The sequence below is a fragment of the Pinus tabuliformis genome, chromosome 5_2, assembly GCF_031772625.1.
Source record: "Pinus tabuliformis cultivar Carrire ecotype Pingquan chromosome 5_2, CPIR1, whole genome shotgun sequence".
In the NCBI taxonomy this organism is placed as follows: domain Eukaryota; kingdom Viridiplantae; phylum Streptophyta; class Pinopsida; order Pinales; family Pinaceae; genus Pinus; species Pinus tabuliformis.
Window position 1 is genome coordinate 382,442,327 of NC_142306.1, and position 72,089 is coordinate 382,514,415.

General features: G+C 37.8%; 2 pseudogenes; one reads left to right on the top strand and one right to left on the bottom strand.

Annotated features, from left to right (window-relative positions):
- Positions 1-31,188: 31,188 nt before the first annotated feature.
- On the bottom strand, positions 31,189-32,663 carry LOC149159058 (BTB/POZ and MATH domain-containing protein 4 pseudogene; annotated as a pseudogene).
- An 11,069-nt stretch (positions 32,664-43,732) lies between these two features.
- Positions 43,733-45,408, top strand: LOC149159059 (uncharacterized; annotated as a pseudogene).
- The last annotated feature ends 26,681 nt before the right edge of the window (positions 45,409-72,089 follow it).

The following is a 72,089-nucleotide window of genomic DNA, read 5'->3' on the forward strand; positions in this document are numbered from 1 at the left end:
TCATTGCCATCATGCATTGTGATATTGTATTACTGCTGAAACCAAAATGCATATGGATGAAACTAGATTTGAGGTATTCTATCTCATTCACATGACCAACCAATGTACAATTCTAACCATGTGAATCAATGAACTAAGGTCGAACATGGTAGACACCATCTGATGACGGCTAATGATGTAATATGTTAACAGGCATGAGAGAAACCATCGATGATGTTAATGGCTATCAAGCTATTCTAGTAAAATCCATATGGTGTGAATAAATGAGTTGATGTCAAACACCATAGAAAATATTTCAGTCGAAGGTCAATGATGTAAACCTTTCACCGAGAGTGAGGAAACATGCCATTGATGTATGAAAACTCCAAGGTATGAAGGAGTGCTTTTTAGTCAACTCCCTGGATAAGGATTTGATGTCAATAGGAAGTGGCCAGTCGCAAGAGGGCCTTGATGTATCCCCCATGAATGACATGAAACAGGTATCATGATTTGAGATAGAATGATCAGAATGTTGCTAATACAAAGCTAGATTAGGAAAGGTAGACATGGGATGAAGGCTTAAGAGTGTTATGGAAAATACTAGCTGAATAAGTTCTCTTGAACACAACAGCGACACTGAATGGATTTGGCAACATTGAGCTAAAACAAAAAGTGGAGGCTTTGAAACCGTATGTTCAATAAAAAGACAAGAATATTTCCCAACCCAATAGCCATGGATATGCGGTGGAAGAGTGTCGTGTTCAAGAGTGACTCATTTCCATTAAAAAATGAAATACCATGTTTTCCCAATTTCTCCAACCATACTGGTTAGTACCTATTTATTTTATAACAAGCTTGAGGAGGATAACATATACTTGATCTATAATTTCATTCTTCAGATGAATCAATCTAAGAATATTTAACAAACCTAGAGAAGGAGTTCTTCGGTCCTATGATAAATGGTGAGTCCATCAATGTTTGATATTTTAATGAGTCCAACAAAGGTATAACTCAACATATTTTTCATGTTCAAAAAAATTGAAAAAGAGGAGAAAAGAAAACTCCAAAGGCTCATTTTCGTAGATATTCTCTTGACTATGAGAAGGTAGAAAATGATACTTAGGAGAACCTCTTACCATGTTCGACTAAGGTATTCCTTTTTCGTAGTTAATCTATCTCAGTTCGGAAAAGAGTTAAACTTATACTGAATAGATGTCTTTTAATTTACTTTAATGAGCTCGAAAAGACAAGTGCTCGACAATATTTTCATATTTTGGGAGTCTAAAAAGAGCTGAAAGAGGACTTCTCCTAGAGGAATGAGTGGAATGAAGGGATAAGAATTGGTTCTAGTCATGATGGAAGTGCTCAACACATGCAAAGGTCAAGAGTTTGGCTTATGAGACCACTCATTGCAGCGGTTCATCAAGACTAGGTAAAACAACCAAGTGAAAGCATGTGATTGTCCAAGTATATGGTAATGATGCAATTAGAAAACCAAGGCTTGTCTCGAAAAAATAGGATGAGAAAAAATGGTAATCATGATAGATAAGATGAGAATGGTTTCATTTTTACACAAGCCTAAAACATGGGAAACTATGCATGATAATACTTGAATATGGTTTCATTTTTTCACAAGCTTGAAACATGAGAAAGAATATGGTCGAGAGTGGTTTTGTTTTTACACAATCTTAAAATAGAGGAAAACTATGCTTGAAATAAGTTTGCATGCTCCCTGCATTGTGACTCAATTCAAGGTACATGCCCCCCAAGCTTCATTTCATTCATCTAAGTAGACTATTTCTTAATAACAGGTAGATGGAATGAAGGTTCATTAATGAGATCAAGTCAAAGACTCGACTCGAGATTTACGAGATCTAATCAAATAATCAAATTGGAAGGGGATTTGTTTCATATTTTAACAAGATTGACAGTGGAACATAACTATGCTCATGACACATTGTTTCATTTTTTTTTAAAAGCTTGACATAAGATAATGAACTTTGCTCTAGACCTAGTTTCATTTTTTAACGACGTTGACAAAAGAAAAAGAACTTTTCTCTCGACCTTGTTTCAATTTTTAATGGTCTTGACACAAGAAAAATAACTCTACTCCGACACCTTAATTCATTTTTTGAGGAGATTAACACAAGACAATAAAATCTGATCCACGAACCATGATCATGACCTGCAGAAGTCCATGACTTCCAAAAGGTTCTCATCATATGGGAGAAAAACACTCTAGAATGGACATATATTAAGGGATGTAATGGAAATATTAGGCTCCAATGCCCCAAGTAAATGATTCACCATACACCTACTAGATCTAGGTCAAAACAAGTTAAGGAAATAGTGAAAGGCTAATCTTCATTAGTAGGTACGTGAATGGGATAGGTTGCCACATAATTAATCTATGGCCGGGTAGATACTAATTGAATATAAGGTCCATTTAGGGATGCTTATTAATTATGAGTTAAATTAGGACCAACAAATGAAAGTTGGTCAATGGTCATGCTTTCATGCGGGAAACACATGACATGAAAGAGTGAAGACACAAGAGTTCCCATGACATAAACATAGCCACACCCAAGGAGAAAATGAAAATCAAAAGGGATTTAGACTACAATCACATCGATATAGATAGTATTTCCTCCCAAAGTAATAGGTAACTAAAGAAGGATCCCTAATGGTTGATTGGTTCCTCTATTAAAAGCCAATAAATTATGGGTAATGGGCACATGTTGTGGAGAACCTAAAGCTTTCCAAGTAGTTGAGGACATAATACTAACATATATTCCTTCATATATTATTGTGATCGGTACAACCACATTATAAGAATGTACTTTGATCTGGAAGGGCACGAAAGGAGGAAGACAATATGACGCTAATCGATTCCAATCAAAGGAAGTGACCATGATACTTGGAGGGGGTGCCATAGAGGAATGGGAGAACTACCCCCTTCTACTATGGGAAAGAGAGAACTACTCTCCAGTGTTGTGGGAGTGGGAGGATTTCCTCCATGTGTTTTGGTAACATGAGAACTATCCCCTCGTTCATTGGAATCTGAAGAAATGAGAAGAAACTGAGCATTATTAAGTTCACTCTCTATGGGAAAGGTACAATCAATGGAAGGTATAATCGAGTCAACCATTTTCTCAACCAATGGTTGGTCAGGAATGGACTCATGGGATTCACGTTTAGAGAGAATTAGATTGACTAGACTATGATATATCACTTCATCAACGAGTTGAGGATTGGGAGAAAGCGTTTGATAGCCAGCTAGAAGACGAGGCTGAGAAAATGTAAGGTTTTGAAACAATTTTGAGGCTTCATCCATATAAGGAAAACTTTTAATAGGATGATTCCCTTCACATAATGTATAGGGAAATTTGATTTTACTCTTTTTACCATGGACCTTACTGTCAGTAGGTGATAGTTTACCACCAACATGATCTCCAGAGGCTAATGAAAAAGGTTGATGTGAGCCTGTGGACCACACTTCTAATATCTTGGGAATACCGCAATGATCTCTAAGAAGGTGGTCACCCTTACATAACTTGCAAGGAAATTTAGTTCTATGGGACTGATTGAAAGGTTCCTCCATACTAGTTGCATTCATAGTAATGGTTGCTTGGTTTACACCCTACTTATTTTTCTTCTTGTTAATCTTCCTTTTATTCTTCTTCTTATCCGCCTGGTTACTAAATTTTAGGCTTTCACGAGCATAAGAGGAAGAATATTGAATGAGCGAAGAAGGCAAAGGGTCAATTTTAGGATCATCTCGAGGTTGATATGTTTTAGGTGGAGGAGAACATGGTTGAGAAGCAGTTTGGACATTTAGAACCAAAGAGGTCAAAATAACCAAATTGGAAAACCATTGGTAAATCCGGGAAGGGACAACATTGCCATGTAAAGAGAACCAGTATTTCCAAAAGAAGGAAAAAGACTAGGATTCACATCAGATGGATTTCCTTGATTGGTGGACCTGGGAACTGTTTCCATTAGACTCAACCTACGATCTACTAACGAGTTTTTCCACGAAGAGGTTGTTTTTCCATAGTCAATTAATTCATTTTAGAAAATAGTAGAAAATATAAATAAAAAAGGGTAAGCAAGGAAAAAGGTTTACCAAGCAACTATGAACTGCAATATACACCTTGGAGAACTAAGGACCTATCATACGTGTACAAAATCACCATGAATTATGTGTTTAGTGTATCACGGTGTACAAGGTGACCAAATCGATTACCTATGGATGGATAGAAACCTAGGGTGGACTTCAAAAATATACTCGACAATACATGGAAGTGTAGTCTGTATTAATGTTGTTTAATGCATAATCATTTGATGAGAGAATTCCCATATACTTCTCATGCATTGAGCGACATCCGATATACCCGAAGGTACGCGGAGAATGATCATATACACTTATGTACATGGAACAGGGTATCACCCTTGGATTGAAATGCTAACAAAAAATGACAGCTCCTATGTTTAACGACACTGGAACACGTCTCTAGCCTAGACCTATATGCTCGTCGTTAAGTTTCAAATGATCCTTAGGTTAATTCAGTAAATTTTTGAGTTGATCTTGAATTAGATTTGAGTTTCAAGGTTCAAAACTTGATCTCACTTGAACACAACTATGATGCAACTAATATTAAAAAAAGAACTCTTTTCATTTTCAATGAAAGTTATCTAGTGTAGGGAAGAAGTGCAAACAATGATGCAACAATCAAGTATGCATCAAACAAGAGCTTCATAACTAGATCTTTCAATTTCACTATTCCAATTCAATTTAAAGCATTAAAATATGTCAAACCATGCAATGTAATCTATGCATGATTCCCTTGAAAACTATTAAAATGTAATCTACGCACAATTTCCTTTCCTCTTGTGAAAATGAGAATTGTAACAATGCAAATGTGATCTGTGCAAGATAATTCTTAAAAAAAAACACAAGATGATTCCAATGAAATCAAATGTAATCTAAGATTTCATGAAGAGAGGAATGAAACTGAAATCGGGTGAAAAATTCAAAAATCAAAAGAGATGACACTTAAAGGTGATCAACACTCATACATAATGAAAGAAAAAACATGCAATTTCACACTAGGGAATTACAATTTCACACACAAAACCCTAGATCTAAAAGAAAACATTTATGTTTTCAAACCACTTAATTTCCAAAAATGAAGAAAACTAAGATGCAAAGTTTAATCACTGATTCAAACAAACTTTTCAAAATGATGGCTAAAACATAAATTCATCTAAGCACTCAATGATAAAAAAATCAGTTTGCAAATGACCTAATGATAAAAAAAGGAATATATAAACAAATCCTTACCAAAGGCACTAAAAATGAAAGCAAACCAAATGGAGGCTTAAGAGAGATGACAAGACACTAAAATACTCGAGGAAGAGCAGTTGGAACAAGGCTAATTAGAGAGAAAATCAAGACAAAATAAAATTTGTGCATGAACAGAGGCCAATGCAGGTGAAAAGGAGGTATTATTGCTATGCAACGCAGGCACAAAGTAGGCCCAACTAGGGTGAAACACTCTATCACGAGACTAGACGATGTGTTGGTCTAGAGATGCAAATTTCTGACACAAGGATTACAATTGAGACTCATTGAAAGGTCTTCTTGGGTTTGTTCTTGACAGAATAAGATATTAAAGGTTAAAATAAGAGGTAATACAATCAAAATGGACAAAGAAACCACCAATTTAATACACCATTCCCTAGCATGGTCGCCAATTTGTTATGTCGAATCTACGTCTGTGGATAGAGGTATCTTCCCTAGGCGTGGTAGACTGACCTAGAACAACAACAAGACAAGGAGACTAACGTTTTCCTTAAAGTAAATAGATAACAAGATGAAGCTTACCTGAAATATGTCATATGCTTCTCTCCTTCCTTGGCCTATATGCTCCAATCCTAGCTCTGATCACCATAATTATAACCTGCACTGTCAGATAACAAAAACCAAGGATCTACGAGACCTATGCAACATCATCTCATCACTTTATTAAATATATCAACATGGTATGAAATATATGAAACCATAACATCATATATATGAAAACCAAAAAAGTTTTTCATTAATAGAATGGAGTGAGTTATAACCAAAAATAGAGGTGATCTTGTACAAGAGCTCCTCAAAGTTGACTTATCCTTTCATTTTCACAAAATTCACCTCTAATCACCCTAATGCGTCGAAATATATCTCTCACATCAACAACATAAAGGTAGAATCACTCTCAAAAGGCCAACAACAACCAATCATGTGCTTGTGGAATGAGGTAAATATATAGGAAGGAGAGGCAGTTCATGAATTCTTATCCATTTACCAATATGGGCTTGAGATCCACTCTTGATGGAGGATGAGCTCAAGGGATAAGGGATGAAAAAATCTAAGGTACGATAGGATAGTATTCAAGAAATTTATTAGAGGTAAATAGTTACAACATATCCTGGAAGCTTATGGAAGAGGAATATTCAAGATTCTTTTTCCTTTCCCTAATTCCTAGGTGCAGAGTAGGGAAACCTGGTAGTCATTGTTGGCTACTAAGGGGCCAGGGTGTGCTGGTCTTTAAAATGAATGAAACAAGGTGCTTTCATGTGCAAACTCAGGGTTTAGAAAGAGCCATGCTTAGGGATTTCTGTATGGAGGATGAAAAAGTGTTCAAAGGATGTCAATGATCATATTTGAAGGCTTATTGACCAGATGTGACAAAATGGCTTATAACATGCCCCACAAGAGAAATTGGCCTTCCTAACACATCTAAATAGACCTCATTGAATCCTCATTTGGCACATCACATCAAGTATCAAATCATCTCGTAAATTGTTGGATGAGTTCACACATGTGAATGAGAAGGAGGCTCCCTTTCGTTTGACGAAAGTTGAATTTTTTCATTTTGGAAGTGTTGACATGGGTTATTTGATTCTATTTTGACTGAGTTTGTGTACTATCTTGGAGGTTGATCTATTTATGAAACTTTGATTTAGAGTTGATTGGATATTCATCTCTATTCTTGGCTCTTTGACTAAGGTTTAATTATGATCAACTCTGTCTCTGTTGATCGAATAATTGAAAGACTACTTGACTGATATTTTGTTTGAGACATGCGGCCAAACATTCTAGGAACATTCTCTGAGTTGACTACACTATTTTCAAGGCATTGAACACATAGTTGATTACGATTTTAAATGATAATTTCAGGAGGTTTCTTGAATTAGTTTGACTAGGATTCTAGAGGATGAATTATGGCCCTATGTTGCAGACCAATATATTTTATTAGATTTGACTTTCTTTCTCATTATTTATTAGTTTTGGATTGGTTGACTTGGAGAGTCAAAGCATTGACTTTGACTAGTTTATGGATGTACTATTTGTACTATGTATTTCATGTTGAACACTGGGTGACTAACATAAGAACAAGAATTGGTTCTAAGTTTTATCCCTTGTGGGGTTTTTCCCTGGTCTTTCACCAAAATAAATGTGTGTCATTATCGTTGGCTATCTTCTATTATACATTAGTATTTACTATTCTATCAATAATTGTTTAACTATCCCTAGGGTGAATGAAATTGGATGAATTTTTTTTAAGTGGCTATATTAGAATAAAACAATGTGAAAAAATAACATGGTATCAGAGTTCAGGTGAAGAGTAGCCTTTGGAGAGAAGATAACACCTATTTGAGACACTTTAATTTCTAATTGGGGATTAACCCTTTTGGACAAGATGACTACCTCCTACCTCAAGATTGAAGAGAAGTTGGATGATGCCTCCAAATTTGCAACATGGTGGGGTAGACTGGATCTTACTCTTGAAGAGAAATATGTGATGGAATATGTGCAAGGCCAAGTAATTGAAGCTCCTGAGAATTCCAATGCAAATGCCAAGTCCAAATAAAAGATGTATGATAAATTAACTGATATGTATGAGGTCAACAATATCAACTAAGTCATTTCCTTGAAGAGTCAACTTCATTACATCAAGATAAAAAATCCTCAATATATTACAACCTACTTCATGAGGATCTCTAAAAAAAGATATCAAATTATTTTTATTGGAGATGTCATAGATAATAGAGATATTGTGCATATCACCCTTGAAGGACTTCCCATGTCTTAGGATACATTCATTACAAGCATTAGTTGCAGGAACAAGCTCCCTCCGTTTGATGATATTTTGGGAAATTGCACTCAAGAATAATCTAGGCTCATCTCCAGAGGAAGAATTGAAAGACAAGAGGAAGGAGAACCTACCACATTTTTAGCCTATGTCAAGAAAGGAAAAGGGAAATGAAACATTCCAAATGGAAGTCAAATAATTAGCCAAATCTAGCATTCAATAATAATAGAAGGGACTTGTCCAAAGTCCAATGCTACATGTGTGACAATTTTTTCCACATTTACTGAGATTGTCCTGATAGAAGAAATGCTCAAAGGCCTAGCAACAACAACAACAATGGTAGTAATAACAATTTCAACAATAAAAGGAGAGGAAGAGGTCCTGCTACCCATGCAAGTGTTTAAGTGTCCAAAAAATCTCAAAAGATGTCGAAGAACACAAGGTATATAATAATGTTGCTAAAACTCAATATGAATATTATCTTTTAGCTATTCTTTCTAGCTCATATTTATATAGCATTAATAGTTGGCTCGAGGATATTGGGGCATCTTAACAATTTACTAGGTATCATGAAGTCCTCTCAAATTTGGTTGAGAGGGACACTAATTTGAAAATTATACTTGGAGATAATTTTACTCATCCTTTCATAGAATCTATATATGTTTCTTTTCTTTTGGAATATTGTCAAACCATTCATCTACATGATGTGTTGTATGTGTCGAGCCTGGAGAGGAATCTTGTCTCCATTTTTTCTATGGAAGAAAAGAGTGTAGAGTTTCATTCATTAATGGAAAGGTCCTTTATTGGCCAAGGAGATATAAATTAAGAGAAACCTTCACACTTGGTATTAGAAATGAAAACCTACACAGAGTTTTTGGATGACCAATTCAAGAATTGTTCCATCATACCAATAATCAATGTGAGCTTTGGCACATTAGATTTTCTCATCTTTGAAGACAATGCTTTGCTTGATTTGAGCAGGATGGTTTTGAGGATTCCCTAGATTAAGGGGATTCCAAAGATTAAGGTGTATTTCAAGGATGTGCGAGTGGAAGGAATGTCAAGGGACCATTATGTTCTAGTATGAGCAAATGAAATGAGATTCTTCAATTTATCCATTCCAATGTCATCTCTTGGAGGACACTTGTACTATGTGATATTTGTTTCTGAATTCTCCTATAAGACTTGGATCTTCTATTGGAAGACCATGGATTACACCGTTAACATGTTCAGAGACTTCGAATCTCTTGTGGAAAATGAAACTGGAAAGAAAATTAAGATCTTGAGGACTGACAATGGAGGTGAATATAGTTCAAATGAATTTATATAATTTTGCAAAGATATCGGGATTAAGAGGGAGGTGATTGTTGCATCCAACCCTTAATAAAATGGAGTTAGTGAGAGGAAGAACAAGTCCATCATGGAAGCATCCAAAGCCAAGATTCATGATTAAAGGCTTTGAATGTTTCTATGGAGAGAATCTATGTATATTTTTGTTGAGGTCCAAAATACGAGTTGTCATCAAGCATTGAGAGACAAGACTCGTGAAGAAGTATTTACAAGTTAGAGTAACATTGAGTTTAGTGAGGATGTGACATTTTATGAAGATGTTTCCTTTGGAAAATCAAGGGACTTTCCCATCCCTGCCAACACTAAAACAAGAGATGATATTATTGATGTAGATGTAGAGCCATCCATGTCATTTCTTGACCTTACAGATGAGTCTATGTGTAATCACCCCTCCCATATCTACCCACTTTCACTGGCCTGCTAGGGTAAACATGACCCGAGGGCTACTATGACATGACTCAACCTCCTAGTTCACCTTAAGGAAATGGGTTTACAAAATGAAACCTTACTAACCTTCCTCGGGAGTTACAGGACCTCCAAGAGGTAAACCATCACTCTAGGTGCCCAAACCCTCAGTCAGATTGCTTTTTCACTGACTAAGACTCTGAGCAGTAGGAATAACACTGTATCCATGAGACTCTAGGCCTCCAGTCTTGTTCATAACCTTCCAAGGTAGTGACTGCAATCGCAATTTCTCAGTTCTAATCTTGTGACCTCAGAATTCATAGCACCTTTTAAGGGCTTGTCTCCAGACCACTTCCTAGAACTTAATGAGACTTTACAAAATAATAAAATAAATCAAGAAAAATATGGATATACAAATTTGAGCCACAAAATTTACCTAACCAAGCCTAATCATGACATTCATTTCGTCGAACATATTGCGAACATGAAATATATATTTCATTAATGTATATCTGAAGATACAACTCTGATACTTATCTGAGAACAATAAAGAAGGTCTAATGCCCTCTCAAAGTAGGCTCCATAACATCTATTAGGTCATGCATTCAATAACCATTAATTTACCAATAAAACATGATAAGAGCCATGACTAGAATCTGGTATAGAACCATGCTTATAACTTTCATATAACTAGATTAATAAGAATGATATAACAACTATTAAAGAAACATATTAACATATTCAAAAGCCAACCAAGTTATGGACTTCCATGAACCACTTGACCATAGATTGAGCTGAACCAAATATTTCTTGCAACCAATCACCCTTATGCCATATTCCAAGCATGAATGTGGGACCTCATGGTATAAACCAAGACATAAACAACCAAAGGAATCCATAGGTTAAACAACCTCCAACCTCACGCTACTGTGATCTCACCTAAATTAGTCCTGAGATCATAAACCAAACCAATATTGGATGCATTAGAATTCCTTTACCATCCCTTCAGGAATTTTCTTGTCTCTACCCAACTATTGAGGGATTCCCAGAGAAACCCATCTCCACCCCCAACCCTTGGGATTTTCTTGAGAACACCTGACCCAGATCCAAAACCTTTCGACAATCTAAAGCTCAACCAAGAATGAATCCCATCACACCATGGTTATCCAGAAATGGCAAGGCAAGGCTTAAACCACTATTAAACTAGACAAAACCCATACTAATGACAACAAGATAACCTAATGCACACATGCATGTACCATGCATGCCAAAACTAGCAAGGAAATAATAATGCAACTTTATACCTACAAGTAATCCCACTGTAGATGCTTGATCCAACTATTCCTTACTTGATCCTTTCTTTCCTTTGCTTTCTTTTTCTTTCTTGTCCTTCCTTTACTTCCTTTTCTTCCTTTCTCATCTTGGTGCTCTTCTCCTCTCTAAAACCCATTCCCAAAACTAAAGTGACAAATACTATGAACTGATCCTAAGAAGCCTTTTTATTCTTGAGGCCTCTATTTTCTTCAAGTTCCTCTATTTTCCCTTCAATTTCCCTCTCATGAAAATATGTTACCCTTCATCTCCCTTTTCTCCTATTTTCCTTTATCTTCATAAATAAATGAAAATAATTTCCACTTTACATTTCCAAAGCCTTTGCTAATTTATTTAGCCATAATAACTGAAAGTGACACCCACTAGGATGTTTTTCCTAACATTCAACTTGGAATATGTGTCCCATGACCTTGGTCTTAGTTTTCCTTTATTAACCTTATTACATGAAATTTTAACCCGGGGTTGTTGCAGATCCATGCCCCTTAGGGGAACATCATCCTTGATGTTCAATGAGACCTATAACCAACAACATCACTTGGAACCAAAACATAGTTCCTATGGAGCTTTATAAACCATCTTGTTGTAGTATTTACAAAGACCACTGTTGAAGACATGACAATCATATTGTTTATTGGAGCTTTATAACACAACTCATTATGATATTTGGAATAAAAACCACATATATACTCATGCACATTTGCTTCATCCAAGAAATAAGCATATTATCTATGGATATTTATAATCACAACTCAATACAATATTTAAAATGATATACAAGGATAACCACTTATCTACACATCCTATGCTAAAGGACTTTTACTGTTACTAAATGCCACTCTTATTAGTCACTTCAAAGGCTCAAGTAATTAACCTATTCCTCATTCAAATTAATTACAATAAAGTTTTATGCCTTTAAAAAAAATTAAATTTTATTTAAAAAAAAAACTTATTTTCCTCCTCTACAGTTGAACCCAAAAAATTCATTGTCTTAGACATTATTTTTGTTCGTTTCTAAGGTAGCTACAGTCAATATTCCTAGCTACTTAGGTGAACCCTTAAAATAAATTAAAAGTAAGAAGTTTAACATTTAAAATTTGAATTTAATTTGCCTCCAAAATATTCATTTCACATCCAAAAGATCAGGTTAGCCCAACCATAAAAATGCACCACTTGGGGCACCCTAATACAATATAAAATTGCATTCGACCTCATCACTTGGAGACCGACTCAGATCATGAAAGTAGAATGTAATATTTTATTCACACATGCGAAGGAGTCTAGGAAAGAGGATGAGATTTATGAGGGAGAATTTTATCGATGGAAACCAAGTTTATCGACCTTTTGACCAACATTGACCTCACACGTATGGAAACAATGACATATTGATTGACCAAAACTTTTCTTTGCAAGTTCTAGGTAGCTCACCAAAATTCTAGGTAGGTTGAACAAACCTATTGGTTAGCTTCGAGAGGTCAAATTTCAGCTGTATTGACCAAGGTTGACCAAAATGATGAGTACAAACAAGAAGGCTGAAAATTGATCTATTCGATGAGGTTTGACTTATTAGATATGTTTGGTTAGTTTGATTGAAAATTAAATTGCACATTTTGTTGAATTGAAGAATTTCTCCAAAGAAAATATTGTTGTTTTTATCTCAAAATTGGGTTTCCTAGGTCAATTTTTTTATCTCCCTTTTGTGCTTGATTTTCTCTTTATGCTATAATGATTATTGCATTAGTATTGAGATTTTCTATTTATAATTGCTTAATATTACATGTGATATAAGCAACTTGATTAAGAAATCGTTAGAAATTAATTATCGGATTAGAATATTAGATTCTCCCTAGAAAATCAAGATGGTATCAAATCTAATATTTTTAAAGAGGAGCCATAAGTCAATATAAATAATGTTAAAGAGTAGTCATTTGATTTCCCTAAAAGGAAAACTTAGATTGGATGGTGGAAGAGTCAGTTCCCTAACTATAGTTTGAATGAAATTTTTTTAATATTGATTTCATGAAGAAGTGGTTTTCTGTCTATAAAAGGGCTTAAGTTTCCATGATTAGGAGGGGGGTCAAATCCCTAGAAGGAAGCAATAATCCTCATATCTGCCATAAGAGGGCTGAAAGGCCTCAACAAATAAATAGAAGGGTCGAGAAAATCATCAGTCTGTTGGAAAAAAAATCAGAAGGGGACCATAGCTAGCTTGCTGGCCTAGAAGAATTTGAAAGGTCTCATGCCCTTGAAAATGTAGTTTTTAATTATCGATGATATTAGTATAGCAAGGTTAATTTGAGGATGTTGTTATACTATAAATTGATTGTTGAGTGTGCATTTTTGAATTACGCTCACCTTAAGTTAAGAAAGTTTGACCAAAATCTAGACTTGGAAGGATAGGAGAGTTGGGGAAACACCTGAATTTTATTAGAAGGTTACTCCGAGGAGCTTATGTCTCCTTAAAATAAAATACTTGCTTATGAGAAAGAAAAGGCTTTGTTAGTATGATGAAATTGAAAAGGTATGTTAGGTGCCTATAATACTAGTGTATTCCATTTATTTTTATTAGTGTAGCCTCCTATTGTTATTGTTGTTCCCATGTACCACGCATGTTGTTATTGTTGTTCTGATGTATCACCCATGTTGTTATTGTTGTTAAGGAGACAAAAGCTCCTTGGAGTAACCTTCTAATCAACTTCAAGTGTTTCCCCAACTCTACTATCCTTCTGGGTCTAGGTCTCGGTCAAACTTTCTTAAGTTAAGGTCATTCTAATTAAAAAATGCATACTCAACAATCACTTTATAGTACAACAACATCCTCAAATTAACCTTGCTAGACTACTATCATCGGTAATTCAAAACTACGTTTTCAAGGGTATGAGACCTTTCAAATTCTTCTAGGCCAGCAAGCTAGCTATGGTCCCCTTCTGATTTTTTTCCGACAAACTGATGCTTTTCACGACCCTCTTATGGAAGATATGAGGATTATTTCTTGCTTCTAGGGATTTGACCCTCCTCCTAATCATGGAAAATTAACCCCTTTTATAGACATAAAACCCATTCTTCATGACATCAATATTAAGACTTTTTTTCATTCAAACTATAGTTAGGGAATTCACTCTTCCACAGTCCAATCTAAGTTTTCCTTCTAGGGAAATCAACTGACTACTCTTTAACCTTGTTTATATTGACTTATGGGGGATACATGGGAACAACAATAACAATAGGGGGCTACACTAACAACAACAAGAGGATTACACTATTATTATAGGGACCTAACAAGGTACTTGCTAAAGAACGTGACTTAATCCTTCAATGTCACACAAAAGGAATTCCATGATTAGTTTTAATCATCTCTACAATTTCAAGTTGGTGGAAGTGCTTCGATGAACAAAAAAGGATCAAAAAACAATTTTTGTCATTTTACTTAAATGTCCACACTCACCCATCTCATCAAGGGAAAATAACAACGTAGTATAGAAAGTACTTTATCAATGCAAAGAAAGGCTCTACAATGGAATTGATGACAATTTCCTCCAAGCAGGGAAGGTATAGTGGGACATGGTTGTTCACAAATGGAATTATATCATGATTTCATGTTACTGGCGATAAGTACTTATTGTAGCACTAAATGCATGAAAGGGACATTGCCTTACAAAGGGAAATTTGGATAATTTATCTTGATACATTTGTTTGGACTGATATTGGTAGTTTGATTGAGATGGAGCATCCTTGATTGATTGATAAATGGAATAGAGAAATTACATCGTTGAAAAATTCATCACACATGTGGAGTTGCATATGGATTTGAGAAATTATCAAACCTACACAACAAGTTATTTTGTAAGGCACGGGGTTTGAAAACTCTAGAGGAGATTACAGTTATGACTTCAATGTGAAATTCCTGAGACACCCAAGAACACAATAAAGAATGTTGAATCCTACTAGGAGTGTGTCCTTGTTAACATGAATATGTCTCAAGTTACAATTGAGACCTTGGCATGGATAGATAACTTGAGGATAAAGAAACCCTAGCTCATATAATTCGTGCAAGGAAGAAAAGTGAAGTTACATGCATTAATAACAAAAGATGAGGATGATGATAAGAATTTCTATCTTGAAGAAATTGTATATGGATTTCAATGATTTTTTCAAGAAGGAAAGGATCAAGAGGGAGCTGACAATTCCCTACAATCCTCAAAAGACAAGTACTTTATACATTTTTTCCATGATTATTATTATAGCTCTTTTGATAGGCCTCTTGTACTTTTATCTTTTACTTGGTCATAATAATTTCTTTCATGACCTCTTAATGAGGTTTGTAGGTACATCATTAATGATGTCAAGGCTTTAATAGCATATAGAATCATGATGAAAAAATAAGCAAAGTTTGTGAAAAGAGAATTCTCTGAGGATCAATTTCAAGAGAGTGCACTAAACACGAATAATGCATCTAAATGATGCTTCACTTTTGGGTTATGCCTTCATATTATGGATAAGTAGGAAATAGACATCTACCACACTCAACACTATAGAAGTTGAGTATATTGTAGCTAGTTTGGTGAGTTTTGAAGTAGTTCGTCTTCAAAATCTACTCACAGTATTGTTTGATCACATGCATAAGATGACCATGATGAAGAGTCACAACACATTGAGATCAAGTACCACTATTTTTGAGACATGGTATATAAGGGAGTAGTGAAGCTCCATTTCATTTGTATGAATGAGAAGGATATCATTGCATTTTTATGAATGAGAAGGATGTTGACATTCTCAAAATCAACCCTCTATCACATGACAAAGTTTGTATACTTCAGGAAAAATCTTAGAGAAGTTGAGAATGGTTCCCTCAGTTAAAGGGAATGTTGAAATTGTAGCATCAAGGGGAAGACATTCTCCCTAGGTCAGAATATTGACATTGTTGGGCCTCTATAATACTAGTGATTACCCCATTACTATTGTAGTTATACCCCTTATTTATATTGTTTTGCCCCTATTCCCCCATATTGTTATTTCTGTGCCCCATAGAATCCCTCTATTGTTATTTTTGTGGCTTTATATTATTATTGTTAGGTCGGCTAGATTATATTGTGACTCCTTAGACTCCCATATATAGAAAAGAGGTTTTGTCATTTGAATCATCGAAGAATTTTTCATTTATGTAATGTAAAGGAGGTTGCCCCCTAGAAGAGGCTAAATTCAAGGCATTGATCTATCTTTTCTATCTTCTCTTGAGCTGGTTTCATAACATTTGGTATCAGAGCTTTGGATTCTAGGGTTTCGCTGCTCCAAACAGGTCATCGTAGCATTTTCACTATAACTTTTCTGCTATGATGTTTCAGAAGTTGCAAAAAAAAACCCATTTGAGAAGAAATTGTGCTGAACCTTGGGTCCGAACTTCAGAGCTTTTCGCATAATATTTGCAGAGATATGATCTAAGGAATTTGGTATTTTTGCAGACTCCTGTATTACATTCAAAACAGGTGACCTGGGGAAATCGTCATAACTTTCTCTCTGGGAATCAGATTGAAATTTCGTAAAAAGGTACAAAAAGAGGATGGACTGTAGCTTCTTGTCTATCTTTTTCAAAACCAAATATCGAAAATTGTACACGTGGCACTTCATACAACTTCACTCTTCTAGAAAGGTATATAATATGGTCATCTTGGGAGATTGTGCATAACTCTTCCTTGGAGAATCCAATTTGGATCAGACAAGTGGCATTAGAAAGAGGACACAGAGAGCTACTATTATTGAAATTTGGTACCGGAGGACAGGTGGTTCCCTTAGGCTTTGATCTTTGGCCTAGGGAAAAGTGTCCAAAAGAATTTATTTTTTCTCCTAAAGTGACTTTATAATTTTATAAAGTTAAATCTAATTTAAAAGTGACTTTAAGTGATAAAGTTACTAAGTCTAATTTTAAAGTGAATTTTATAAAGTCAATGAAAAATTAGAAAGGAAAAGGTGACTTTGGAAATAAATGACTAAATGGGTCTTTATTAAAGTGGGGTGAATTAAAAAATAAAAAGTGAGATTTAAATGAGCATTTAATCTCAGCCATTGATCTAAATCTGTTTCAGCCATTGGATTTAGAGATCACCCAAAAGTCACATGGATCACCCAAAAGTCACTTGGAGTTATATTAAGGGAGCGAAAGGAGGAAAAGATCACATTTGATTCAATTCTTTCATGAGCAGATTGAGAGAAGGAGAGCAAGAGAGCAAGGGAGATTTCTGGGCAGTGTAACAGCTATGGTGTATCAGCAACGGAGTATCAGCAGCGGTGTATCAGCAGCGGTGTATCAGCAGCGGTGTAACAGCTGCGGAGTGTCAGCAGCGGTGTATCAGCAGCGGTGTAACAACTGCGGAGTATCAGCAGCGGTGTATCAGCAGCAGTGTAACAGCAGTGTAGTATCAACAGCGGTGTAACAGCAACGGTGTAACAGCAGTGGTGTATCAGCAGCAGTGTATCAGCAGTGGTGTATCAGCAGCGGAGTATCAGCAAGGCTGAGTTTCAGCAAGGCTGAGATAAGTTGTAAAAGTCTGTTTGCTGATTTTTTTTGCTGAACATTTCTCTTACTGTAAAAAGACATTTTCCAGAAATAAAGAAGAGCTCTCAAACTGGTTTTCCCCAAGAGTTGTAGGGGGTTTTTCCAGGGTCACATTGACAAAAAATCTCAGCGTTTAAATGTGTTTTAATGACTGTTTATTACTGCTGATTTTTATTTCTGCAATTTCCAGCATTCTGTAAAATTTCCAGAATTTGTGTTTTTAGCAAATTTATTTTTTTTAGCTTGTTAAATGTATGGTTATGGGAAAGGGCATTTAACTATATGGGAGAAATAAGGAGAAACTGAAAACCGGGGTGGGAAATGAGAAATTTCTACATGGTATCAGAGGTTGAGTGCTGGAGGGCAGTTTGGGACAGCAAAAGGAAAAATTACAGTTGCTGATTTTTCACTCAGAAAATTCCAGCAAGCTGATTTTTTTCATAAACAACAATTTTATCTTTACTACAGCAGTGCTACTTTTCAGTTTTAGGAAAACAGGATGTCATTGGGATTGAGGGTGGAGGATAGGCTGGATGGGCATATAAATTACAGCGTTTGTAAGGAGAGAATGCAGAGTATCTTTGAGGAGGCAGAAGTCTGGGATATCATGGTGCATACCACACAGAACCATGTTGTTGTGCCTATTTGTGCTACTCAGTTGACAGCTTATAATAAAAATAACAAAAAGGGTAAGAGGTTGATTCTAGACGGAACCAAAGACCATTGCATTCCTCATGTGAGAGGAAAGAGCAATGCCCATGAGATGTGGACAGCATTGTCCAATCTCTACCAGAGTACCAATGAGAACCGGAAGATGGTCGTGAAGGAGAAGCTGAAGAACATTAAGATGGGTAATGATAGTGCAACTGGATATCTCACAAAGATTACTAATGTGAGAGATGAGTTGGCAGCGATTGGAGAGGCCATTCCACCCACTGAGTTGGTGCAGATTGCAGTGAATGGCCTCCCCCATTCATGATTGAACTTTGCTGATGGGGTTTGTGCACGTGAGACCCTTCCCACATGGGAGAGGTTTTGGGATGATTGCATTCAGACAGAGATCAGGAAAGGTCAGCTTGGGGCAGCCAAGCCAGTTGAGCAGTATGAGGATGTAGCACTGGTGGCAGGAGGCAAGAAAGGCAAAAGGAAGAAGCAGGCTTCCACAAGCAATGATGGGGGCAAAGGCAAAGGTAAAGGTAAACAGGGGAACACACAGAAGGATTATTCCAAGGCGAAGTGTTAGAATTGCCAAAAGATGGGACGCTATGCAGTTGTGTGTCTGGAGAAGAAGAAGAAGGGGAAGAACCAGGACATGGCAGCTTCAGCAGAGATTGAGGACTTTGTTGGTCATTTTGACCGAGAGTTTGCGTTCACTACGTGTGAGTCCTCTAGTGCAGGATCACCTGCCACACAGGTTCAGAGGGAGCATGCTTTTCCCTCGATTAGCGGAGCATCTTCAGGTATCTGGTATGTGGACAGTGGGGCTTCACGTCATATGACAGGAGTCCGTGAGTACTTCTCAGAGCTTTCAGAGAGTGGCACTGATATTGAGGTAGTACTCGGCAATGACAGAGTTGTTAGAGTAGTCGGGGTGGGGACAATGACATTTCAGAGGGAGTCCAAACCTCCCTTGAAGGTGTCAGAGGTTCTTTATGTGCCAGGGATGAGGAAGAACCTCATATCCGTCTTAGCTTTGGAGGACAGAGGATATGAGGTACTGTTCAGGGGAGGACAGGTGTTGATGTATCCCAGGGGCACTCCAGCTGATTCAGTTAGAGTGATAGGTGTACGCAATGTAAAGGTGTACAAGTTTGCATTCCATCCCCTTTTGGCATTGAGCAGTAGTACCGATAGCAGAGCTAGCAGTTCTGAGCTGTGTGATATTTGGCACCACAGGATGGGACATATGTATCATGGAGCCTTGAGGACATTGCGGGAGATCACTACAGGTGTGCCAGATTTCAGTACTGATCACTTTGATACTTGCAGAGGTTGTGCGATGGGCAAGTTTCCCAAATCCCCTTTTCCCAGCAGTGACAGCAAAGTGACGGGGATACTTGATTTGATTCATTCGGATGTGAGCGGTCGGATGTCTCATGTTTCCTTGAGTGGATATGAGTACTATGTTTTATTCATCGATGATCACTCTAGGAGGACATGGATTTATTTTTTGAAGACCAAGAGTGAAGTCTTCAAGCGGTTTTAGGAGTTCAGAGCTCTTGTGGAGACTCAGACAGGTCAAAAGATCAAGTCCCTGAGGTCGGACAATGGAGGAGAGTACACCCTTGGAGAGTTTGTTGACTATTGTGCGGAGGCAGGCATTAGGAGGGAGTTCACTGTTCCTTACAACCCCCAGCAGAACGGGGTTGCAGAGAGGAAGAACAGATCCATCATAGGGGCTACCAAAGCCATGTTACATGATCAAGGGTTGCCATTGTTCTTGTGGGCAGAGGCCTACAACACAACTGTTTACTTGCAGAACAGGAGTCCGCATCGTACCTTGGGGCACATTACTCCAGAGGAGGCTTTCTCTGGGAAGAAGCCTGATATTGGTCATCTTCATATCTTTGGATGCATTACATACTCCTATATACCCAAGGAGAAGAGGACCAAACTAGAGCCCACCGCAGAGAAGGGTATCTTTGTGGGCTACAGTGAGACCTCAAAGGCCTTTCGGATTTACATTTCTGCACAGAGGAGAGTTGTTGTCAGACGAGATGTGAAGTTCGAGGACGGCAGGGCCTTTAGGAGGTCATGGGAGTTAGAGTATCTGGATTAACCAGACCCTCAGCAGTAGTTGAGTCAGTCGCAGGGATCCAGTGGGCAGGGATCAGGAGGATCCGGAGGTACATCTATGAGGATGTTAGGTCCGTCAGTGAGCAGTGGCTCGCCGAGCCAGAGGGGTGGTGCTCCAGGCAGCATGCAAAGCAGTTCACTAGGGATTCCATTGATGGACAGTTCACATGGTGCCTCAGCTTCTACAGGTTCAGGTGCAGGCAGGAGGACAGCAGACAGATAGTCAGGAGTTCAGGCTACTGATGGTGATGAGGAGGAGGAGTTTCATTCTCCTATGGGAGAAGCATGCTCAGGGAAGAGAAAGCCCAAGTGGCTTGAGGACACCTTGAGAGATGCCACATCTGTTGTTGAGCCGAAGAGGCCGGTCAGAGAGAGTAGACCACTTGAGAGGTTTTGTAGCTATATGGCGATGGTTACCAACATCCTTGACTCTGAGCCTTCTAGCTATGAGGAGGCAGCTAGCCAACAGGTCTAGAGAGAGACCACGCAGGAGGAGTATTCTTCTATCATGAAGAATGATGTTTGGGAGGTGGTGCTGAGGCCTGAGGGCAAATCCGTGGTTACTTCCAGATGGCTTTACAAGGTAAAGCATGCTGCAGATGGAAACATTGAGAAATTCAAAGCGCGGTTTGTGGCTAGAGGGTTCTCCCAGGTAGAGGGAGTTTATTATGAGGAGACCTTCACTCCCGTGGCTCGATATACTTCGATCCGCTCCATTATATCGATAGTAGCAGAGATGCGTTGGAAGATCCATCAGATGGATGTGAAGACCGCATTTCTCAATGGCTTCATACATGAGGAGGTGTACATTGAGTAGCCACAGGGCTTTGAGGTGCATGGGAAGGAGTCCCATGTGTGCAGACTGAAGAAGGCCCTTTATGTCCTGAAGTAAGCTCCTAGAGCTTGGTACTCCAGGATAGATACATATTTGCAAGGGATGGGTTTCACAGAGAGTGAGGCAGATCCGAACCTTTACTTTATTGTGATTGGTGAGGAGCCTCTCATTCTGGTGTTGTATGTGGACGAATTGATCATTACAAGTGTAGAGAGACTCATAGAGCACTGCAAGAGAGATATTGCGACGGAGTTTGAGATGAAGCACATCGGCTTGATGCATTACTTTTTGGGTTTGGAGGTGTGGCAGAAGGAGGGGCATTTCTTCCTGGGGCAGGGGAAGTATATTGTGGACATCCTTAGCAGATTCCACATGGAGGATTGTAGACCCATGTCGATACCGATGATCACCAACTGGAAGAAGCTTCATGCTTCGGATTCCGAGTTGGTGGATCCCACATTGTACAGGAAACTGATTGGTTCCTTGATGCATTTGGTCAACACTAGACCAGATATCTGTTTTTCAGTCAACACGATGAGTCAGTTTATGTGTGAGCCTAGGAAGGTTCACTAAGTGGCTGCAAAACACATTTTAAGGTACTTGCAGGGGACAGTGGATTATGGTATGGACTACAGGCAGGGAGATGGAGTGAGATTGGCAGGATACACTGATTCTGATTGGGTAGGTTGTGCTTCTGATAGGAAGAGCACTTCAGGGTGCTATTTTGGGTTGAGTTCAGCAGTAGTGTCATGGTTTAGCCGGAAGCAGCAGTCAGTAGCACTGAGTTCATTGGAAGCAGAGTATATGGCAACCAGTCTAGCTAGTTGTGAGGCTATCTGGATTTGTAAGATGTTGTTTGGCTTATTTGGTCAGCCGTTGAGACCTTTAGTGATTTACTGTGATAATCAAAGTTGCATTAAACTCACGGAGAATCCAGTATTTCATGACAGGTTAAAGCATATTGGGATCAGATATCATTTCATCAGAGACTATGTTCAGAAGGGAGCTGTGAGGCTTGAGTATATTTCAACTGATGAGCAGGTTGCAGATATTCTTACCAAAGCCTTATCACGGGGCAAGCATGTCTACTTCAGAGACAAGATGGGTGTGGTGAGGAACACCTTCCTCGGTAAGAGGGAGTGTTGAAATTTGGTACCAGAGGACAGGTGGTTCCCTTAGGCTTTGATCTTTGGCTTAGGGAAAAGTGTCCAAAAGAATTTAATTTTTCTCCTAAAGTGACTTTATAATTTTATAAAGTTAAATCTAATTTAAAAGTGACTTTAAGTGATAAAGTTACTAAGTCTAATTTTAAAGTGACTTTTATAAAGTCAATGAAAAATTAGAAAGGAAAAGTGACTTTGGAAATAAATGACTAAGTGGGTCTTTATTAAAGTGGGGTGAATTAAAAAATAAAAGGTGAGATTTAAATGAGCATTTAATCTCAGCCATTGATCTAAATCTATTTCAGCCATTGGATTTAGAGATCACCCAAAAGTCACTTGGATGACCCAAAAGTCACTTGGAGTTATATTAAGGGAGGAAAAGGAGGAAAAGATCACATTCGATTCAATTCTTTCATGAGCAGATTGAGAGAAGGAGAGCAAGAGAGTAAGGGAGATTTCTGGGCGGTGTAACAGTTGCGGTGTATCAGCAACGGTGTAACAGCTGCGGAGTGTCAGCAGTGGTGTATCAGCAGCGGTGTAACAACTACGGAGTATCAGCAGCGGTGTATCAGCAGCGGCGTATCAGCAGCGGAGTATCAGCAGCGGTGTAACAACAGCGGTGTAACAGCAGTGGTGTATTAGTAGCGATGTATCAGTAGCGGTGTATCAACAGCGGAGTATCAGCAAGGCTGAGTTTCAGCAAGGCTGAGATAAGTTGTAAAAGTCTGTTTGCTGATTTTTTTTGCTGAACATTTCTCTTACTGTAAAAAGGCATTTTCCAGAAATAAAGAAGAGCTCTCAAACTGGTTTGCCCCAAGAGTTGTAGGGGGTTTTTCAAGGGTCACATTGACCAAAAATCTTAGTGTTTGAATGTGTTTTAATGACTGTTTATTACTGCTGAGTTTTATTTTTGCAATTTCCAGCATTCTGTAAAATTTCCAGAATGTGTTTTCAGCATATTTTTTTTTTTTCAGCTTGTTAAATGTATGGTTATGGGAAAGGGCATTTAACTATATGGGAGAAATAAGGAGAAACTGAAAACCAGGGTGGGAAATGAGAAATTTCTACAACTATATATCACAAATTTAGAACTAGATGATTGGAAAGTACAGAGATACATCAGAGGTAATATCGAGCTCCTACAAAGTGAAAAAAGGTGTGTAGATTTTTTTAAATTTTTGGTTAAGCTTGGTTTGAAAATTTGTTATGAAGGAATTCAAAGGGAATAGTAGAGCATTATTATCGGTAACTGATGCCCTAAGGAAATAAAATGCAAACACCTAGTAAGGAACCTGAAAGCTCTAGCATGACTCATGAAGAAGAGGAAGAAATGTTACATGATATATCAAAATTACAAGAACAAGTGCAACAAATGTCACGCTCAAAAAAGTTAACAGAAGCTAAGATAAATGGCGTGGAAGCTAAGATGAATGGCATGGAAGCTAAGATGGAGAACTTGAAGATAGATTTGAACACAAATTTGAAGACGGGCATGGCAGATTTGAAGACGGATTGGACAAATTTTCTACAAGAAATACTTAGTAATGGTGAAAAGGTAGTAAAGGAAACTCATGATGAGAACAAAGGAAATGTTAATCATGATTCCATAGATGCTAATGTTGGATCGAAGAATCACCATATTCCAAAAATTGATATGAGGAAGTTTGATGGCAAGGATCCCGCCACATGGATATTACATATGGAGTAATTCTTCGATCTCAATAATGTGCAAAACGCACAAAAGATACGTATGGCAACTATATATTTGGAACCAAATCAGTTTTTATGGTATCAATGGCTTTGTTGTCGTAAACAATTTATCAGTTGGGCAATTTTTACAGAAGAATTGATAGCACATTATGAGGATACAAAAAGCAACACTTTTTTTAACCAATTGATAAGTGTCAAACAAAAGGGTTCAATAATGGAGCATATTGAGGAGTTCCAAAAATTGAACATAAGGGTAAAAGATATTCCAGAAGAGCATAGGATTGATGTGTTCATAGGGTCTTTAAAGGATAATATCCAACATGATGTTCACCTTTGGGAACCTGATTCATTAGAGAAGGCATTCAGGTTAGCAAGAAAAATGGAAAGCAAAATTATGGCAACTAGGAAGCATACCACTCACAACTATAAAGACGGAAGTGTTGTTGCCCCTAGTCTTCCACAACCTACAAGGTTGACACCACAACGATTAGAAGAAAATAGAGTAAAAGGGCTTTGTTACAGTTGTGATAGCAAATACACAAAAGGTCATAAGTGTACTGAGAAGAAATTATTCTACATAGATTGTGAAGAGGAAGAAGAAAAGGAGCGAGAAAGGTCAAAAGAAGAGGATATACTCCAGGGACAAAGCCTAGATGAAGAACAAATAAATCTGACCATATCTTGTAATGCATTGGCGGGAATTACCACTCCTCAAACCATCAAGATAGAAGGACAAATCAAGAAGAAAAAGGTAATAGTGTTGATTGATTTAGGAAGCACCCACAATTTTATTCATTGTAGGGTAGCAAAAGAATTGAATTGCTTCCTATATCCAACACCAGAGTGTCAACTGATGATTGCAAATGGAGGAACAATAAATTGCTTTGGAAAGTGCCATAATATCAAGCTATCCATGGGAGAATATGTATTGACTAGCCCAATGATTTCCATTCCAATGGGAGGTACTAATGTTGTACTAGGAGTCCAATGGCTACAATCCTTGGGTACAATAGCTTTTAATTTTCAAGAACTTTTCATCAAATTTTCTACGGAATGAAAGGAAGTTGAATTAAGGGGTATTGCAGGGAAACCAGGAATGATAATCAGCTCTAATGGCATGACTAAGCTTCTAAAGAAGGAGAAAAGAGGTGTAATTTCACAATTATGTTCGCTAGATGTTTCCACATTGGAATCATCTATTTCTCCAGATCTCCAAAAAGTCCTAGACAATCATTCCAAGGTATTTGAGACTCCCAAAGGTCTCCCACCTATGCGTGACCATGATCATGCTATTCATCTGATTCCAGGAAGTGTTCCTCCAAACATCAGGCCGTACAGATATCCCTATGTCCGAAAAAGTGAAATTGAACGTATGGTTGCAGAAATGCTAGAGGCTGGTATAATTCAACCGAGTCAAAGTTCTTTCTCAGCTCCAGTAGTATTGGTGCACAAGAAGGATGGATCATGGTGCATGTGTCTGGATTATAGGGAGCTCAACAAGCTCACTATTAAAGATAAGTTCCCATTCCTATCATTGATGAATTACTGGATGAATTGCATGGATCAATTTACTTCACAAAGTTGGATCTTCGTTCGGGATATCATCAAATCAGAATGAAGATTGGAGACATTCCGAAAACGACAATTAGAACTCATGACGGTCATTATGAATTTTTGGTCATTCCTTTTGGCCTCACCAATGCACCTTCAACATTTCAAGGTTTGCTGAATTCAATTTTCAAACCATTCATTAGAAAATTTGTGTTAGTATTTTTTGATGATATACTAATCTACAACAAGTCTTGGAAGGATCATGTTGAACATGTTGACAGGGTGCTACAACTATTGGAGGAGAAACAATTATATGCAAAAAGATCCAAATGTTTCTTTGGAGTTGAGGAGGTGGAATATTTGGGTCATATTGTATCTCATGAAGGAGTTAAGGTAGACCCTAGCAAAATTAAAGCCATTAAGGAATGGAAAATCCCCACATCCATAAAGCATCTACGAGGATTTCTTGGGTTGACAGGGTATTATCACAAGTTTGTTAAGAATTATCGGAGAATAGCAGCACCTCTAACAAAATTATTGAAGAAAGATTCATTTTCATGGACTCCAGAAGGAGCAAAGGCCTATGAACATCTTAAAGAGGCAATGGGCCAAGCACCGGTCTTAGCTACACCGGACTTCACAAAAATATTTATTGTGGAATGTGATGCTTCAGGAAATGGAATTGGTGCTGTTCTAATGCAAGATGAAAGACCCATTGCTTTTGAAATTCGTCCAATCAAGGAAAAGTTTTTAAGAAAAGCTATTTATGAGAAGGAAATTTTGGCAATACTCCATGCACATAAGAAATGGCGACCCTACCTAATGGGAAGACACTTCAAGGTAAAAATGGATCACGATAGCCTTAAATAATTTTTAGAACAAAGATTATCCTCTAAAGAGCAACAAAAGTGGGCCACAAAGATGTTGGGTTATGACTTTGAAATCATCTACAAAAAAGGGAAGCAAAATGTGGTGGCAGATGAACTCTCAAGAAAGGATGAGGATGTGGAAGCATTGTTGTGTGCCATTTCTATTATCCAACCAGATTGGATAAACGAAGCAAGGGAGGAATGGAAGAATGACGAAGAAGTGTGGGCACTTATTCGAAAGCTACAACAAGATTCCAGTACTTCTGATACATTTAGCTGGCAAAATGATTCGTTATGGTACGAAGATCGCTTATACCTCTGTAAGAATTCCCGGCTAAAACAAAAGATTCTTATGGAATTGCACACTTCTCCCTTAGGAGGGCACTCGGGATTTTTAAAAACCTACCACAGGGTTAAGAAGGAATTTTTTAGGGATGGCCTTAAATCATATATTCAAAAGTTTGTGGCGGAATGTTTGGTTTGCCAACAAAATAAAGTTGAAACAATTAAGACACCACGTCTATTACAACCCTTTATCCATTCCAAGCCAACGTTGGGAGGAGGTTTCAATGGATTTTATCACAGGTTTACCCAAGTCTGAGGGAAAGAGTGTCATCATGGTGGTAGTTGACAGACTTACCAAGTATGCAAACTTTTGTGCATTATCACATCCATTTAAAGCCAGTACAGTTTCTACTGCATTTATGGAAACAATTCAAAAGCTACATGGAAACCCAAAGATTATTGTATGTGACAGAGATCCCATTTTCAATGGAAATTTTTGGACAGAATTATTTTCTTGTCTTGGTACTCAGTTAGCTCATAGCTCATCTTATCATCCTCAATCTAATGGGAAAACTAAGATAGTAAACAAATGTTTGGAAGGATATCTTCATTGCTTTGTATCTGATAAACAGACACAATGGGTCAAATGGTTGCCTCTGGCTGAATGGTGATATAACACTTCCTTCCATACAACAACAAAAATGACCCCATTTATGGCACTTTATGGGTATCAACCACCATCCATCACATGATATTTAAGAGAAAATTCTAAGGTTCAGGCAGTGGAACATCACATCGAACATCAACAACAAGTCCTCCAACTCTTAAAGGATAACCTCGTGTTGGCACAAAATAGAATGAAACAATAGGCAGATCAACATCGCAGTAAAAGAAGTTTTGATGTATGTGATTGGGTATTCCTACGGCTACAACCATATAAGCAAATGTCCCTAAAGCAAGCTAAGAAGGATAATAAATTATCACCAAAGTATTATGGTCCATACAAGGTGTTGCAAAAGATTGGTACTATGGCATACAAATTGGAGCTTCGTGTAGCTTCTCGATTGCACCCAGTTTTCCATGTTTCATGTTTAAAGAAAGTTATAGGCGACAAGATCCCAATTCAAACAATATTGCCAGAACTTGACGAGGAAGGAAAAATTATATTGGAACCGAAAGCAGTCACAGAAACAAGAACTCGACAGCTACGAAATCGATCAATTTCAGCGTATCTTATCAAGTGTAAGAACTTATCCGCTGAAGATTCCACATGGGAGGATGAGAATTTTATGCAGAAGTATCCAGAACTACTCAAGCGTTGAGGACAACACATTTTTGAAGGAGAGGGGCATGTTGAGTCCCTATAATACTAGTGATTACCCCATTACTATTGTAGTTATAGCCCTTATTTATATTGTTGTGCCCCTATACCCCCATATTGTTATTTATGTGCCCCATAGAATCCCTCTATTGTTATTTTTGTGGCTTTATATTATTATTGTTAGGTCGGCTGGATTATATTGTGACTCCTTAGACTCCTATATATAGAAAGGAGGTTTTGTCATTTGAATCATCCAAGAATTGTTCATTTATGTAAAATAAAGGAGGTTGCCCCCTCGAAGAGGCTGAATTCTAAGGCGTTGATCTATCTTTTCTATCTTCTCTTGAGCTGGTTTCATAACAGACATATTAATAGTATTGAATAGGGCCATGTAATGTGGCTAGGGAGAATCACCTAGAGAGCATCAAGGCCTAGAGTGCTCCCTCAGTTATAATATTCTAAGTATATTGCCAAGAGGTACTTGGCTAGTTGGTAGAGTGCGTTCCTTTATCATTGGGAAACTATATTTCCATTCAATTTGCAAGAAACTATGGTAATTGGCTTAGGGCTTCACCATTTCTAGTCAAAGGAATCAACCTTGCTCCAAGTGACCACTTGTTGAGCTCTTGAGCAAGGACTAGTCTTATTCACCCTAGAAGGCCAAATGGTATTTGGCTAGGGGGTGTCTAGATCTTAATGTTGACGCAAGATGCTTTCCACATGATTCTATATGACAAGATGAAGTGGATGGATACATTAACTTAGCAAGGTCATTGAACCTTTTCTTAGGAAGGAGATTTTGTTCAACAAAGTGCACATGTGAAAAAGTCAAGGTTAATACCTTCCTAGCTAAGATGAAGTGTTGATTTTTCGAGTATATATAATCTGTATTTTTAGCTACTTAGATTAACCCTCAAAAGAAATAATAAAAAAAAAACAAAAAAAAAAATTCTGAATTTAATTTTCCTCCAAAATGGTTAATTGAGCTCTGAAATATCATGTTGTCCCATAGATAAATACAAACCACATAGGGCACCCTATTTTTCTATAAATTTGCATTAGACCTCTTCAATTGGAGACCAACTCCAATCATCACAAGAAGAATCAAATATTTTGTTCATAGATGCTAATGAATCTATGAAAGACATTTGAGTTTTCTGAGAACAAAATATTTCTATGGCATACAACTTTATCCAAATTTTGATTAGCATTGACCTTAGGCGTATGGCTACAATAACAAATTGTTTGACTAAACATTTTCTGGAAAGTTTTGGGTAGTTGAGCTAGTTAAATGGGAAGCCTAGTTAAATGGGAACTCTAGTGCTTTTGATAGGATTTTGAATTAGGAAGCCCTCTACAACCCAATATAGAAGCAATGGTGTAAAATTTTTTGTAAAGTAATCTAATATAATTTGATGTGATGCTATATTGACTTGGTCAAATTATATAAAATAAAATTTGAATTAAAAAATAACAATTTATACTTGATATAATTATATGTTGGCTCACTAAATAGATAGGTCATGTCCCTTCATATCACCATATAAAATATATAAATGTTGAATATTGAACTGAATGAATTGATGTTTATTACTATGGAACTCGATTGACTCCTCAGCAAACTCACATAAAAGAAAATGAAAAAATTCCATATATATATTGAAATACAAAACCACTAGCAATAACAAAGGTTAAGGAATCCCTATCTTGTGAACATGAGAATCTAACTAACCAATCTTTCAATAAACTAAAGATATGTGTCATGATTAAATATTTACGTAGTGAAACTACTCTATGCTAGAGAAAAAACCATTATTCACTACTCTATGCTAGAGAAAAAACCATTATAACTAGCAAGCATGAATAAAGTTATACTTCCCGTTAAACAGGTACTAGATATGATAAAAGTATTGACATGTTTTCATATTAAGTTTCTCGTACATAAAATATTTTCTTTTCCCAACAACTAAGATAGTTTTCTTTTGTTTTGTAGGAAACAAATGGATGTTTTAACTAGAATACATATTTTGAATATATGATAGCTTTTAAGGTACAATGCTTCATATGTTTTCCATCTTTTTCAAAATAATATTTTTAATTATATTGTTGGAGATGGATAACATTTACAAAATTTGATATTTGATACAACATATCTAATGTTGCACTATATTAAGCCATAGGGAATTCACTACACTTTATGGGATAAGGTGATTTATCTCATTTAGGTTTTACTAACTAAAAAAAATCAAGTATTCAGTCATTCCACTATACTCATCCAAGATATCGCTAAGAACATCAACATCCATGATTGTTGTGGAGTTAAGATAAATTTTGATCGATTTAATTATTATTTTTTTTTTAAGCTACCAAAGCATTGCATTAATAAAAAATTGTATTACATAATAGATATTTCTTTTATGGTTTACCATTAGCAAATTCCAACTGTAAGCGTAAATACATAGCATTTATCTCAAAAAATACCAAGGGTGAGAAAAACTAAGTCAAGAGTTTATCTTGACAAGCATAAAGCACTAACAGATTCCTAGTAGCCAGAGCCATCTTGACAAAGAATATGGGCACCAAATCATAGTTCCACCAACTATTCTTAATAAAAGAGCACAAGACGTTTGGTGTAAAGGATCAAGGCACTCTCCAAAAAATAATTATTATTATCCAATTTTAAAATTGTCAAAATAATGAGAGATAAGATGAATATCAAATCACACTTCCACCAACCATTGTAAATAAAGAAGCACGGGGAAGCCTGGTCGAGGACCAAGGCAATCCCCAAAAAATCTATCTTAAAAATGGACATCATAAATCCTCTAGACTGAAGTTCAACTTTCTAGCCAATGCCCTTCTCAGAATCCAGAGACACACACAAACAGTGATAGTCGGCCTCAGTTAATGTTCAACAGTGTCGTTACTTTCAGTTTGACAATCCACAGACAAGTCCAAACTGTGAATGCTATTTCTTGGTCTTAGTCTCCTGCCATTAATATCGGTACCATCGGAAGGTTGATCCCAGCCATTAATATCAGTCGCATCGGAAGGTTGATCGCAGACACTCCTGCGATTTTCTCTGCTGCTGCAATCATCCTCAAAGCCAACAACTGCCTTTAGAAGTTCTGACAGAAGTAAAGGGTATTTCTGTTGCAAACACTCAAAACCCTTTGAACGCATAACCTCTGGAAGATTTTGTGTCGCAAATTTGAGACATGCAGCTTTCAAGCCAGTAGCATGGCAACTCTCAGCCAGAGCAAGAGTGGAGGCAACTGTCTTTACAGATATGCTTCTGCATAATTTTGATTCACAAAGTAGCCTCAATCGCCGCAAACCGTACGCATCTGCTACGGCAAACAAGCGCTCTGTCAATATCTCAGTTGTTGAAGAAGATGAATCGGCTGGGGATGGCTCTTCATCAAGAAGGGTTTCTGTATAAATATAATGCAGCATAGCCTTGAACACTCTAGGCTCCATCTCTGTAATAAGAACTTCATTATTCTGCTCTGAAGAAGCAAAAAAAATTGCTGTGAATACTGGGGATCGTGCAGCTAAAACAAGTTTATGAGCACGAAATTTCTCCGCAGCCACATCAAAAGTTACATCTGAGGCTTCCTGATTTTCTAAAAGTGCACCAAAATTTAAACCTAACTCTGAATCGGGAACAGCTATGGAGTGCAACCCAGCGTATTCGTTGCCAGAGACCACAACACCTACTGTACAATATAATTTCAAGCAATCATCCTTGAGGTAATTGGATGTTTCAAGTGCAGCCCGTTCGATGAACCGTTTGTATTCCCGCCTGCTTCCTTGAAAATTATATATATATATATATATATATATATAAACAATTTTAAATGTTGTGATATTGTTATAAAATTGAATTTTATATATATATATATATATATATATATATATATATATAAACAATTTTAAATGTGGAGACATTAAAAAAAATAATAAAATGTTAAGGTAATAAAAATAAAAAAATTCAATTTTGAATATTTTGATTATGTTATTAACTTGTGAATAATATTTGTTACAATACCATGGGGTAATATCATCGCTTATCAATACCAGATTCTCAAAAACCATAACTTATTTCACAATAAAAATATTTTATATTTTATAAGAGTATGATAAGAATGTTAACCATGGATATTCACCTTAACTTGTAAATGGGATTTGTTACAATTCCATGGGCCGATACCATGACTTATCAATACCACATACCCAAAAAATATAACTTATTTCACAATCAAAGTATTTAATAACAATATGACAAGATTCTCAATCATGGATATTCACCCCCACATTACCATGGATATTATTAACTTGTAAATAGATTTTTTTACAGTACCATGGGCAAACACCATGACTTATCAATAACACATTCACAAAAAAACATAACTTATTTCACAATCAAAATATCATATAACAATATGACATGATTCTTAACCATGGATATGCCCCACTTTGTCATTTATATTATGAACTTGTAAATATGCTTTGTTATAACGCCAATACCATGGCTTATCAATACCTTATACCCAAAAATCATAACTTATTTCCCAATTAGAATATTCTATAAAATAGTTTGTTTTAATTTAATTTTATGACATTTTTTTAATTGAATCTAAAATAAAAAAGGTTCTAATTACTTTTGACATATATCTAGACTCTCTATAGTCATGACTACTAAGACTATTATCATATAAATTAAGTCAACTTTTTAATAAAATAAAATGTGAATACTTTTATATATAAGGATGTGAAATTTATATATAAAAGTATTAATCCAATATATAAGTTTAATATTTTACAACCAATTGAGGTATAAACAAAATACAATGGAACAAATTTAAGAAATAGGGGGAGAATGGGAAGAGAGAGAGGGAGGGAGACACAAAGATGGAGGGGAGAGAGAGGAGAGAGAGGGAGAAAGTGACAAACTTGGAGGGAAGAGATAAAGCGAGTGATGGGGGATAGATAGAGGGAAGGGGGAGACAAAGGGAGACAAAGAAAGGAAGAGAGAGAGGAATCAAGAGAGTGAATGAGAGAGAGATGGAGGCTGAAGGGGAGAGAGGGGGAGGGAAGAAGAAAGACAAACAGGGAGAAATTCGGGGAGAGAGAGAAAGGGAGAGGGAGATATATAGATACAAAGAGAGAGTGTGTGTATGTTTTGGGGGTGAGCTAGAGAGAGGCAATAAGAAAGAGACGCACATATACAAATATAGATATTATATAGTATTATATAACTCTCCTAAATCCATCTTAAACTCGGATCTATCAAGTGCCGAAAGGGATCAAATTTCTCGAGTTGAAAACCTTTCCTCAAGTTTTACAATAAAAAAAATGTTTTCACCTCGAGATATTTGATCCCTCTCGACACCTGATGGATCCTAGGTTAAGATGGATATAGGCTGGTAATAATAAAAATAATTGCATAGTTCAGTGGATGGAAGTTATTTTTAGATGTCTCAAGTCTATTGCAGAGTTTAGTGGAGGTATTTTTTCCTATCTTGCTGGTGGATTTAGAAGAAAAGCTCCTTATAAGAAAGGAAATTTATGGAAACCTCAGGATAGTCATATTCTAGATGATGATGATGATATTCAACCCTAGTTAACACAAAGAAAAAGATAATAATTACACTCAAAGAGCCAGAAAAAGAACAAGCACAGGTACCCCTTATTCTAGCCAATGAAGAAGATTGTATTGAGAAAATTATGTCCTAGTCTCCAACCAAGGAGGCAGACTCAAAAGACCAAGAAGATTGTTAATTTGATGGGGTATTATTGAAGGATCTAGCAAGTGGATTGGAGGATGCAATGACCTCTTCAATGAGGAAGGAAATATCTAGTGACATGTCACTTTATTTAGGCATTCATGGAAAACCTGTAGAACTAAATAGGTTAGGGTGCATATCAAATGAATCATTGGAGTGTCATGCAAAATGTGAAACCTTTGATGTTGAATATTTTCCTCGAGAAACCCTTAATTATAATCTTAATTTGGATAAGGCTGTAAATGAACAACCTTTCATAAAATAAAAATTTCATCTCCTCACTGTATGATGGAGATTTGAGTTCAAATCTCGTAGGGGGTGCCATGTTGTTCGTTATATCTTCCCTACAAGTCAGAATTATTATTCTCTTTTGCGAGCATGTTTGGCATGGAAGCAGAAAAAAAAGTATTCGGGGAGTAACTTATGGAAATCATGATGATAACGTGTAGGGGATAACAATTCAATAAAATTATTTTGATGGTGTTTCTTGATTTCCTCCTCTGCGGAAAACTTGGGTATGGGCTCTAAGAAACATGTCTTCAGATTTTGTATGTCCAAAGAAGTCAAGGGGAGTCTATAGTTCTAGGGAAGCAGTAAAACATGAAAACAACAATAATGAAATTGTTGACAATGCTTTCAAAACTAACACGGGACTAAAGAAACGAGTATTTAGGGGACAACGGATGCATAACTGTGTCAATAATAGGATATGTGTTTCAGAGGAAATGTTTCCTCTTACAAAAAAATACACTAGGATAAAGGAATATACCTTTGAATCAGAGATATTTTTCCAAAAAAAATATCATGAGAAGTGAAAGTGTACAAGGACCGAAACTCAAAAAGTCAAGGCAAGGTTTATTAGCAATTTTTAAAATTGGTAGTGGAAAGCATAAAGTTGGTTTATAAGATTTTCTTGAACGTAATTAGAAACATAAGAAAGGGAGACAATGCTCCATTATGAAAAGAAATGTTGACAATGCATGGAAGTGGCTGATAAGATGCACAAGCTATCTTAGAGCCCCATAAATAAAAAATCAATTGCATAATGTCATCATCTTGACAACAGATGGAAACAAAATCCTTGGTGCATGGAAAATCTAGTGTCTCTAACCAGATTTCTCCAAGAGAATCTATAGGAACAAAATCACACGAGTCTGGATCAAAAGGACCAACCCCTTCCTTTACACATCAAGGATGTGAATGTTATGTTTCTCCATTCTTGGTTGAACTCTGAGCTAATCACTCTAGAGGTAATGGAAGTGATGCCAATGAAGAGGATATTTTTCCAATGTAAGAAATTAAATCTACGTCTTCATAGGATGAGAGGGGACCTAGACAGCTTCTTGATAGTTCAAATCTTGAAGATGAGGAAGAGCCTTTAGAACCTCACTACATTTTAGATTCTCATTGGGTAGATGAATATAACTCTCCTAGAGAAACAAGGTCTGAGAATGAGGGCACAAAGAAATCGAAGAGACGTTGAGCCAGCATGGACAATGAGGAGGGGAGGTACGCTTTAGTTTGTAGCAACATTAAGAATGGCAATGGTTAGAGTCTTTCTCCTGAACTAGGAGAATACATGGGAGATAGATTAGAGGATGCATGAGGAAAATCAAAAATTTATGAGGATGATGGAGGTCAAAGTATTGGTTGGTGGACCGTGGTGTCTCTGTTGGGTTATGCTATATTCTTTCCATGACTACCCCACGCATGGGGTGGGGGGGGGGGGTAGCCCTCTTCATATGTTGCACGTTGCCACGGGTGCTGCCAGGGGGTCACAGCACGGGTAGTTTCTCCCCGATGTCATGGGGCGGTAGCCCCCTTGCATGCGGTCATGGGCAGCGCGATGGGAATTTTTTTTTAGACACTATATTAGGTGGGTCGACCTATCTATGTTTTTTTGCATGGATTTCACACATGGTTTTGGGTATGTTGGTTTTCTATCCATGGTATTTTGTAGATTCAGTCAAGGGAACTATGGTTATGTTCTAATACATGGTTAATGGATTAGGGTTTACAGATGCTTTAACATGTATATATATGTATTGTAACATTGAAAGGAACATAATTAAGATCACTCTGGTAGTCCCGGTTTTGGGATCTAGGGGAAAATCTCTGTGTATACCTATTTTATGCTTTTGCCATTGTTTACTTTCCTTTTTTTTATAATTTGTATGCAGGTAATTTATGTACGACGTTAAACCCTACATTTCATATGTGATTTGTTTTGGATTCAAGGGGATGCCCTTGCTATTGTGGGTTTTTTTTGCTCGGGCCTATGGTAGACCATATTGTAGTGGGAGATCTGCGGGATCGATTCTTGTGGTGAAAGAAGATGAAGAGCAGTGGAAAGATAAAGATCGACAAAATTAATGGTCAAAGTTTTGATTTGTGGAAAATCAAGATGGAGGATCTATTGGTGGATAAAGATTAGTGGATCACAATAGATCTATGTACTAAACCAACCAAAATGTTAGCTGAAGATTGGGCAAAGTTGGATAGGAAGGCAAAGAGAAAAATATGATTGTGCATCCTAGATCAGTATTGCTGAATGTATGAGGGGAAGCTTTGGTGAAGGCTTTGTGGGATAATTTACGGACATTGTACCAATCTATGTCTCTGAGTAATAAATTGTTCCTATGGAAAAAGCTCTATGACTTGAGGATGAAAGATTGAGACTTAGTGGCAGAGCATCTGAACTTATTTAATACTATGGTAATCTAGTTATTATTTGTTGATAGTAAAAATTTAGATGAAGATAAGTGCATCGATTTGTTGTGTTCTCTACCAAATTCGTGGGATAGTCTGGTTGTTGCAATAGGTAGCAATGCAATTTCCTTGCAGTTTGGTGAAATAGTCTCATCCTTACTGTCAGAGTAGATGAGATGGGAAAATTTGGAAGGCCAAAATGGTGATGCCTTGTCTATACGAGGATGGTGCCATACTAGAAACAAAAATAAGTCCTCGAGTGGGAGATCTAAATCTAGAGGAACATCTATATATCCAGGAAAACATATAAAGTGGTGTTGGAAATGCAGAAAGAAAGGGCACTTCAAAAGGGACTATAAATCTAAATCTGTTGAGAAAGGAAAGGGATCTGATGATGCTCCTTATCCAGATTCTTTTTGTACTCCAGAAATGAAGCAATCAAACTCATTCAATGAAATAGATGGAATTATTTCCAACATCTTATATGGGTTTTCTTTTCTACTCCAGAAATGATGATCAAATTCGTTTAATGAAATAGTTGGGATTATGTTTTAGTGTAGGTTTTAACCCTGTACAGAAATTACCTGCATACGAATTCTTAAACAAAGAAAATAAACAATGCGAGAGAATAACCCATAAAACACATATGCACAGAGATTTTTCCCTGGATCCCAAAACCGGGACTACCAGCTTGATTTTTCATTATTATCCTTTCAATGTTACAATACATATTTATACATGATGAAGCATCCAATACCATGGACCGAAATCCATCGCGTCCAATACCATGGACCGAAAACCATCGCGTCCAAAAAACATGTGTGAAAACAATACAAAAAACCATAGGTGGGTCCGCCCAACCTAACATATGGTCCAAAACCAAAATTTTCCGGGGCGCTGCCCCGGACCCCATAAAGTGGGGTTACGGGTGCCCTTCAAACCCCCTATTAACTACGTGGAAAGAATATAGCACAACCCAACAATCTCCCACTTGTTGTTTTCTTTCCACAGGGGGCCACAGGAGAGCTTAGTCAATTTTGCAGCCCTGAGATTCCCATTGCTTCTCTACACCAAGAGAACTTCTCAGAGCTCATAGATTTTGTCAATGCATCTGCAGTATTCTTCAAAGTGTCCACCTTTACCAGCAACACCTTTCTATCTTCTATCATATCCCTCACAAAGTGATACCGAACATCAATGTGCTTTGTCTTTGAATGATAAGCAGGGTTCTTTGCCAAGAAAATTACACTTTGGCTGTCACAGTCTATTCTTATAGCTCTCTGTACTAACCCCATACTTGAACACAATCTCTGCAACCAAACTGCTTCCTTGCTTGCATGAGTGGTTGCCATGTATTCTGCCTCTGTAGTTGATAGTGCCACTACAGATTGTTTCTTACTCATCCAACTGACTACACCTCCAAATAGGTTAAACACATACCCACTTGTAGATCTTCTCTGATCCAGATCTCCAGCCCAATCTGCATCAATAAAGCCATGAATATCCAACACTTTGTCCAATCCTGGTCTTCCTTGGTAGCACAAACCATAATCACTAGTGCCACGCAAATACCTGAAAACCCGCTTCACTGCTGTCCAGTGCTCCTTCCCAGGTTTTGACATAAACCTGCTCAATACTCCCACTGCATGTGCAATGTCTGGTCTAGTACAGACCATTGCATACATCAGGCTACCTACTGCACTTGCATATGGAACATGGGACATGTCCTCTTCCTCTTCCTCTTCTTGTGTCTTCGGACACTGTTTAGCAGATAACCTCACACCTACAGGAATAGGAACCTTCACCGGTTTACTATCCTGCATATTAAACCTCTGGAGTATTGTCTCGACATACTTCCTCTGGTTTAACGAGAGCTTCCTCTTTGACTGGTCTCTTTTAATTTCCATGCCCAAAATATAGTTTGCAGCACCAAGATCTTTCATGTCGAATTTGGAGGACAATTGGGTCTTCAAATCCTGGATAATTTCTTTTTCATTTCCAACCAGCAACATATCATCCACATACAATACCAGATAAATAATATGGTCACCAATTAATTTAAAATACACACAATGATCTGCTTTGCTTCTAGTGAAACCAAGTCCCCGTATAAATGTATCAAATTTCTGATACCACATCCTTGGTGACTGTTTTAACCCATACAGAGACTTCTTTAACTTGCATACCAGTTCTTTCTTACCCTTCACCGCAAAGCCTTTAGGTTGCTTCATGTGGATTTCCTCTTCCAAATCCTTGTGAAGAAACACTGTCTTCACATCCATCTGTTCTACCTCAAAATCAAAAGCAACAACAACAGATAAAAGTAATCGAATAGAAGTTACCTTGGCAACAGGAGAAAAAATATCACCAAAATCAATTCCCGACACCTGGGAATAACCTTTTGCTACCAACCGAGCTTTGTATTTCTCCACCTTTCCTTCTGCATTTGTCTTCTTCTTGAACACCCTTTTGCTGCCAATGGGTTTCCTTCCAGCCGGCAACTCCACCAGATCCCAAGCCTCATTTTTGTGCAAAGATGTCATTTCATCGACCATGGCCTCTTTCCAAAGTTTGCCATCCTCTAAATCCACTGCTTCCTTCACAATTCTGGGATCATTATCAGTAATAGACAAATCAAAATTTGAACTGAAAGCAGATGGACTATACCTTTCTGGCTGCCTTCTTTCTCGAACTGATCTTCTCACAGCTGCAGTTTGTGGCTCTTCATCTTCTGATTCCTCCTCAGCTGCGGAGTCTGATTCTTCCTCCTTTGGCTCAAACTCTATCTTCTCAGGTTCCTTTGATTGGACTTCATGTTGAATAACATCTTTTACCTCTCTGAACAACACATCTCGGCTGTACACAACCTTCCGTGTGACTAGGTTCCAAAGCTTATAACCCTTTAAACCATCCTTATACCCAATAAAGATGCACTTTTCAGATTTACTATCCAACTTGGTTCGTTTCTCCTTTGGAACATGTACATATGCATCACATCCAAATACCCTTAGATGTGAAAGAGAGGGTTTCTTACCAGTCCATACTTCTTGTGGAGTCTTATCTTCCAACATTGATGAAGGTGATCTATTTGACCAGGTAACATGCAGTATCCACCGCCTCTACCCAGAATTCCTATCCTAACCCGGCACCACTGAGCATGCTTCTTGCCCTTTCCATCAATGTCTTGTTCATTCTTTCTGCGACTCCATTTTGTTGAGGTGTATATGGAGTAGTCTTCTGCCGTTCTATACCACACTTCTTACAGAATTCTTCAAATTCCTTGCTGCAAAATTCTCCACCATTATCTGTCCTCAACACCTTTATCTTCTTCTCTGTCTGATTTTCCACCAGAGCCTTAAATTCTTTAAACCTGTCAAAGACTTTAGATTTCTTCTTAAGGAAATATATCCATGTATTCCTTGAGAAGTCATTTATAAATGATACATAGTACACAGACTTACCCAGTGATGGAACCTTCACAGGACCAAGCACATCACTATGCACAAGCTCTAATATCTGTTTCGTCCTCTTACCACCAGAGGGGAAACTCACCCGATTCTGCTTCCCATATACACAATTTTCACAGAAATCAAAATCCAGAGAGCTATTGTTCATACCTTCTACCATACCTTTACAATGAAGTATTCGAAGGCCCTTCTCTCCAATATTTCCAAGCCTTTGATGCCACAACATGGTCTTCTCTCCAAAGACCACTAGATTCTCTACTCCAATTTCAGGAACCATAGAACTATTGCACCCATCAACAACAGTGCTACCTTGCAGCTTATACAGAGTTCCAATCCGAACTCCCCGCATTAATATCAGTGCTCCTCGAACCATCTTGCAGGTATCTTTCTCGAACACCGTCTTTACACCTGCATCATCCAACTTGCTTACAGAAATCAGATTTCTGGCCAATGCAGGAATATGTAGAACACCCGGAAGTGTTCTAACCCTTCCACCTTGCAACTTCAACTTTACTTTTCCCCGACCAATGATTCTAGCCTTCCTATCATCTCCTAAGAAGACATCACCACCATTGTATTTCTCATACTCGCAGAACCACTCTCTATGGGGAGTGAATTGAAAGGATGCACCTGAGTCAATCAACCATGCCTCATGATCTACATGTGTACTTGAAGAAGCCAGGTACACATCCCCACCTTCATCTGAGGTGGCTTTCGCCTCTGTAGAAGGAGCATCATCAGATCCCTTTCCTTTATCAGGAGCTTTAGATTTACAATCCCTTCTGAAGTGTCGTTCCTTTCCGCATTTCCAGCACACCACCTTTGTAGGTTTTCCTGGGGATTTAGATCTCCCACTCGATGATTTATTTTTGTTTCTGTTCTGGGAGCGTCCTCGTATAGACAAGGCATCACCATTCTGGTTGTCCATATTTTTTCGTCTTATCTCCTCTGTCAGCAAGGTTGAGACTATTTCATCAAACTGCAAAGCAGTTGCATTGCTACCTATTGCAATAACCAGACTATCCCACGAATCTGGTAGAGAACACAACAGACTGATGCACTTATCTTCATCTGAAATTTTAATATCAACAGATAATAACTGACTTACCATAGTATTAAACGCATTCAGATGCTTTGTCACCGAGTCTCCATCTTTCATCCTCAAGTTATACATCTTTTTCTGTAGGAACAGTTTATTCACCAGAGACTTAGATTGGTACAAAGTCCCTAACTTGACCCACAAAGCCTTTGCCGTAGCTTCCCCTGATACATTCAGCAATACTGAATCCAAGACACACAATCGTATTGTGCTCTTTTCCTTCCGATCCAACTTCTTCCATTCTCCATCGGTCACTCCTTATGGTTTAGTACCCGGATCTACCGCGATCCACTGATCTTTATCCACCAACAGATCCTCCATATTGAGTTTCCACAACTCAAAATTCTGACCATTGAACTTCTCAATCTCTATCTTTCCACTGCTCGCCATCTTCTTTCACCACCAGAATCGATCTCGCAGATCTCCCACTGAACAGGGTCTACCATAGGCCCGAGCGAAACCCCTCAGCAACAAAGGCGTCCCCTTGAAGCCAATACAGCTCTGATACCAAATGTAGGTTTTAACCCTGTACAGAAATTACCTGCATACGAATTCTTAAACAAAGAAAATAAAAAATGCGAGAGCATAACCCATAAAACACATATGCACAGAGATTTTTCCCTGCATCCCAAAACCGGGACTACCAGCTTGATTTTTCATTATTATCCTTTCAATGTTACAATACATATTTATACATGCCGAAGCATCCAATACCATGGACCAAAATCCATCGCATCCAATACCATGGACCGAAAACCATCGCGTCCAAAAAACATGTGCGAAAATCATACACAAAACCATAGGTGGGTCCGCCCAACCTAACATATGGTCCAAAACCAAAATTTTCTGGGGCGCTGCCCCGGACCCCATAAAGTGGGGTTACGGGTGCCCTTCAAACCCCCTATTAACTACGTGGAAATAATATAACACAACCCAACATTTAGCCACCTTCCAAAGCTTCTAGGTTTTGCAAAAATTCAATAATGGTTGGAAATATTGAGAGAAATTGATTGACATAAAAGCCTTTGTGGCTGGGTTTACTTTGGGAATTTCTTTGTAGACATCTTAATTCTATTGCATAGTTTAGTGAAGGGATGTTCTTTGTAGACATCTGAAGTTTATTGCAAAGTTTAGTGGAGGTATTTTTTCCTATCTTGCTGGTCGATTTAGAAGAAAATCTCCTTATAAGAAAGGGAATTTATGGCCACTTTGGGATAGCCATATTATAGATGATGGTGATGATGATATTGAACCCTGTTAACACAAAAAAAATGGCATTCAAAGAGCCAGAAAAAGAGCAAGAACAGGTACCCCTTGTTCTAGCCAATGAAGTAGATTGTATTGAGAAAATTATGTCTGAGTCTCCAACCAAGGAGGCGGACTGGGAAGACCAAGAAGATTATGAATTTGATGGGGTATTATTGTATGATATAGTAGTGGATTGGAGGATACAATGACATCTTTAATGAGGAAAGGAATATCTAGCAACATGTCACTTTATTTAGGAATTCATCGAAAACATGTACAGGTGCACATGTTAGGGTGCATATAAGATGAATCAAGGAGTCTTCTACAAAAGCAGAAACCTTTGATGTTGAATATTTTTCTCAAGAAACCCTTAACTGTAATCTTAATTTGGACAAGACTCTAAAGAAACAACCTTGCATAAGAGTGAAAATGCATCTCCTTACTATAGGATGGATATTTGAGTTCAAATCTCACAGGGGATATCATGATGTTCATTATATCTCCCCTACAAGTCAAAATTATTATTCTCCTTTACAAGAATGTTTGGCATCGAAGCAAAAAAAAAAAATTCAGGGAGTAATAGATGGAAATCATGATGACAATGTGGAGGGGATAACAAGTTAAGAAAATTCTTTTGGGGGTGTTTCTTCATTTCCTCCTTTGTAGAAAGCTCGAGCATGGGTTGTAAGAAACATGTCTTCAAATTTTGTATGTCCAAAGAGGTCAAGGAGAGTCTATAGTTCCAAGGGAGTAGTAAAACATGAAAACGAAAATAATGAAATTGTTGAGGATGCTTTCAAAACTGACACAAGACTAAAGAAAAAGGTATTTAGGAGATAGAAGATGCATAAATGTGTCAATAAGAGGAGACATATTTCAGAGCAAATGTTTCCCCTTACAAAAAAATCTACTCTGGTAAAGGAATATACCTTTTAATCAGAGAGTGTTTTCCTTAAAAATATTATGAGAGGTCTAATCACACAAAGACGTAAACTAAAAAATTCAAGGTGGTGTCTATCAACAGTTTCTGCAATTAGTAGTAGAAAGCATAAAGTTGTTTTGTAAGATTTTCTTGAAGGTTAGAAACGTAAGAAAGAAATACCATGACCCCTTATGAAAATAAATGTTGAAAGTTCATGGAAGTGGTGAATAAGATCCACAAACTGTCTAAGAGCCCTAGAAAAGAAAAATCAACAACACAATGTGATCATGTTGACAATGAATGGAAACCAAACTCCTTGGTGCATGGAAAATCCATTGTCTTTAACAAGATTTCTTTAAGCGACTCTAGAGGCAGGAACTCACATAGGTCTAGATCAAAAGGACCTACCCCTTTCTTCACACATAAAGGGTGTGAGGATTCTATTTCTCCACTCTTGCCCGAACTCCCAACTCCTCACTCTGAAGGCAATGGAAGCAATGACAAAGAAGAGGATATTTTTCCAACGAAAGAACTTTAATCTACGTCATCAAAGAATGGGAGTGAACATGGACATCTGCCTAAAATTTTGAAGCTTGAAGATGAGGAAGATCCTTTATAACCTTGCTACATTTCAGCTTCTCGTTGGGTAGATGAATATAACTATCCTAGAGATGCAAGGTCTAAGAATGAGGGCACAAAGAAATGGAAGAGATATTCAACCAACATGGACAGTGAGTAGGGGAGGTACTATTCAGAGTGCAACAATATTAATCATGGAAGTGGTGAGAGTATTTCTCTGAACCAAGAGAATACATGGGAGAGAAATCAAAGGATGCAAGAGGAAAATAAAAAAATTTCAAGGATGATGCAGGTTAAGGTATTGGTGGTGTCTCGGGGAAAGATGATGTAACAAAAGATGAACAATATGACTTGGAATTGAATCAATGAGAGCTTATGGAACTAGATGATGGAAATAATAGTGAAGATGATAGTATTGGACAACCACCTAAATCAGAGTCTCACGATGAGCCCAAGTCCTCAATTCAAGTTGGGATTCCACTCGCACAACGAATGATTGATATGATACAAGGTTGTAGAATTGTTGATCAATTTGAGAGGCTTACCACGATAGATGAAGGAAAATATGGAGTTGCCTATAGATCTAATAATAAGAAAACTAGGGAGATAGTCACTCTGAAAAAGGTAAAAATCAAAAAAGAGAGAGATGGATTTCCGATGACTTCTCTAAAGGAGATAAATGTATTTCTATCATTCCGTCACTCATCGGTTGTTGATGTAAAGGAAGTAGTGGAAGGAAGCAACTTGGACAACATTTTTATGGTGATGGAATACATGGAGCATGATCTAAGAGGACTGATGGAAACCATGAAAAAGCCTTTCAGCTAGAGCGAAGTTAAATGTTTGATGTTGCAACTCTTTGAGGGTGTTAAACACCTTCATTATAATTGGGTTCGATATAGGTACAAGTTCCCTATGTTTTCCCTTACATTCTCTATTTTTTTTAAATGATGCGTATTCTGCATGCCATGTGTCCCGTTGATATATTTTATTCGATGTTTTCCTCATCTATTTATCGAAGATAACATATAAGGAGCGTTTTATCCATGCCATTTGTGCACTTCATATATTTTTTATGTTCCTTCTTCGTCTATTTATCGAAGATAAAATACAAGGAGACTTATATAGATTTTTTATGGAAATCAATGTTGAATGCAACTATCTACTTTGTTTATCTTTTCTAGGGACTTGAAGAATTCAAAGATTCTTGTAATCAATTGTGGTGAATTGAAGATATGTGACTTTGTTTTGGCTAGTCAATATGGTAGTCCTTTGAAACCTTATACACCAATGGTTGTCACCTTATGGTAGCTTAATAAATTATTTAATATATAGCTGTTTGGCTTGCATGTTGATTGCTTCCAATACAAAAGCTTTTTGAACATTTAATTTTTCATTTAATGACCATACCAAATAAAATTTTCAACATTTTTAATTTACTAATGTTGATTCTTTGTTACTAATTTCTTGTAGATATGAAAAATAGTAAGCTAGTAAAAAATTAATTACTTTAGTGTTCATTCAGTGCTGGATTATTTTTGTACTCCATAAATGACATGATAAAATTCAGTTAATGAGATAGATGGAACTATTTCCAACATCTTCTATGGGTTTTATTTTCTACTATAGAAATGACGATCAAATTCATTTAATGAAATAGTTGGGATTATTTTTCAACCACCTTCTGAAGCTTCTACGTTTTGCAGAAATTTAATAGTGCTTGGAAATATTGAGAGAAATTGATTGACCTAAAACCCTTGGTGGCTGGGTTTCCCTTGGGAATTTCTTTGTGGACATATGAAGTCTATTATATAGTTTAGTGGAGGGAATTTCTTTGTAGACATCTAAAGTCTATTGTAAAGTTTAGTGTAGGTCTTGTTTCCTATCTTGCAGGTGGATTTAGAATAAAATATCCTTATAATAAAGGAAATTTATGGCCACTTTGGGATAGTCATATTCTAGACGATGATGATGGTATTGAACCCCAGGTAACATAGAAAAAAATATAGAATTCAAAGAGCCATAAAAAGAACAAGCACAGGTACCCCTTGTTCTAGCCAATGAAGTAGATTGTATTGAGAAAATTTTGTCCCATGTCTCCAACCAAGGAGAAATACTAGAAAGACCAAGAATATTGTGAATTTTATGGGTTATTATTAAAGGATCTAGGCACTAGATTAGATGATGCAATGACCTCTTCAATGAGGAAAGGAATATCTAGTGACATGTAATTTTATTTAGGCATTCATGGAAAGCTTGTACAACTAAACAAGTTAGGGTGCATATCATCTGAATCACGAGAGTCTCCTATAAAAGGAGAAACCTTTGATGTTGAATATTTTAATTGCAAAACCCTTAAATATAATCTTAATTTGGACAATACTGTAAGGAAACAAACTTACATAAAAGCAAAATGCATCTCCTTATAGTAGAATGGATATTTGAGTTCAAATCTCGTAGCGTGTGTCATGATGTTCATTATATCTCCCCTACAGGTCATAATTATTATTCTCTTTTGATAGCAAGTTTGGCATTGAAGTAACAACAAAATATTCAAGGTGGAAATCATGATGATAAAGTGGAGGGAGTAACAAGTCAAGAAAATTGTTTTGTGGGTGTTTCTTAATTTCCTCCTCTGTAGAAAACTCGGGCATGGGGTATAAGAAACATATCTTCAAATGGTGTAAGTACAAATAGGTCAAGGAGAGTATATAGTTATAGGGAGGTAGTAAAACATGAAAACAAAAATCATGAAATTGTTGAGGATGCTTCCAAAACTAAGATAGGACTAAAGCAATGAGTATTTGGGAGACAGAGGATGCATAACTATGTCAATAAGAGAATACATGTTTCAGAGGAAATGTTTCATCTTATAGAAAAAGCTACTACGGTAAAGGAATATAACTTTGAATCAAAAAGGTTTTTCCAAAACAATGTGATGATAATTGCAAGTGCACAAGGACTCAAACTCAAAAAGTCAAGACAATGTCTATTAGCAATTTCTGCAAACGGTAGTAGAAAGCATAAAGTTGGTTTATAAGGTTTTCTTGAAGGTTAGAAACATAAGAAAGGAAGACCATGGCCCCTTGTGAAAATAAATGTGGACAATGCATGGAAGTGGTTGAGAAGATGCAAAAACTATCTCTGAGCACTTGAAATAAAAAATCAACTATACAGTGTCATCATTTTGACAATGGATGGAAGCAAATATCCTTGGTGCATGGAAACCAAAAGCCTTGTGTGTCTGTAATATATATATATATATATATATATATATATATATATATATATATATATATATATATATATATATATTATGTGAGCATCATAACATGAAACATGGAGCTGTATGCCAAAAAAATTAGAAAACTTTCCAAAAAGCATACAAATTAACAAAAAGAGTTTGTTATCATGTGACAATTGGAGACAAAAAGAAATTTAAATCAAGATGGATGTAAAAGACCTACATAGATCTTCTTATTTGATATGCAAGAGATAATCAAATATGCTAATTCACATCATTTGAGGAAGATATAAACCAGAAAGATTTAGTTTTCAAAAGTGAGGAATGGTATTAAGAAATTGAAATAAACATAGATATAGTTGTTGTAGAATTTAATCATATATGCTAATTCGCATCATTTGAGGAAGATATAAACCAGAAAGATTCAATTTTCAAGAGTGAGGAATGGTATTAAGGAATTGAAATAAACATAGATATAGTTGTTGTAGAATTTAATCAGATAGGATAATTCACATCATTTGAGGAAGATATAAACTAGGAAGATTCAATTTTCTAAAGTGAGGAATGGTATTAAGCAATTGAAATAAACATAGGTATAGTTGTTGTAGAATTAACTAGGGAGGAATTGAAGCTCACACAAAATAATTGTGGTTGATATTGTTTCCATGGACTCTATTACAATAGAAAATGACAAAAAAACATTACAACCATCACACCAGTCTTTCAAGAGAAAGGACCTTAAAAAAAACAGACTTGGGCATAGTGATACAAACAACTGACATGAAAGATGATTCAGGAAAGAAAATTTATTTGAGATTATATTATAATTATCACTGAGAATTTTATAGAAATATCTTTATATTAGAGTAAAAAATTAGAAAAATAGATAGCTCAAATGGATAATGGTTGAGTATAAGCAGGGGGTTGTGTTTGGGCCTTGAGCTTTTCCCGTTCAAAGTCATTTTCCAATATTTTAGTGGGAAATATGTGCATAAAATTTTGTATTATGTGATTTGCAACCCCTTCTTGCTTCCATAATTAATATTCTAAATGCTCATAATTTTTAAAAAGATTAATGTTTTCTAGACAAAGGGAATAAAACAAAACTAAACATGCAAGTACAATGCTCAAACTGATAAGAATTCCCTCAATTTTCATATTTCAATGCAAATCAATAGGATAACGAAAGGGGAGTTCACTTTACTTTTAACACCATGTTATTTCTCTAACTGACATTATAACATAACACATCTCTCTTCATATATGCTCTTTCTCCATATGATATTTCTTTGCGATGTTCCTTTGCAACATTTGGTGCAATTGCTAGTTTATAATAGTATGGAAAGAATCTTAACCATGGATATTCACCCCCACATTACTATAGAGATTATTAACTTGTAAATGGGATTTTTTATAATACTTTGGGCCAGTAAAATGGCTTATCAATACCACATACCCAAAAAATCTAACTTGTTTCACAATCAAAATATTTTCTTACAATATGATGAGATTCTCAATCATGGATATTCACCCCCACTTTACCATGGATATTATTAACTTGTAAATAGGCTTTGTTAGAATACCATGGGAAAATACCATGGCTTATCGATACCACTTTCTTAGAAAACATAACTGATTTCACAATCAAAATATCATATAACAATATGACAAGATTCTTAACCATGGATATTCACCCCCACTTTTCCATTTATATTATGAACTTGTGAATAGGCTTCGTTACAATGCCATGAGAAAATACCAAGAGTTATCGATATTTTATAACCAAAAATCATACCTTATTTCACAATCAAAATTTTTTATAACAATATGAAAATATTTTTAACCATGGATAGTTACCCCCTCTTTAGCATGGATATTATTAACTTGTAAATCGGCCTTGTTAGATGTTGGGAACAGGATCCCCCAAGGACAGTTTTGGGGCTCAAAGCCCATGTTTTGGATCAAATTTTGTAATAAAGTTTAAAGCCTCCACATTTTGTGGTCACAAAGCATGAATGTGTGATGAGTCGTAAACAATTATCCACCCTTATTTTGTAAACCAAAGTCAGCTGTAAAGATCTATCCATGGTTCCCTGACCATGGGATTTTATAAAAAGAGCTAAGTAAGTAAGCTCTAGGTAGTTAGAAGTCATAAGTTGGAGTAATAGTCTTGAGCGATAAGGAGAGAAGTCTAAGTTTTGGGTCTTAGCATAGGTAGAGGCTCTGCAGCTGAGTGCCCAGAGGCCTAGGGTAGAAGTCCGTAGCTGAGTGCGTGGACCCCTACAGTTGTTTGAGTAGGGCAGATACAATTTGTAATCATCTAAAGATAGTGATAAAGAGAAGCATTCTACAAATTCTTTGTCTTTGCTTCCTATTAATGCATCCTGTCATATTTTGTATGAATTTCATTTATAATGCTTATGTGATGCGTGAACGTATGTAATTATGTTGTTTAATTGAACACAAGTGAGGATATCTATTTATGCAGCACTAACTGTGATTTTTTAATAAGATAAGTAAGATACACTGCCCTAGCAGCATGAAAGTACCTTAACCGCAGGTTAGGGCTGCATGAAAGTCAATCGTACCCCTTCGTAGAGGTACTGAAAGGTGAAATCCAGGGATAGATAGATATAGCCCCATAACTTAACCACCTGTGCAAAATCAAGGACAAAAGGAATAAACCGACATCACAACCATCTCGGGGCGTGGAAAATTGGTTCCATGACCCCCCCCCCATACTGCTTCGGGTGAGAGTTTGGTCCATGTTCCACAGGCTGATGCTGAAAGGGTCAGTAGTGTAGGGATTTGTTTGGCTAACTAATGCTGAACCTGGGTCAGGCCCCACACATCCAACAAATGGTTTCATTGTCAGGACCTGAAATCTGCATAAGAGATGTCTTATGTCATATCACTAGAATCCGACTGAGAAAAATATCAGAGACTGGTTAGATTGGAAGATCCACGAATTTGTGGCGCACGAGAATAGAAGTCCAAAACTGACAAAGGAAAAGTTGCTGGAAAGGTACCTATATATAGAGATCTATGAAATCCTTTCTATTCCTTTCTAGTTGAGCTATACAAGTGGATTGCGAAGCTAACAGATAGCCAAGGAAGGTGGAGACTTGACGGTCCTATTTTCTGGATGTTGAAGTTAGTACAGAGCTTGAAAGCCCCTGAGGATAAGATCACCCGCGCTGTCGATCGTTGGCTCGATCACATCATAGGAGGATTTGTGACTAAATTCATAGTTAATACCTCAGTCAGCTACAGTGAGGTGGAGGGACACTTTTTCAAAGGTCCACGAGGTAAGTACTTAAAGTCTCTGAACACCTGGATTAAGATGTTATTGTGTGAAAAATGGGTTATGCATTTACCTTGATGTTTAGAGCTACACGAAGCGTAAAGACTTACAGGAACAAAGGAAGAATGGGTCCTGAATATAGTCCATTGATTTCACCTCCATTGGGTGATGAAGAGGGAGTAGAGCAGGCTTCTCTACGAGGTGCTATTCAGTTAATAAGACAAGGATTCCCACGACTGCCACCTCCACCCACACCACCTACAACTTCACCACCATCACCTTTTGACTTCACCCATACCATCACCGCCTCCACCGCAGTTCAGCATGGCGAATTCAGTGAAGATGCCTTTGTTCAAAGTGTTGGGAAATGAGGACCTGGACTAGGTTTGGTTTGTTGTGAAAGTTGTGTGGGAAGCTCAGGGTGTTACAGATGATCACATGAAGAAGGCAACACTGGTTAGTGCTTTTCAGGATCACACGCTAAACTGGTACATCAGATACTCTAGTGATAACCCAAACATTGGAGTGGTGGACATCTAGACCGCACTGAATAAAGAATTCAGTAGGCCTAAATCTCAGGCGCAGTCAATTGCGGGGTTCAAGGAAATTGCAATGAAACCAAGCAAGACACCTTGGGAATTAGATAAGAGATTGACGTATAAAATCCGTGAACCTAATATGAATTTAACAGATTGACAACAATGCGAATGGTTCGTGGCTTTTCTCCTCCCACACCTAAGGGTTGAATTGTGACAACAAAAGATCATGACTTTGGTAGAGGCCTTGGAGATTGCAATGAGATTGCGTGAAACACTGATGCAAGATCTAAATCTAGGGGTTCAACAGATCCATGCGCAGTTGCAAAATCTTTTCATTGAAATGTAGAGCTTAAAGCAGGGCATGACAGTTCGGCTGGAGGTGCGCGAAGAGGTATGGTGTCTAAAATGCAAGGGTTAGGGGCATGACAAAGATCATTGCCCTGTCTTTGTGAAATATATTGCAAGAGGGGGACCGATTCATTTGAGGCTGAAAGCTCAAGTAGGACCAAGCGCGGGGCCTGCGTTGTGGTGCGCTATATGTTAGGTAGTAGAAAAAAATACAACAAATAACTATTGTTTGCTGCAGAAGTTTGTAAAAACACCACAAAAACTGTTCTGCAACTTCTGTAGGTTGGTAGGGCATGATGAGCGAAACTGTAGAACTTATGAATTGATGATTGATAGAAAACCCGCCCGTAGGGTTCAGGCATAGACGCGGCCCCCTGACCAAAGCATGGGGATGGCACAAATAGGCTTTCAGGGGTGCGGACAAGGCCGAGGTGTAGGAGGACCTAGCAGAGGTCAGGGACAGCTAATCTCCTACAATTGCGGAGGACAATGACACTAAGCCCACATTTGCACTAATCCAATGTGTCCTTCATGAAAATATTTCACTTTGTTTGATCATGAGACAGAGGACTATCCTATGCTGATAATGAGCATACGTAACAAAGGGGCACTGCCACCTCAGCTGACTCAAAACCTATAGAAGATGAGGTCTGAGCCTCGCGAAGAGTATCTAAATGTAAATATAATGTTCCAAAGTGGAGTTGAAACAGGAGATGATAAGGGGAAACGACCCGAAGACAGTTCCTAGGTTCACAAAACTCCAACGAAGGAGGCTAAATTTGATTTGGAGCGCGCACAGGAAACGTTCATGGAAGGAAAGAAGATCTTTGCAGAGGCATCCACCTCAGGGAGCAAGGATAAGCCTGATTAGGAGATGGACCTGCATAATATCAAGGCCGTGAAGGGATTACAGGAGCTTATAAATAGATGCGCCGGAAAAACTCTGGGTGAATTGCGCGTGTTGTGAAAGATTGGTAAGAATAAAACAAGGAAAAGACGAGAGATGTGGCTGACTACGCAAATAGCAGAATACGAAATGGATGAGGTTATTTTGGATCTAAGGTCATACGCGAATGTCCTACCATAGCAGACTTGGGAACAGATGGGAAGACCTGCACTGCAGTGGTCTCCAATTCAGTTAAGGATGGAAAATCAGTAGAAGATCATCCCCATGGGGTGGTTACAAAGGATTACTGTAGATATTGAAGGCGCAAGTGCGTTGGATGAATTTGAAGTAATAGAAATTATAGATGACAACAACCACTACCCTACGGTCCTTAGCATTGATTGTGCTACTGATATGAACGAGGTAATCAACCTAAAGAAGCAAAAAATTATATTTGAGAAGAAATCGCTCCACGTAATAGTACCCCTAGATCATGGTGAAGGATCGTGCTATATTGAACCAGTCCACACTTATGAGAGTGACGATGATTTGGACTGCATATATAAGATAACAACATGAGACCAAGATTGGGTGAATCCAGTAGTGGATTGACGAATTACATGTGATCGCAAGAGTTCCTACCCCTCAGACTCTGATGAAGAATTAGAACGCTGGCAAAATCGGTTACATGAAGTAACCACACTATGTGTCGCCAGAGGTAAGAAATATGCCCACTTATGATGGCCTGAGTGATGTATACATATTTTTGGATGCATTCAAGCAAGAGGAACTAGAGAAGCAGCGCTTCCAGGCTTTGGACTAGGCACGATGCACTACACCTGCAAGGTGGTGGGGTATGCACAAGGGTAGGTTTGATGATTGGCATGAATGTAGAAGGATGATGAGAACACGCTTTGGGAAGCTGAAGGTACTAATGATAGAAAAATATGATGGGAAGGATGATCTGTGTGTGAACTTAGCCAAATGGGCCAAGGCTTATGGAGCGAAGCCCCAACCTGAATGGGTGCACTTATTCTGTCACACCCTGGATGTCATCCTAATGAACTAGTACTTGGAAACAGAGCTTCGTCATGTTACAAGTGAATGGGATATTCTGCACGAAGGATTCATAATGACATTCAGCGTTGAGGATAGGTTTGACTGTATTGACGAAGCGCTACAAGAAGTGAAAGCAACGATCTTCAGGATACCACAGGATCCTTTGGACTTGATTCAACTTGCCTGGACTACTCAGATGAGTCACGTGCTGGAATGCTATAATGTGACCGCTGAAGAAGAAGATGAGGATCCGTGAAAGATTAACATCCCTGAAACAAAAGGTCACCGTGAGGTTGAAGGACCATAGGTTGAGAATCCTAATATAACTGTGCCACTGAAAACGAAACAGGTAAATATTGGTACGGATGCAGAACCCAAATTTCAACAAATTGGAGATTACTAGGATGATGCGATGATGGATAAGGTCGCTGAATTGCTCCTTGAATACGAAGATTTGTTCCATACCAAGTTTACGGATAATAGGAGACTTGGGCGTTATGAATATTATGTTGAAACTCAACGTGAAGCCGGTTAAGAAAATACCTTAGTGTCTCAATCCGAAGTATAAGGAGGAGGTCCGCTTAGAGCTAGATAAGATGCTCGCGACAGGCATCATTGAGCCCATAGAAGAATCTAAATGAGTAAGCCCAATGGTGATACGGGAAAAGAAGCAGAAGTATGTAATAAGGATATGTGTAGATCTCAAGAAATTAAATGAAACTTGTGTACATGATCCCTTCCCGACTCCATTCATTGATGAACTGTTGGACAATGTAGGTGGATAGGAAGCATATTCCTTCACTGGTGGGTTCTTTGGGTACCATTAGATCAAAATCGTGCCAAAGGATAGGAGCAAGATGACCTTCGTGACTAAGTGGGGATGTTTTCAATACACTATAATGCCTTTTGGATTGAAGAATGCACCTGGGATTTTTTCATGCGTAGTCATTGCGGCGTTCAAGGAATTTTTTCATAAGTTCTTGGAAGTGTACTTCGATGACTGGACTATGTTTGGGCTAGTGAAATGCCATGTGGCAAGCTTGCACCTAATGCTAGATACCTGCCAAAGATACCAAATCACGCTCAATCTGAAGAAATGTCTGTTTTGTGTTCCTTTTGGGACCTTCCTGGGCCATGTGGTTTGTAGACAGGGACTAATGGTAGATCCTGCGAAGATCACGGTGATAATTAACATAGAAGCACCGAGGAGTGTGAAATAGCTATGTGATACCCTAGCACATATTGGATATTACAGAAAGTTTATCAAAGGCTATGCCCAGATCACCACACCTATAGAGAAGTTTTTGAAAAAGGATGTCAGGAAAAGCTTGGATGTATTGAAAGAAAAGAGGGTCACCGCATCGATTTTAGTCTTCTCAGATTGGAAGAAGGAGTTTCACGTACATGTCGACACGTTATGTATAGCACTGGGAGCAATTTTGACACAAGATGGCGAAGGAGACTTGGACCATCTTATAATGTTCACAAGTAGAAGGTTATCCAAGGTGAAGAAGGACTATTCTGCCACTGAGCATGAAGGGTTAGCCATGGTATACGCACTCTAGAAGTTTAGGCACAATTTGTTGGGTGGCCATTTTAAGATGTATTGTTGGCTTATATGGGCTTGACCTAGGTTCGGAAGAATTATTAAGCCAAACAAATCCTGCAGCTACCGACCCTTTCGACAACAGCCCACAGAGCGTGGATTTAGGTCTCACTCGAGGTAGGAGGGGAGGGTGTTGGAACCAGGTTTCTACACCCTTGGGATGTCTTGATGTGGTCTAGAGGTTTCGCACACTGTTCCATGGCTTCGTGCCACTCTGCTTTGCGTAGATCCAGTCCTAGAATAATACTTGATACTTATTAATGCATTGTTTAGAGATTCAACCTACTTTTATGGTCTTTAAGCAAACATTTAACAGAATTAACCAGTTCGTGCACTTAGAATAGATACAGATTCACATATATTCATAATATGAGCATCGCGCAAAGATCAAACAATTATATCAACCATGCGTTAACCAGATCCGTGATATTTCAGATTTAACACAGAATTTAAGAATCAACTTATATTTATTTAGTTTCTTCACTAATACATCCAGATCTGTCCTGCGCACTCAGCTGCAGGGGTCCGCGCACACAGCTGCGGACTCTTCCAAGCCTCTACGCACATAGCTGCAGAGCCTCTATCTACTACCCAAAACCCTTGATTTAGACTTACAGATGCTTCAAAACTTCTTCTCAATAACCCATTACATAACAGATCCTAGAATACATACCAAAAAATATCCCTTCTACCCATAGAGCCTCGCTCTATTTATATCTTCCTATGGTCTGTGAACCGACTTACTTCCTATTATTTTATATTATTTCTTGGGCGGACAACCCTTTGACTTGACTGTTTACATTTCGCGCTCCACATATTCCAGTGTTTTACAATATTTTTATCCTACCTAGAGGCTCTCAGCCCCAAAACAGTTACACAGGACATCTGCTACCCAACATATATATAGATCATTCCATGTTGAAATACATGGTCAATAAGACTTTGTTGGGGGGGAGAACCTCCAGGTGGTTGTAATTGTTTCAAGAGTGTTATTTAGAAGTTATTGTGAAACCTGGACGACTGAACGTGGGACCAAACCATCTGTCGTGCATCAAAATAGGGGAAGAACCCACTAATTTGTAGGAGGGATTGCCTGACGTGTAGCTATTTGCAGTTCGCACCGCAGATGGTCATTTTGAGGATATCATACACTTCCTAACAACAAGAACAACCTTGGAAGGTTACAATGTCCAGCAGAAGAAGGAGTTAGTGGTGCACACGACAGAATTTTCTATCATTACCACGCATCTATATAGAATGGGGCCTAATGAGATATTGTGACGATATATCCTGGAGTTTGAAAGGAGCAATATCCTTGTGGATTCTTGTGGGGGCATCACAGGAGGACATTATGCATGGAGAGCGACCACGCAGAATATTCTATGCACAAGGTTCTGGTGGCCAACCCTCCATCAGGATTCAAAAGCATACTGAAAAGCGTGTGATGTATGTCAAAGGACTGGCAGGCCATCATGGAGGGATGAGCTACCTCTGAATCCATAGATGGCATTACAATCCTTTGGAAAATGGGCGATATATTTTTTGGGACCTATTTAGCCCCAAGGGAAGAAGACGGGAGCAAGGTACATTATCACCGCAACAGAGTATTTGACTCGATGGGTGGAGGCGTAGCCTGTGAAGGATTTCACAAGCGCAACTACTGCAAAGTTCCTCTTTGAGTATGTCCTAACACGATTTGGGTGTCCAAATATTTTGATGAGTGATCGCGGTACATACTTTATGAATTAGATGATCAGTGCGTTGATGGAGGAATTTAAGGTATATCACAAGAAAAACACGTCTTATCACCCTCAGTCTAATAGGATGGTGGAAGCATTCAATAAAGTGTTGGAGAATGAGTTGACCAAGGTTTGCAATGCTCATCAAAGTGATTGGGACCTGCAGATACCCACAATACTATGGACCTATCGGACGACATGCAAGAAGGTGAGTAGACAAGCACCCTTTATTCTTGTATTTGGTGTTGAAGGGGTGATGCCCATGGAATACATTATGCCTAGTCTGCACATAACAACACTCACAGGTATGACAGATCACGAAGCCCTGGAAGAAAGGCTTGTGCAAATGGATGAGCTTGAGGATAAGAGATTTCTAGCTGGATTTCATCAACATGTCAAAGGGCAGCGCGAAAAAGGATGGCATGATCGACACATTAAGCTTTGCACCTTTAAGGTAAATGACCTGGTTTTGTTATATGACAACAAGTTTGATAAATTTCGAGGAAAATTGAGAATGCACTAGTTAGAGCACTATGTCATTAAGGAGATTACCGATAGAGGAGAAGTTCGGTTGGCCAAATTGAATGGAGATCCCTTCCGAGGAAAGGTGACTGGAAATTGATTGAATCCATGCACCGCTGGTCCGACCATGTGACTATATGAAGGTAACATGGTCTTAGGGCTCCAGGCAACTGAAAGAAGGTGTGGTACTATAAACTACATTGCCCGGGCTGGGGAGCTGCACAATTGGATGATTGTGAAAAGCAAGGAAGTGTCACAAGGTTCGTAGCAGCACGAATCGAGGTGTACTACCCAGGAAGAAATCATGCAGGATGGCTAGAAAGTGACCATTAAAGTCATTGTTCATGATTTGACGATAGAAATGCAGCTAAATGGAGCAGACGTTCGACATTTAATATGAAATTTATTTGTTAGATCCTTGAAAATATGCTGCCAATCCGGCATTAATGAACCGAATGTCGGGGAAACGGTCATATTTGGTTTCCCTATAAATACCCTACAAATTACAGGTGGTTTCCAAGAGAGAAACACTTGGTATTTTGAGAATTTCGTTGTTGAGCTCTTAGACGCACATGAACTAAGAATTCTTCGAGGCTTTAATAGCGAGCCCAGCATTTGCGAACTTACCAAAGACATCAAGAGCACTGTTGAAAAGCGTTATGTCGTCACTCGCAGAAGCTATAGATACCGAAGAAGCAGTAGATGAGTCGGTGCTGGAAATTGTGATGGAGGCTACAGAAGCTGCTCCAAAGGTTGTCAAAGTATTAGCAGAAGTCCCTAAATCACCAAGGATGCTGAGACCAAAGCCCACTCGAACGAAGGAGAGCGCGAAGGATAAGAAGGGAAACTAACATGCAATACCACTGCAGACATCGCCAAGAAGAAACCCACCGAAGGACAGGTACACCGCACAGGAAAAGGGCAAATCCATTAATCTGGAGCTATAGGAGGAAGAAATCGAAGACATCCCGATGGATGATCAAGATGGGAATAGACGTGGGGGAAGTTGAAGCCCAGGGTGCTGACCCTATCACTCGGTTGCCTGAGTATGTCTCTCTGCACAAGGGCAAAGCTAAGGTTCCATTAGATATTGATGAGAGCAAGGTCCCCTTGCAAAAGCCTCTGCTGCCGGATGAGATTGTTTCTAAAGGACTGTGCTTGGCACGGGTTCCTCTATTAAAACTTGAAGATTGGGACTTGGCTGACCATGAGAAGTTCCCACGCTTGGCGACTGAACAAATGATGCATCGAATTATCGATACAATCACTAGAATGATTGCATCGGAGCCACAGAGGTGGCTCAGAGGAGTAGACAAGGCAGGTATGCTCAACATGCTATGGGTGCCGCAATACAACGACACCCCAATTACAGTCTTAGTCATCAAGCAGTTTCTATGCTTGGTGCATAATGGGTGTCTGTGGCTGGAGGAGCCAATACCCATCACTGACATGTTGATCCACAAGATCACACAGTTGTCCTACAGAGGATAAAATCCATCCATGAGATTTGGCGGAAAAGGTGGTGAGCAGCCCCTTGTGGAGGCCATGAAAGATAAGTTTAAGTTGGTAGAGAAGTTGCATGGATATGCCATATCAAGCATCTGTGACATTGCTATAAAGGTGGTTGTGCATATTTTAGGAGGGCAGGTTATGAGGAAGTGTCATGCTGACGAGGTACCGACACTTGTCGTCGCGCTAGTAGCCCACTGTGACGAAGGAGTTCAGCTCAATTAGAGAGACTATCTCCATGGTGAGTTCCTTATGAACTACTGTGAAGCAAAGGAGCTCAGAAAGACATTCCACTATGCATTTCTCTTGTTATCGATTGTGCTGGTAGCATGGGAGCTCCTAGAGGATAGTTAATTCCCTTCGATCATGCCAGACCTACCGGAGGAAGCAAAGCATGCTTCGTTGTGGGTGACCAAGGATGCGCAGCGCATCAAGGATAATAAGATATCCTGGATCTTGATGGAGATGAATATCTGCATGGCCATCAATCGCAGTCTGCGGTTGTCGCCTATGGTGTTTCCCAACCTGCAAGGCTATGTAGAGTTTAAAGCAGGTTTTCACCATGTGTCTATCAAGGTAGGGAAGGACCCTGTGCAAACATCGTATGACTTGCCTTACATGGCAACGGATGATGCCATTGATGCAGTACTTGATTGTTGGCTGGCAGAATGGTGCACTATAGTAGACTTGGCAGTGGGAAGAAGCAAGTCGATTGTGCAGTGCAAGAAGGAGGAGGCTAAGCTCAAGATGACACAGCTAACCGAAAAGAGAAAGAAGGAGGCCGCTGACAAGGCCCAGCCAGAGCGCGATGCCACTCAACAGATGGAGAAGCAAATAGGTGGAACAGAGCTGGGCTCTGACAAAGACGTGAGGTCGCCTTCACCTTAGGCAGAAGAATAGACAGACGAGAAGATAGAGCAGCATGAAACGAACCCATATGCAACATCCACTCGCATCAATCGTCTAAGGGAGCAGGAGAAACAAGGGCCCAAGAAGAAATCGAAGGTCACTAAGACATCGTTGGACCCAATCACACTCACAAAGGGCGACTTGCATGTTATTGGAGACACGGTGCGAGATGTCACCATGGAGGCCCTACAACAGTTTGAGTAGCAACAATAACTAGTATTAGGGGCTATCCAGATAGGTCTGCAGGAGTTGTAGACTCACGTGTCACATGCTGGCACGGTGTCCGCCAACCTTGCTATCAGCACTTCAGTAGCTGCCGCGATGTTTTGTGCCAAGGCCTCCAACGCGATATTGCTGCCTGATGCAACATTGACCACAGAGAATGAAGCTGACAAGCCCACTTTTAGCACCCTCGAGGGAGTAGGGTTGAATCTGGCAGCGCTCCCTAGTGAGGCACTCCACCTATTACAGAATGGAGTAATAGCGGAGTTGAGGACCCATGAGCACCGTGCCCTACAGGTGATCAGTGAGCAGTGCATTAATAATGAGCATATGACACTACAATAAGACTCTACCATTTCCACCTTGACTGAGGTGACCGACCAAAATGTGCGTATACTTCACGTCATGGAGGAGGCATGCCGAATGGTCGTAGAGTTGGCCATTCTTGAGAAAGAACTAGTCGAGGTGAGCGTCCACAAGCTGGCTATAGGGGTGGATGATGGTTCAGTTGGAGTTGAACCAATAGATCATTGAATTGCAGTTGAAGGCTTGACCTTCAAACCCGCCAAAACTAAAGGAGTAGCGTGCAACCATTGTCACAAAGGCAATAGTGTTAGTTGACAGTGTAGTAGTAGACTACACACAAATTTTTGATCAGTTGTTCGAGGTTCTGACGAGCTTCCAAGAGGACCCTAATGTACAATGACTGGAGATAGAAGCACGCAAGCTGCAACAACACTATGATGAGGTCAAAGGAACAATGCGAACTGTCATTCTCACACAGAGATTGGTGAAGCTGCAGGAGGCCAAGCAGATGAAAGAACATGTGGATGCAACATTGCACAAGGAAGCAGTGCTGAAGGCATGACTGAAGCCCTGGCTGGATGAGGCTTCCACAGTCACAACCTCTATTGAAGGAAAGCTTTCGACTTTGCAAGAAGCTTAGTAAAATATTCAGGCCAACATTTCAGGAGCAGTGACTGAGCAAATGGTTGAAGACATGAAGCAGGCACCCACATAGTGCACTACCAATGTTGCAGTCATACAGGTCGAGCTGGAAGGTCTTTGCACTAAGATCTTCATGCCTGCTGAATGACTTGAGGACGAGTCACAAGTTTTTTCTTGGGGGCCTGTTGGGAACGAGATCACCCAAGGACAGATTTGGGGCTAAAAGCCCATGTTTTGGTTCAAGTTTTGTAAGAAAGTGTAAAGCCTCCACATTTTGTGGTAGGGGAGCATGAAGGTGTCAGGAATCATAAAGGATTTTCCGCCCTTATTTTTTAAAGTAAAATCAGATGTAAAGATCTACCCATGGTCCACATACCACAGGATTGTATAAAATAGCTAAGTAAGTAAGCTCTAGGTAGTTAGAAGTCATAAGTTTAAGTAATAAGGAGAGAAGTCTAAGTTTCGGGTCTTAGCATAAGTAGAGGCTCTGAAGCTGAGTGTGCAGAGGCCTAGGGTAGAAGTCTATAGCTAAGTGCGTGGACCCCTGCAGTTTTGTGAGCAGGGTGGATAGAGTCTATAATCATTTGAAGATAAGAATAAAGAGAAGCATTCTACAAATTCTATGTCTTTGTTTCTTGTCAATGCATCATGTCATAATGTATATGAATTTGATTTGTAATTCTTATGTGATGTGCGAATGTATGTAATTATGTTGGTTAATTTAACGCAAGTGAGGATAATTGTTTACATGGAGCTAAGTGTGATTCTTTAATAAGATAAGTAAGACACTTAAGCTAGTTTGATAATCTACATGATACGCTGCCCTAGCAACGCGAAAGTACCCTAATTGCAGGTTAGTGTTGCGTGAAGGTCAGTTGTACCCCTTCATGGAGGTATTGAAAAGTGGAATAAAGGGCTAGATAGACATAGCCCTACAACATAACGACCTGTGTGAAAGAAGGGACAAAAGGAATAAACCGACATCACAACCATCTCAGGGTGCGGAAACTTGGTTCCAACATCCCCCCATACTGCTTCAGGTGAGACTTTGGTCCGCGCTCCGCAGGCTGATGCCGAAAGGGCCAGTAGTGTAGGGATTTGTTTGGCTAACTAATGCTGAACTTGGGTCAGGCCCCACATAACCAATATTAGGATACCAAGGGAAAATACCCTCGCTTATCAATACAACATGCCCAAAAACCATAACTTATTTCACAATCAGAATATTTTCTAAAATCTTTTGTTTTAATTTAATTTCATGATTTTTTTTAATCGAATCTAAAATGAAAAAGATTCTAATTAATTTTGAGATATATCTAAACCCTCTCTCCTACCACATGCCCAAGAACCATAACTTATTTCATAATCATAATATTTTAGTTTTATTTAATTTCATTACATTTTTTTTAATCGAATCTAAAATGAAAAGGATTGTAATTAATTTTGAGATATATCTAAACCCTCTCTCCTTGTGACTACTAAAAATTTTCTCATATAAATTAAATCAAAGTTTTAATAAAATAAAAATGTGAATAATTTTATATATAAAGATGTGAACTTTATATATAAAAGTATTAATCCAAGATATAAGTTTAAAATTTTACAACAAATTGAGGATTTTTAATTTAGATAGTTTCTTAAACTCAATACAATGGACCAAATTTAAGAGATAGGGGGTGGGGGCAGGAGGGGGGCCTAGTGAAAAAGCAGGAGGGTGGTGAGAGAGAGAGTGATGGGGAGAGAGAGAGACAGGGGAGTGGAAGAGAGAGAAAATGGGAGAGAGAGGAGAGAGGAAGAGATATAGGGGGATAAGGGGAAGAGAGATAGGGAGACACAAACATGGAGGGGAGAGAGAGAAGGAGAGAGAGAGGGAGGTAGTGACAGAGCTTTAGGGAATAGGGAAAGCGATGATGGGGGTATAGACAAAGGGAACGAAGATAGAGGAAGGAAGAGAGAGAAGGAGAGAGAGATGGAGTTGGTAGGGGAAAGAGGGGGAGGGAAGAAGAAATACATAGTGGGATAAAGGTGGAGAGAGAGAGGGTGTGACAAGGAAGAGATGGAGAGAGAGCAAGGGAGAGATATATAGATAGATATGGAGAGAGAGTGTATGTTTTGGGGGTGAGATAGAGAGAGGGAATAAGATAAATATAAATATAGATATTATATAGTATTAAATAACCATTCTAGATCTATCTTAAATTTGGATCTATCAAGTGCTAAGAGGGATCAAATCTCTCAAGGTGAAAACCTATCCTCAAGTTTTACACTTAAAAAAAAGGTTTTCACCTCAAGATATTTTCTCCCTTTTGGTCTTTGATAGATCTGGGGATAAGATGGATCTAGGCTTGTAATAATAATAATAATTCCACCAAGAGATGTTGTAAGGTTATGTTATGTTATCTAAACATTTTGACTAGGTCAGATTAGATAAGAATACAGATAAATGTAAAATACAATTAAAGAAACAAATAAAATTACTAATTATAATTATTAATTCAAACATTTTGACTACGTCAAATTAAATTGAATTAAAAATACAAATCAAATTAAATTAATAAAATTAATAATTATAATGATAAATTATTAATAATTAAACGATCCTAGATCCATCTTAAATCAGCATCTAGCAAGTGTGGAGAGGGGTCAAATATTTTGAGGTGAAAGCTTCTTTTAAAGTGAAAATAAATTTGATCCTCTTGGTGCTTGGTATGTCCAGAGTTAAGATGTATCTAGGCTAGTAATAATAATTTGTATGAGGTAGAATCATCCTATTATTAAATCACACTCACTGTATGTTTATCAAATTTGTTCTAGGGAGAGTTTCATATAATAAATCTTAGATTGTTGAGGTTGAATTTTTTTCAAAATGAAAATAGAAAAAGAAGTTAAAAAAATGCAAGTCTTGGGTGTTTCTAAACTTGTGATAGATTAGGTTACCCAAAAGGATTTGGTGGGTAATGTTAAACCTAAACCCATCCTTAGAGAGATCAAGCATTCTTTTATTTCTTTTGAGTGGGTGTCCTTTAATGATATCATTCACAAGTTGAATAAAAAATAGTCTCCTTCTAAAAGGGATATGTCATTGCTATATGGTACAATAGGCCTTTATGTGTTCATTGATGTGGATGAAGTAGAGACTATAAATTGTTTTCTATAATGGATGCAGAAGTTAATGTTTGTAATATGATTATAAGGATGTCTAAATCATTGTCCATGATGAGCTTGATGAATGTGTAGGCTGAAAATTCAAGGTGGTGTGAGAATTTTGATTATATAGGTAAGATTATGATAAACACGTATATATTCATTATACTCGATATATAATATTTTTTCCAATAATAATAATGATAATAATAAAAATTTAGTATGTTTTGTAGGTGTTGGGATAGACGCTAACTACTTACATTTCATACATTCAAATATAGAACTGACTATAGTAGGTATGTATCCGAACATTTATTTACTTTGCATTGTTATTCCTTTTTAAGGACAACTTGGTTTAAGAAAGACACATTAAAATATTTTCCTAAATTAATTATCCTTCCACTAATGTTAAATACTTTTAGAATTAATTTTGATGCAAAAATAATCTATTAACATAATAAATAAATAAATTGATTTAGTTTTTAGTTACTTTTTTCTTTATATAATGACTTAAAGTGGATGTTGAAATACTTTATTAGTATTGAAATGTTTGTAAATGTTTGTTATGAAACCAGCTCAAGAAAATATCGAAAAGCTAGATCAACGCCTTAGAATTCAGCCTCTTCAAGGGGGCAACCTCCTTTACATTACATAAATGAACAATTATTTGATGATACAAACGACAAAACCTCCTTTCTATATATAGGAGTCTAAGGAGTCACAATATAATCCAGCCAACCTAACAATAATAATATAAAGCCACAAAAATAGCAATAGAGGGATTCTATGGGGCACAGAAATAACAATATGGGGGTAATAGGGGCACAACAATATAAATAAAGGGGTATAACTACAATAGTAATGGGGTAATCACTAGTATTATAGGGACCCAACATGCCCCTCTCCTTCAAAAAAGTGTTGTCCTCAACACTTGAGTAGTTTTGGATACTTCTGCATAAAATTCTCATCCTCCCATGTGGAATCTTCAGCGGATAAGTTCTTCCACTTGATAAGATACTCTAAAATTGATCGATTTCGTAACTATCGAGTTCTTGTTTCTGTGACTGCTTCTGGTTCCAATATAATTTTTCCTTCCTCGTCAAGTTCTGGCAATATTGTTTGAATTGGGAGCTTGTCGCCTATAACCTTCTTTAAACATGAAACATGGAAAACTGGGTGCAATCGAGAAGCTGCAGGAAGCTCCAATTTGTATTCCATAGTACCAATCTTTTGCAACACCTTGTACGAACCATAATACTTTGGTGATAATTTATTATCCTTCTTAGCTTACTTTAGCGACATTTTATTATATGGCTGTAGCTGTAGGAATACCCAATCACCTACATCAAACTTCTTTCACTGCAATGTTGATCTGCCTGTTGTTTCATTCTATTTTGTGCCAACACGAGGTTATCCTTTAAGAGTTGGAGGACTTGTTGTTGATGTTCGATGTGATGTTCCACTGCCTGAACCTTAGAATTTTCTCTTAAATATGATGTGATGGATGGTGGTTGATACCCATAAAGTGCCATCAATGGGGTCATTTTTGTTGCTGTATGGAAGGAAGTGTTATACCACCATTCAGCCAGAGGCAACCATTTGACCCATTGTGTCTGTTTATCAGATACAAAGCAATGAAGATATCCTTCCAAACATTTGTTTACTATCTTAGTTTTCCCATCAGATTGAGGATGATAAGATGAGCTATGAGCTAACTGAGAACCAAGACAAGAAAATAATTCTGTCCAAAAATTTCCAGTGAAAATGGGATCTCTGTCACTTACAGTAATCTTTGGGTTTCCATGTAGCTTTTGAACTATTTCCATAAATGCAGTAGAAACTATATTGGCTTTAAATGGATGTGATAATGCACAAAAGTGTGCATACTTGGTAAGTCTGTCGACTACCACCATGATGACACTCTTTCCCTCAGACTTGGGTAATCATGTGATAAAATCCATTGAAACCTCCTCCCAACGTTGGCTTGGAATGGATAAAGGTTGTGATAGACCCGGTGTCTTAATTGTTTCAACTTTATTTTGTTGGCAAACCAAACATTTAGCCACAAACTTTTGAATATCTAATTTAAGGCCATCCCAAAAAAATTCCTTCTTAACCCTGTGGTAAGTTTCTAAAAATCCTGAGTGCCCTCCTAAGGGAAAAGTGTGCAATTCCATAAGAATCTTTTATTTTAGCTGGGAATTCTTACAGAGGTATAAGCGATCTTTGTACCATAACGAATCATTTTGCCAGCTAAATGTATCAGAAGTACTGGAATCTTGTTGTAGCTTTTGAATAAGTGCCCACACTTCTTCGTCATTCTTCCATTCCTCCCTTGCTTCATTTATCCAATCTGGTTGGATAATAGAAATGGCACACAACAATGCTTCCACATCCTCATACTTTCTTGAGAGTGCATCTGCCACCACATTTTGCTTCCCTTTTTTCTAGATGATTTCAAAGTCATAACCCAACATCTTTGTGACCCACTTTTGTTGCTCTTCAGAGGATAATCTTTGTTCTAATAAGTATTTAAGGCTATCATGATCCGTTTTTACCTTGAAGTGTCTTCCCATTAGGTAGGGTCCCCATTTATTAAGTGTACAGAGTATTGCCAACATTTCCTTCTCATAAATAGCTTTGCTTCAAAACTTTCCTTTGATTGGACGACTTTCAAAAGTAATGGGTCTTTCATCTTGCATTAGAACAGCACCAATTCCATTGCCTGAAGCATCACATTCCACAGTAAAGGTTTTTGTGAAGTCCGGTGTAGCTAAGACCGGTGCTTGGCACATTGCCTCTTTAAGATGTTCAAAGACCTTTGTTGCTTCCGGAGTCCATGAAAAGGAATCTTTCTTCAATAATGTTGTTAGAGGTGCTGCTATTCTCCCATAATTCTTAACAAACTTGCGATAATACCCTGTCAACCCAAGAAATCCTCGCAGATGCTTTATCGATGTGGGGATTTTCCATTCCTTAATGGCTTTAATTTTGCTAGGGTCTACCTTAACTCCTTCATGAGATACAATACGACCCAAATATTCCACCTCCTGGACTCCAAAAAAACATTTGGATCTTTTTGCCTATAATTGTTTCTCCTCCAATAGTTGTAGCACCCTGTCAACATGTTCAACATGATCCTTCCAAGACTTGTTGTAGATTAGTATATCATAAAAAAATACTAACACAAATTTTCTAAGGAATGGTTTGAAAATTGAATTCATCAAACCTTGAAATGTTGAAGGTGCATTGGTAAGGCCAAAAGGCATGACCAAAAATTCATAATGACCCTCATGAGTTCTAAATGTCATTTTTGGAATGTCTTCAATCCTCATTCTGATTTGATGATATCTCGAACGAAGATCAAACTTGGTGAAGTAAATTGATCCATGCAATTCATCCAGTAATTCATCAACGACAGGAATGGGGAACTTATCTTTAATAGTGAGCATGTTGAGCTCCCTATAATCCGAACACATGTGCCATGATCCATCCTTCTTGTCCACCAATATTACTGGAGCTGAGAAAGAACTTTGACTCAGTTGAATTATACCAGCCTCTAGCATTTCTGCAACCATATGTTCAATTTCACTTTTTTGGACATAGGGATATCTCTACGGCCTGATGTTTGGATGAACACTTCCTGGAATCAAATGAATAGCATGATCATGATCACGCATAGGTGGGAGACCTTTGGGAATCTCAAATACCTTGGAATGATTGTCCAGGACTTTTTGGAGATCTGGAGAAATATATGATTCCAATGTGGAAACATCTAGCGAACATAATTGTGCAATTACACCTCTTTGCTCCTTTTTTAGAAGCTTTGTCGTGCCATTAGAGCTGGTTATCTTTCCTAGTTTCCCTGCAATACCCCTTAATTCAACTTCCTTTCCTTCCGTAGAAAATTTGATGCAAAGTTCTTGAAAATTAAAAGCTATTGTACCCAAGGATTGTAGCCATTGGACTCCTAGTACAACATCAGCACCTCCCATTGGAATGGAAAGCATTGGGCTAGTCAATACATATTCTCCCATGGATAGCTTGATATTATGGCACTTTCCAGAGAAATTTATTGTTCCTCCATTTGCAATCATCAGTTGACACTCTGGTGTTGGATATAGGAAGCAATTCAATTCTTTTGCTACCCTACAATGAATAAAATTGTGGGTGCTTCCTGAATCAATCAACACTATTACCTTTTTCTTCTTGATTTTTCCTTCTATCTTGATGGTTTGAGGAGTGGTAATTCCCGCCAATGCATTACAAGATATGGTCGGATTTATTTGTTCTTCATCTAGGCTTTGTTCTTGGAGTATATCCTCTTTTTTTGACCTTTCTTGCTCCTTTTCTTCTTCCTCTTCACAATCTATGTAGAATAATTTCTTCTTAGCACACTTATGACCTTTTGTGTATTTGCTATCACAATTGTAACAAAGCCCTTTTGCTCTTTTTTCTTCCAATTGTTATGGTGTCAACCTTGTAGGTTGTGGAACACTAGGGGCAACAAATCTTCCGTCTTTATAGTTGTGAATGGTATGCTTCCTAGTTGCCATAATTTTGCTTTCCATTTTTCTTGCTAACCTGAATGCCTTCTCTAATGAATCAGGTTCCCAAAGGCAAACATCATGTTGGATATTATCCTTTAAAGACCTTATGAACACATCAATCCTATGCTCCTCTGGAATATCTTTTACCCTTATGTTCAATTTTTGGAACTCCTAAATGTGCTCCATTATTGAACCCTTTTGTTTGAGACTTATCAATTGGCTAAAAAAAGTGTTTCTTTCTGTATCCTCATAATGTGCTATCAATTATTCCGTAAAAATTGCCCAAGTGATAAATTGTTTACGAGAACAAAGCCATTGATAACATACAAACTAATTTGGTTCCAAATATACAATTGTCATACGTACCTTTTGTGCGTTTTCCACATTATTGAGATCGAAGAATTGCTCCATCTGTAATATCCATGTGGCGAGATCCTTGCCATCAAACTTCCTCATATCGATTTTTGGAATATGGTGATTCTTCGATCCAACATTAGTGTCTATGGAATCATGATTAACATTTCTTTTGTTCTCATCATGATTTTCCTTTACTACCTTTTCACCATTAGTAAGTATTTCTTGTAGAAAATTTGCCAAATCTGTCTTCAAATCTGCCATGCCTGTCTTCAAATTTGTGTTCAAATCTATCTTCAAATTGTCCATCTTAGCTTCCATGCCATTCATCTTAGCTTCCACACCATTTATCTTAGCTTTTGTTAACTTTTGTGAGCGTGACATTTGTTGCACTTGTTCTTGTAATTTTGATATATCATGTAGCATTTCTTCCTCTTCTTCATGAGTCATGCTAGAGCCTTCAGGTTCCTTACTAGGTGTTTGCATTTTCTTTCCTCAGGGCATCAGTTACCAATAATAATGCTCTACTATGCCCTTTGAATTCCTTCAAAATAAATTTTCAAACCAAGCTTAAGCAAAAATTTAAAAAAATCTACACACCTTTTTTCACTTTGTAGGAGCTTGATATTGCATCTGATGTATCTCTGTACTTTCCAATCATCTAGTTCTGCATTTGTTATATGTAGTAGCTCTCTGTGTTCTCTTTCCAATGCCACCAGTCTGATCCAAATTGGATTCTCCAAGAAAGAGTTATGCACAATCTCCCAAGATGACCTGATTATAGACCTTTTCGGAAGAGCGAACTTGTATGAAGTGCCACGTGTACAATTTTTGGTCTTTGGTTCTGAAAACGATATACAAGAAAATGCAGTCCGTCCTCTTTCTATACCTTCTTATGAAATTTCAATATTATTCCCAGAGAGAAGGTTATGACTATTTTCCCTAGGTCACCTGTTTTGAATGTAATTCAGGAGTCTGCAAAAAGACCAAATTTCTCAGATCATATCTCTGCAAATATCGCCCGGAAAGCTCTGAATTTTGGAACCAAGGTTCAACGCGATTTACTCTCAAATGGGTTTTTTTTGCGACTTATGAAACTTCACAGAAAAAAAGTTATAGCGAAAATTCCACGATGACCTGTTTGGAGCAGCGAAACCCTAGAATCCAAAGCTCTGATACCAAATGTTATGAAACCAGCTCAAGAAAAGATAGAAAAGATAGATCAACACCTTAGAATTCAGCCTCTTCGAGGGGGAAACCTCCTTGAAATTAAATAAATGAACAATTATTGGATGATACAAATGACAAAACCTCCTTTCTATATATAGGAGTCTAAGGAGTCACAATATAATCCAGCCAACCTAACAATAATAATATAAAGCCACAAAAATAACAATAGAGGGATTCTATGGGGCACAAAAATAACAATATGGGGGTAATAGGGGCACAACAATATAAATAAGGGGTATAACTACAATAGTAATGGGGTAATCACTATTATTATAGGGACCCAACAATGTTACTATAAATTATATGTTGATGGCAGAAGAATTTATACATCCCTCTTATACCACTTTGTGAAAAAAGTATTGCAACAAACATTAATTCTTTGTTCAATATAGAACATTTTTTCCTTCATCCTGTGTAATCAAATATTTCTCATTTCCTAATATTTATAAGAAAACAATATAATTAATTTCTTTGGTTTGTCACTAGAGATGTCGATTAAGAGAAAACTGAAGTTGTTTCAACATTTAAAATTGACAAAATGTAAGGATATCAAAATTGCAAAAGGTCTGGCTTAAGTCCTTTAGCTTGATATTACCACTATAAATTGAATGCTAACAGACCAAGATGGAAACTAATAAAAAGAAGAGTAAATTTAAACTATCATATAATCTTGGGGATTCTGAATTTTTTAATGTAGCTGGCTCAGTGTTGCCCCTAGTGAGCAACATGGGTCTGGAGGTATTCCCAGGTTGTTTAAATTGGAAACTAGGGCCAAATTCCACTTTGGAACAATCATATGATGGAGATGATGATTGCATTGAATTCCTCTCTTCGAGAGCCATACTAAAATTGACATAAAGATAATCAAATTTGGACAAGAGAAAGTGCACTTATGAATAAAAGCACACACATGCACATTAGAAAAGGTCGACCCTAATGGTAAATTGGTTGCCCTTAGAAGCCTATAAAGACAAGTTACCTCAAGCTCATTTGGACATCACCAAGCATATTATTATTTTCTTCATCATTGATCAGTTGAGTTAGGTTTGAGGCTGGGTCAACAAAAGAGGTTCATAAAAGTCCAAAATTACAGGGTTCAAAGCACGCATATGTTTTTAGGGTTTTGGGTTACAGTTGTTGTCTCTTCAAAGGATAAATTTGACTGAATTTGATCTCATGTAGTCTCAAGGGAGCGACTAGAACCCTTTAGTCATTGACACAACTCCTCCTCCCTACAACTAGAAATTTTGAATGAAATTTGACCATTGACCAAAGTTGACTACAGTTGACCACACACATGGAAAGTTGTCTCTGATATATATTGATGTTGGAAACATATTTCCCAATTTTATTGGTTTATTTCATTGAATATTGTACATGGATCATTGCATTGTCTACTAAACATTTTATGACAATCTAATCGAAGAATAATTTCAAAGGGTTTTCCCCCTTGTGGGGTTTTTCCCTGGTCTTTGACCAAACCTTGTGTATCTTTTTGATGTGTTGATTATCTCCTTTCTCATTGCATTTATTGTTCTATCTTCAATTATTGTTAATGACTGGAAAAATTGATTGTTATTGGAGAGATTATTGTTAAGTGTTGAATTGAGCTAAAGTAATTGATACAACATAGAACAATCTGAAAATTTAACATGGTATCAAAGCTAAGGTGAAGGAAATCCCAAAACGGAGACAAGAATTTAAGCAATCATCTTTGGGAAATTTGAAGGACCTAATCTAGTCGGGTCAAGATGTCTTCCTTCTTCAAGGAAAATGAGAATTTGGGTGACTCACCTAACATTGTTGAATGGAAAGTCAGGTTGGATATACATTAGGGGAGTTTTCGGGTATAAAATGGGCCTCCTAAGAAAGTTATAAA